Here is a 69,474-nt window from a genome sequence, read left to right on the forward strand (position 1 = left end):
AATTTTGCTGGAAGTTAGTGAGCATAATAAAATAACTTGCATTCTCCTCATTTAACCCTCCCCCGCAACCTTAAATTTAAACAGGGTTAAACTGCTGCTTCTAATAGGAAAATCATCAGGAAGGATTAATCTGCACAAATTATACCATGCACACAAAATCATGGCCTCATACTCCATGCTAAATCATGTGGAAAACTATCAGAACTATCAGAAAGTACAGTCGCATTCACCTACAAGCATACGTGGAAAGGATAAAAAAAAATCTCCACCCTTTAATATCTGTGTAACCACCTTGATTGTAATAATGACAGGGTGGTTAAAGGATGTTAAGTGGTAATTATTTGCCATTATATGTTCTTCAGTATTCTCCTTTGGACAATTTACAAACAAGGATTTCTGAAATTAGAAATTATTTATTAGTTCTGCCCAAACTCTTGACCTCACTGCCTAAGGCATATTTACTGCCTGGCAATTGGTATTTATCTTTCTGTACAATTGCACAATCAGACCTTTTTGTCTGGATAGAGTCATCAAAGGAAACAGCTCGATATAAGTGATATGTTTCGGTTGTTTAATGACAGTAATAGTTTCTCTAAACTAAATAACAGACAAGTCATGTATTGTTTGCCTTGATTAATTCCTGTCTTATAACTGCATTAATTATCTGCAGCACGTTCTTTTAACAGCCTACTACTGTTTATAGAATCTGCTATGTTTTATAGCAAAGGAAGAAAAGAAAAGAATACAGCCTCATTAAAAGCACGCAAACAGGTGAGAAACATGCTGAACATGATTTGCAAAAAAACAACACCACCAGAGACTAGGACAGAAGGGAGCAAATGTGAGACTGTAGAATTTGTCAGAGTTGTCCTAGATCCTGCAGCCCAATCCAACCAAATCTGCTACTTCCTCTTCTGACAAATAAATGAACTGCTACTATCCCTTCATCTTATATGCTAGGGGCAAGAAATCCCTAACTATTGCCCATGCTGCCTCAGAGGTCAGCTGGAGTCAGACAACGTTTGGAGTGCCACAGATTCCCTATCTCTGTGAAATGGCATGGTTTGCCCCACAATAACTTTCATACCCTCCAACATTTCTCTGATGAAAATAGGGACATCCCTTTCCATAATGATAATTTTACTATTTATACCCGACACATCTTACTGGGTTGCCCCAGCCACTCTGAGCAGCTTCCAACATATATAATAACACAATAAAACATTAAACATTTTAAAAAACTTCACTATACAGGATTGCCTTCAGACAGCTTGAGGGTCGGATAACTCCATACCCTCCAACATTTCTCCAATGAAAATAGGGACATCCTAAGAATGTGGGTGGTGCTGTGGTCTAAACCACTGAGCCTAGGGCTTGCCGATCAGAAGGTCGGCGGTTCGAATCCCCGCGACGGGGTGAGCTCCTGTTGCTCGGTCCCAGCTCCTGCCCAACCTAGCAGTTCGAAAGCACGCCAAAAAGTGCAAGTAGGTAAATAGGTACCACTCCAGCGGGAAGGTAAACGACATTTCCGTATGCTGCTCTGGTTTTGCCAGAAGTGGCTTAGTCATGCTGGCCACATGACCCGGAAAAACTGTCTACAGACAAACGCCGGCTCCCTCGGCCAGTAAAGCAAGATGAGTGCTACAACCCCAGAGACGTTTGTGACTGGACTTAACTGTGAGGGATCTTTTACCTTTACTTTAAGGAAAAGTGGAGCATTCTGGGATCAAATCAGAAACTGGGACAGCTTCTCTAAATCAGGGACGTCCCTGGAAATTAAGGACACTTGGAGGGTCTGAACTTTATCTCACCTTACACATCCCCATTTGTGGACATGATGTGATACATACTTAGCCATGAACATGAAAGGATCAGGCCTATTTCTGTGAACAGAAAAATTGTGATTGATGGCTGTATGCATACCTCAGAATGCTTGCCACAAAACGTTCTTCTCAGTGAGCACAGCATAATGAAGATAATGTTATACTCTCCCGGAGGTGCAGTATCTCTGGACCAAGTGCTCCCCTGAAAGCAATGTGAGTTGTTAGTCATGACTTAACAGTGCAATCCTAAGCATGTCTACTCAGAAGTAAGGTCTACAGAATTCAGTAATGCTTACTCCCAGACAGATGCCTAAGTCTAGATTCAGCTCAGTATCTGGTTACTGGCAATTCCAAAATTGGAATAAAAAGAAAAGAAGAAGAAAAAAAATGTAATTTCCCCACATCTAGTAACCCTTTTGAATTTATCAGATATTTCGCCTCTCATAGATACTCATTCCTAAAATTAGTTGACTGTACTGAAAACTTACATGGTATTTGATCCTCATAAAGAAATGTTTGAGATGCTTACAAAGCTGAAATATCACGATAAACTTAAAAATACACACACACAAGTTATTTCTTAGGTGTTCCATGAGCCCATGACCCACCCAGTGACATTTCACATTTTGTCATCTGACCCTAACTCCGTCTTCACACACTTGTCAGCTTCTCTTGAGTTGTGGGGATCTAAGCTGTCAATTAATATATAATGTGTGCTTACTTAGATGTCATGTAAAGTTGTTATCCATGTGAAAAGACATCCAGTGTCCCAGTTTGCTCCCAGGGCTATGGAGTATAGAAAAAGAGGGGGGGAATCATCTCCCATGGGAAACCCAGGCTTGACAAATGCCTGAGGATTAGTCATGGTCAGCCTTCTCTTTGTGATGCAAAATGACACATATTTGGCTTCTTCAAACTGCATTGAAGAAAGACACACATTGAAGAAAGTAGTGCCAGCTTTGTCAAATCCTTTACTTATTTATTTAATAACTTTGGCGTCCCACAGTCACTCATCTGAAATGGTTAACAGAATATCAAAGTCAGAACATTAAAATATCGTAATTCTGTAATATAGTCCTGATGAACAACCTAACATATTAGTGAGAGGATTTTTAAAACAAAAAGGCAAATGATGAGCAGTATCAAAACATATTCAATTTCTGTAGCCCAAACGCCCTCTGAAATGACAATACACCAAGGGGGGTTCTAATATACAGTGCTGAATACATTAATTTCATGCAATATATGCCTTTCCATTCATGCACATGCATTGCTCATAGGCAAAATAATACTAAGTTCTTGCACTATGTAATAAATGCTTCAGCCAATTGACTTTCTAAGCAATTATGGCTATATCCTAAATGAAACTTCATACAATGTTTGCTAATTAACTGTTTATTAATCGTTTCTGCTGCTTTATATTTCATTTTTGCAAAAGGACTTATTTACTCGATAGTGATAATATCATAATTCAGTGATTGCATTTTAAACAGTACTAAATATAAATTTCACAGCTTTATTTCTCAAACATCCCAGTGTACAAAGCACAGGGAAATTGCCTCTAGGTATTGAAAGTTGTTGCCTTTATCACACTGTGCATCTAAATTCCCAAGAATGGTTGATTTACTGAGAATTCTACATGTAAAGCTTTTTCATTGTTACAGTAAGAGGAAATCACAATCAATATTAATGCCCTCTGCATGGTGCCACTGCATAAAATGTCTTTCAAATGTCTTCACTCCAGGAACACTTGGTTACCCAGGCCAGTACTTAGTTAGGCTTTCCTCTGCATAAAGGATGTATTAGTAATGGATGAGGACTCTGGCATAGTAGAACATAAATACCTAGAATATGCATGTATTTGAATGTTAAAATGCTTAAAAATAAGCAGTCACTTTAGGTGACCAGCACAAGCAGATTCTGTATCTGAAATAACATGCAACCACTCAGTGCTTTCAGCATCTTGTAAAGCAACATGCTGCAAAGTGATTTGATGTGCCAATGTGGCAACACATACTTTAAGAACCCTCTGCCATCACCATCATTATTCTTATGTTTTTCTTCTTGAAATATATGTCACTAATGCAAAAATTATGTGCACGGTCAGTCCCACGGTTGATGTCAACAGCAGGTGAGAATAAGAACGTCCTGCTGGCTCAGGACAATGTCCCGTCTAGTCCAGCATCCCGTTCTCATAGTGGCCATCAAGAAGCCTGTGAGAAACCATCAAGCAGGACTTGAGTGCCAGAACATTTCCCCCTCCTGTGGTGTCCAGAACCTGGTATTCAGAAGCACTGTTGCCTCCAGCTGTGGCTAGTAGCCATTGACAGCCTTCTCCTCTGTGAATTTCTCCAATCACCTTACAAGAGCATTTACAACCAGCTTATGGGGCTATCACCCTCAACTGGAAGTTTTGCCCGTATTACAAATTGCCAGTAAAGGTAAAAAGACCCCTGACCATTAGTTTCAGTCGCAGACGACTCTGGGGTTGCAGCGCTCATCTCGCTTTATTGGCTGAGGGAGCTGGCATACAGCTTCCAAGTCATGTGGCCAGCATGACTAAGCCACTTCTAGCGAACCAGAGCAGCGCATGGAAATGCCGTTTACCTTTCCACCAGAGCGATACCTATTTATCTACTTGCACTTTGACATGCTTTCAAACTGCTAGGTTGGCAGGAGCAGGGACTGAGCAATGGGAGCTCACCCCGTTGCAGGGATTCGAACCGCCGACCTTTTGATCGGCAAGCTCTGTGATTTAGACCACAGCGCCACTCACGTCCTTCAACAAATTGCCAGTACTAAGCCACAATCCATGAAGCCATAACTCACCTAACTCATTTCCCAAATGCTACTTATAAGGGACGCGGGTGGCGCTGTGGGTTAAACCACAGAGCCTAGGACTTGACAATCAGAAGGTTGGCAGTTCAAATCCCTGCAACAGGGTGAGCTCCCATTGCTCAATCCCTGCTCCTGCCAACCTAGCAGTTTGAAAGCACGTCAAAGTCAAGTAGATAAATAGGTACCGCTCTGGTGGGAAGGTAAACGGTGTTTCCGTGCGCTGCTCTGGTTCGCCAGAAGTGGCATAGTCATGCTGGCCACATGACCCGGAAGCTGTACGCCGGCTCCCTCAGCCAATAAAGCGAGATGAACGCCGCAACCCCAGAGTCGGTCACGACTGGACCTAATGGTCAGGGGTCCCTTTACCTTTAAATGCTACTTATCCAGCTCAAAACCTGTCCTTCTACAACTGCACTACAGTTGGCTGCTTCTTGGAAGAAATAGCTCATAGGACAATCCAACCTGGTGCCCTACCACTGTTGTTGTCCTAAAACCCCTGTCATTCTTTGCCATTGGCCATGCTGCTTGGCGTTGATGAGAGTTGTAGTCCCAAAGATCTGGAGGGCATCATGTTGGGAAAGGCTACCATGGGAGACAGGATGCATCAAGAGTGAGCCATGACAAGGACAAGCTTTTGGGAAGTGCCTGAGGGACTTGGTTGGATCCCATGGTAGCCAACACCAGAAATGAGAAGCACTGGCATGGAAACTCCCTATATCAGCTGGGAGAATTGTGTGATGATCAATGCTGCAAGTTATGAAAGGGGTAAAATAGGTTTTGTGCAGAGGCTGGTCCCAGGGTCCTCTGAACACCACCTCACCTGCTCTGCTTTCATATTATACCTCGTTCAGACTGGAGCCGTACGTTTACCATCTTGCATAGTTAATCAGCTCTAAGGCCGATTAGGGAGTGGGAACAAATATCGGTGTCTGAGTAGTCCTTATAAAGCAAAACATCTTTCCATTCTCATATGCTGCAATCACGCTTAGTTTTTACTTCTGTGTCTGCTTCTTTTCTTTGTTTTTCTTTTGAAGGACAACAATTTTGCCCATTCTTTTGAAAGTCCTTGGGAAGATCCTGGACATATAAATGTCACTAGTGTGTAGTATGTCAGAGATAAAAATACAGATGATTTTTTTCCCCTTCTAAGTTCAGAAATATTGGCAGGAAGCAAATAATCTTTTCTTCTTCTTCTCCAAAGACTGTTTTAAAAAAGAAAGAAAAAGAAATCACACACCCCTCCACCGCCCAGAATGTATCTTCATACCAGTTCACACTTCAAAGACTTTTAGTTTGGTTGCTTTCCCAACATGTAGCATTATAATGATGTAACTTGCAATCCAGTAAATTATATATTAAACGTCTGGACCAAATGCTCTTAAAATACACTCAAAGGATACTAAATGTATCTTGTGCATTCTTTACTAACTCTATGCTATCAAGTAATTGATACATATCCCACAAAGCATCTAAAAATACCCAGGCAGTCTAAGAGATCGCTGCAATTTCTTTTACTCTTTGTAGTTGATGACCACAGAAACCAATTTAAAGATCCAGCTATGGTACCGTTCAGGAAGTTAAGAGGGGAGACCACGTTCTATAATGCCAGTGCTCGCTTTGCACTCCGTTAGTTGCCAATGGCACACTGCGTCAAAAAATAGAATAAGCTCAGGAATTAAAACAGCAACACACAATGCATCAACAATTTGCATTGTTGTAGATTTTTTTCTAATGTAATTTACCAGAAAAGCACAAAACTGTCAACTGGGTGAAGAAAAGATAGGGAGATGTAGCTACAGTAAGCCTAAAGCCAAAATCTCATACAGTCAAAACACATTGGGTTCAATGGTGGGTGGGTTGCCATTTTTCCTGGATGCCTGTCCCTTTTCCACATACATATATACAGTGTTTGTGTGTGCGCACACGCATGTGCGTGTGCGTGCATGCCAAGCATGTAATACTGAATGCATACAAGTTAAATGTACATAAATTGTGGGATTACTGTATGAACTTTAAAGCTCAGTGGCCATCTCTCTCTCTCTCTCTCTCTGTGTGTGTGTGTGTGTACCCAAACAAATCATCCCATTCATGCAAGGACTTGTGACTGGAACTTCCTCTTCTCCTCCTGCACTCCCCCCAAATGTGTACTGGATGTTCCCCAAGTCCTCCAGAGCAGTTGAGGAGGCACACATAGGGCACATGGGGAGAGGGGGACAGCTCCATTGCCCCAGCAGAAGTCCTTGCATGAATAGGATGATTTGGTTGGATAGAACCCAATACACATGCTATTTTTGGAAACCATTAGAGCAGGGGTCCCCAAACTAAGGCCCGTGGGCCAGATAAGGCCCAAGGGACTCGTTTATCCGGCCTGTGGCGCCCCCTGCTACCGCCACCCACTCTTACCAGTGCTGCGCTGCCTGGCTGCCCACTTCCAGGTCGGAGGAACACCAGAAATAGCTTGTGCACATGCACAAGCATTATTTGTGCATGCGCAAGCATTATTTCCGGTGCACATCCGGGTCAGAGGAGGCCCTTGCACATGTGCACAAGCTATTTCTGGTGCTCCTCCGACCCAGACATGCACCCAAAATAGCGTGTGCGCACACGTATGGGCACACGCTCCCCTGCCCTCCGGCCTGCTGTGCGATCGGCGCTGGAGACGCCGGCCTGAGGCGCGGTAAGTTTGCTGACACCTGCATTAGAGACTGTCCTGGTATTAACTGGTACATAAATGTATTAAATAAATGTCATATGTTACTTTAAGATTACATTATGCTCTTACCCTTGTGGTCTTAGACCATTTGTTTTTGAGTGCTTTTGTTTCAAGGGCCATCTTTAGCATCATTCCATGGTGTTGCTCTAGTAATAGGAGTCCATCACCGAGGTGTAATGGGGAAATACTGAATACTGTCTGTGGTTTTTGAGATTAGCTGTCAATAGTGAACTCATGAACACATGAGCAAATATTTTGCAATGCACACCCATTAATGTTTTCACTTTAGTTATCTTGTGCAGATTGTGTTTAAATACCTTATCCGTATTATTTTCTGTCAGCTCCTGCTTCTCAGTATGGTCCAGTTCCCAGGAGGCTCTCCTCTTGATTGACACACCAAGTAACATCTGGAGCTGCCCTTACATCCTGTTAAGAACATAGGAAAGATGAGCAAGTAAAATCCTCAATGATATACTGGGCAATAGATATCGGTCATAATATAGTCATGGAAGCATGGGAAGTTGTGGAATATGGGTATAAAATTTACAGCATGTTATGGTTTAAGAGAAAATTATATGAAAATGATATATCATTGGTTTCTAACACCGAATAAACTGGCAAAAATGTATAAATCTAAATAAAACAACTGTAAAAAGAAAGAAGGTTCTTTTTATCATATGTGGTGGTCTTGTAGTAAGGTTAAAGATTACTGGGAAATGATATATAATGAATGGAAAGGGATGTTCAAAATAACCTTTGTAAAAAAAACAAAACCCCAGAAGCTTTTCTTTGGGGAATTATAGGGACAGAACTACCTATATTGTATAGAAATTTATTTATGTATGCTACTACAGCAGCAAGAATGCTACTCACCCAAAATTGTAAAGAAGCAGAAGTTCCAGCAAAGGAAGAATGGGTACAAAAACTTATGGAATATACAGAAATGGTGAAACTAACCAGAAGAATAAGAAAACAAGATAACAAACTTTTTATAAAAGAATGGAAATGGTTTATTAAATATTTACAGATAAGTTGCAAACAGGTAAAAACATTGACAGGATTATTGTAATAACCTGCAGCATCATAAGGGTATATATTTAAAGTAGATAATTAAATGAGCAAATTAAATGAATTTGGATATGCAGAAGATATTAAAAAAATAAATTTAAGGAACCGCAGAAAGAGAGGGAATGAAGTCAAACTTTGAAATGTTAAAATGACTGTAAAATTAATGAAATGTATAAATTTGAAAAGTATAAATAAAAACTTTAAAAAATAATAACAACAATATAGGAAGCTACTTTGTACTGAGCCAGTCCATCTAGTGCAGTATTGCCTGCAATGACTTTCTGGGCTTTCAGACAAGGGGACAGACACTCCCAGCCATATCTGAGGTTGCTGGACATAGGACATTCTGGAAGCAGTTCTTCTACCATTGAGCTCCAGACCTTCATCTCATTCAGCTCAAGTATTCCAAAACATGTGGAAACAGTCACTGTGTTTGCTCTCACATAGACAGCTTGGGGAAATGACAAGGCTTTATTTAACCTCTCATCTAAGGAAACGGAGCCCACAGGCCATTCTGTCTCAGTTCACCTCCCATCATTTTATTTCCTAAACACTCCTTCTGTTTGTTAGGGAAGTTCAGGTTAAGAATCCACAGCTGTTGTCTATATGGCAGGTGCCATCAAGATGAAGTAGGCAGGTAGTCACAAAAGATGGCATCCTGCTTAACAAACTGGCTTCACCCCTGACTTGGCTCATCATCCCAAGGGTGTCACCACCTCCTTCAAAGTGGAACTCTGTGAGAAATCCAGCCATTTGGAGATTTTGTGGCTTCGTTACAATTTGCCTCTCAAGTAAAGCAAAAGTTTGTCGGCAAAAGGGCATAATGATATTTGTTTGTTTTACACGGAAAGTAAATACAAGCACCCAGAGGAAAGTGATAAAGAAGAGCAAAGTATTGGGTGACATCAATCCTAACATTACTCCCAAACGGTGAAGAGTTTGCCTAGTTGCACCTGTGGTTTCTGCACAACCCCCAGGGTCTGCCACCTGGAGCTCCTTGGAAAAGAAGTAGGATAAAACTGCAATAAATTCTACTATGTACCTTAGTGGCTGCACAACATCTTACAAAAATGGAATCCAACCATTGGATTTGCCAGTTGCACTAACAGTATGGGCTTTACACTGGCAGGATGATGCCACTGAATGCAATCCATTAAAAAATGTTCTGTCCCCCATGCCCTAAATAGGCAGTTGAGTCATATCCGTGAGCTCTGAGGGGCAAGTATGCTGCTGCTCATCATACAGACAAGTTGCTCACCCAGTCCCACCGAGTACAGGAGAAGAAAGAGATTCTTTCCCTGGCCAAGGTGTGTCTGACCAACACACCTCTGCTTCCATTCATTACAATGAAGCTGGAATCTGAGACCACATATTGAAATGACGGCACAATTTCTCAGGAAAGCTAGATGCATTATTTGGTTCTCTGCCAGCTACAGAATCCAGAAGAGAAGGTAGGTAATTGTATCCTCCTTGATTACGATGGTTGTTGGCTTTTGAGCATTGCTACTAATAATAGTGGCTACAAAAACAAAGATACCACCACAATGCATTTCTTGTTTGCACCAGATGAATCGCTGGGAACTTGTTTTGCATGAGTGCTATATGGGTGATTTTCGTGGGTGAAATAAGCAAAAGCATTACTCATTGCCATCTGTGACAAACGATTACCAGATTTTGTCTAGTGTGAGCATATGTCCACAGTAAGCATGTACAGTATAAGTGGAGCTGCATTATAATCCGAAAAGAGCTCACAAAAAATGGCAAATAATGTAACTGTGAACCTCCTCAAAACACCGCATATATACATACGTATGTACATGCATACATATGTCTGAGATCAAGAATGAAACTTAAGTGTAACAGACCTTTGAAGAAATATAACAAGGTGGACCGGTTTATGCTAGTTAAAAATAGTTGCAGTCGCCCCCACCCACCCTGCCAGTACAATTTGAAGTAATGTGGTTAATAGTATCACTCAAAGCACCTACAAGCAGTCAGTTCCACAGCATGAGATACCCTCTATGCAAAATTATAGAGTCTAGACTGTTCAGCTAGTCTGGGGGAGTCTGAATAGCCTTAAATATATTGCAATCATAGGAGTGCCTTTGCGTGCATATATAAATATGGGAACTAAAAGTTCAAAGCAGATATTGTATGTTATTTCTCAACACCACTAAAGCAGGTTGTTGTGTCCAGAAATCTCTGCGTTGAGAAATATATGGGTGGATGGGAAGCAGATCTGGATCTGTGAGTTGATCTCTAGGTGATTATAATTTGCTTATTATTTAGAATAGTGGTTCCCAAACTTTTTCCTGCATGAACTACTTGAAGAATGTTGAGGGTCTTGGTGAACCATTTAACAATTTTCTGCCTGTTGTAGCAATAGTTATGTGCTGTGTTATATACATTTTTTAATTCTGTTTTACAGACATGCTATGGAGCACTGAATGAAACTCATGGAGCATTGGGAACCCCTGATTTAGAATACTTACACTCCATTGTCTGAAGAGGCTCTCAAAACAGTTTTCAATAGATGTGCACGATACATTCAGAAAGGTCTCCAAATAAAATCTGTAGCAACACAGTGCTGGGTTTATTAAGGCAGCATTCTTTGCCCTCATTTTGAGTCTTCACCAGTTAACTGCCCTGCCAAGCAGCAGATTAACTAAGGATGTCTGAGGCATCTGAGGCTGAGCAGCTGGACCTGAGTAACACAGCCCAAGGTGAGACCAACTCTTTAGTTGTTGGCAGTTCCCAGGCAAGAGTGTTCACTGGGGATCTCTGAGACAAACTTGAGGTCAGAAAAATGTGTGGATAAATTGTCAGGTGTAGTAACACAAAACTGTGAGAGATTGCAGTCAAACATAACTATGTATGTGTGCTAGTTGCAGCAGAAAGGGGTTAAGACCAGAGAGTTCTATATCCTAGACCCAGCTAGGTCATGCCCCCCCTCTCATCTGTGGGGGAGGAAGTGAAGTTTCTTCTATTTCCTTTCCTCACTCTCTTCCAGTGAGAGCCAGTGTGGTGTAGTGGTTAAGAGTGGTAGACTCCAGATTAGTGAACCAGATTAGCGTCTCCGCTCCTCCACATGCAGCTGCTGGGTGACCTTGGGCCGGTCACACTTCTTTGAAGTCTCTCAGCCTCACTCACCTCACAGAGTGTTTGTTGTGGGGGAGGAAGGGAAAGGAGATTGTTAACAACTTTGAGACTCCTTCGGGTAGTAATAAAGCAGAATATCAAATCCAAACTCTTCTTCTTCTTCCAGCCATGTAACCGATCAGGACAGATGTGTCAGAACTTGCTCCTAGTTCAGACCACATCTTTGAAACTATATAGTGCATTTTGCACTCAGTAGTAATCTATCCGTGTTCAGCTTGCTGCTGCATGGAACAATGAATGGATCACACCTTTGGATTTAATAAGTAAAGGGGTAGGGGGGGGTCAAGAACTTTAAAGCAGACTAAACGGGGTATGCAAAGGGTTTAACAACCTATATTCCACACTATACTGCTGCTTAATTCTGAGACTGTTTATTACTCTGCTGGGGGCTCTCTCCCGCTAGAGTGTGTGCAAAGGGCCACATTTTGAATCCAGGCACCCAGCCCATTCTTTTATTATTTACACATGTGAGTCATAAGGATTCATATAATTTTCCTCCCACAGAAACTATACCAAGGAGCCTTCAATCTTGTCCATATTTTCAAGTGGAATTCAGTCAAGTACTATCAAATTCAGATTGCTCAGTTGTAGTTGATTGGAAGGTCTTCTGCAGCAAACCTACTTCCCAAAAGGATCAGACTTTATGCAATATGGAAAGTGTTGATGAAATGCACTGAAAGGTATAGGATAACACTTTGCTTTGATGCAATGTCATCTAACCTTCCTGCAACTAAATCGGGATGGATGCTCAATAAACAGGTAATCTGGAAGCTATGTATAAATAAAAAAACCAATAAGGGATCTTAGAAAGGAGCAGTTGTATGCACTATGAGTGGCCCATTTATGAGGATTAGGTCCAATGCTAATTCTTTGGGGTTAAGTCACCACACAGTGATATTGCATCCTCAGTGCTCCTAGGTAAAAACTACTCTTGTTTAAGTGTTTCCCTGTGATGATCTCAGTTTCACTAAAAGCACACTGAAGCAGGGAAGACTTCATGTTTATAGGATCTACTTTGTGTTTTACTAGAACCCCCAGTTCCACCAACTGGAGCCAGGTGCAAAATTAAAGATCAGGGGTTCTCTGAGCAAGGACTTGTTTTAAGTACGATACCAAAACTTAAGTAAGCTCACATTTCTTCCACAAAAGGACTCACTTTCTCAAAAATCAGTTTCTGGTTATTCCAAGCTGTCTTCATTTCAACTGTCTAATGTGTTGGTAGTGCCATTTGGTCATTGCTATTTTTAAATAACTGGGGGACAAAAACTCAGCAATCTGGTACAAATTACCCAAAGATTAACCAGTAGATCCTAACCTACTGTCTGCCTTCCTCTGCTTTAAAGTGTATGGTATTTCCCCAGGTTGTTGTAATTTGTGAGAGTACCACTTGGCGGTGCTTTCACAAGAAGGCTTTACCTCACAAGTAGGAAAATGTGATGGCACTTCTACCCCACAGTGGGCATTCGAATCAATCTGGATTTCTAATTCCCACTGAAATTTCAAAAAAATGTGTGTGTTTAAGTTCAAGCTTTTAATATTTTATCCATTAATTAAGTTCTATTTCTAGTGACATTGAGTCCCTTCAGTTTGTTTATTAACCTACCATAATTTTTACATCAGTTGTGCACATTGCAACTGAGGTACAACATTCTGCCTCCACAAACGCTCCAATACCATAACAGTGGGATTGATACAGTCATCGTACTTCAACTCCCATGCACTGATTCAGTGAGAGGATAAAGCGCAGTGCAGTTTCGCTTAGTCTGCAGCGCTTCAAGGTCAGGATTTATTGTAATGTAAATCACAAAGCAATTTTATCTTGACAGAGATTATATACTGTTAAAATATTTCTCGATGAATTTAGCGATGCGTTTGCTTTTTCTTTGCAACTGCTGTGTGAGTTGGACTTTAGCCCAGAAAAGAATGAGATAGCAGCAGCCTGCTTGGTTTACCAGCAACAACTTAAACCTCTCTTCCCAGAGCAGTTCAGGGTTCAGAAACAATAAAATAAAAAATAAAAAAATCCATTGTTCCTGAACCTAGCCCTCTCTCAACCAACTGTGAGTGTGCACACATGTGCATTTCACATAAGTACATGTGTGTGCGTGCTATGGATTGTATCCAAAGGTGCCTTTATGCATGCAAACATGCATTCTGCTCCCAGAGGAATATTTTACACCTTATGCTGAGTGTAATGAAGGAAAGGTGAAACTAGATTCAGCCTCTCACACAAGCAGAAGCATGAGACCTGTAGAAGATTGCACACTATTTTCCTGACATTTTGATTGCTCTAATAGAAGTTTTGCACTAATATGGATTTTGGAATTTTACCTAATAGAGGTACTCTTGGGCACCGTCTCACAGAAGCTATTTTCTCCGTTCTGCTCATGATTCTATGGGTAGAATACCATATACAGTACTTTGCACAAACACTAACTGTTGTTGGGGAGGGAAACCATCTTTCCCTTGGCTTTTGCCCTCCATCCACTCACGGCACTGAGATACACACACACACGCTTTTCACATGTAAACAGCTGGATGAAGTAAGAATGTAAGAAGATGCTGCTGGATCAGGCCAATGGCCCATCTAGTCCAGCATCCTATTCACAAAGGGGCTAACCTGATGCCTGTAGGAAACCCACAAGCGGGATTCGAACACAAGATCACCTTCCCCTCCTGGGGTCTCTAGAAACTGGTATTTCGACATGTTGCTGCCTCCAGCTGTGAAGGCAGAGCAGAGCCATCATGGCTAATAGCCACCAATAGCCCTGCCCTCCATGAATTTGTCTAATCCTCTCTCAGAGCCATCTAGGTTGGTGGCCTTTACTGCCTCCTGTGGGAATGAGAGCCATAGTTTAACTATGAGCTGCAAAGAGGCACTTCCTTTTATTGGATGTCCATGAGTTGAATGGCACAATCTTAGCTTTCTCAGTAAAATAAATAAAGAAGTGAGTTAAACTCACATAATGCCTGTTTCTTATGAAGAATGTATTTTATAGAACACAAAAAAAGATCAAACGTGTGTAGATTTTTAAATGTTCACTTTTTGTCTGTGGTGCTATAAAGAAATCTGAGATTACTTTAAAAATTAGATGTCTAAAAAAATCAAAGATTACAACGGGTGAAAATCTCTATACCTTTTAAGGTGTCAATGCACTGACAGAGTTAAAAGACCACTTTTTCCCTTCATTTCTTCTTCAGATGCTGCTATATAATAACAATAGGTCCCCCTAGTGGGGGAAAAAGCTAAAATCTATGCTGTTCAACTTCTAAATTTATCTGTGCTAATCCACTATAGCAACCTTGATTGTTACATTCAAAGTTCTCTCCCACTCGTAAAAATGAATGCTTGAAGAGATTTAATTAAGCTTTGTATGCCACTTTAATAATATCATGCAAGATATGTTGTTTCTTCAGTACTGAATTGCTTCATTAAGCAATCACATCAGAAGCCCCACCAGTCCAGATACAAGCGCAAAAATGGAAATCTACCTGCTAAGTATTTCATCACGTTAACAGAATACTCAATCCATTACATTGGATTTACCGTTGATAGGTACCAAGTTCCTCAAATAGTATAACAATGCAAAATAAGCGCAGACCTACAACTACATAGTTTTAAAAAGGATTTGGGGGATATGGTGGGAATTAATAGGTAGCATGTGCATGTGTGCTAGTGCACACACTAAAAATTAGTTCTAACATGAAAACATTGTGTCTGGAGAAGTAAGAAGACAATTCATCTCCCTTTGTAATTGGTGAGTTTCCTAAACCTTGTCTCACACTAAGATAATTTTCTGTTATGATGTATATAAAACAGAGAGAACAAATATAACAGATAATAATTAATAGAGAAAAACAAAATTATAAAATGGGCATGTTGAGTGAGTACAGTTATGCATTGGTTAAAATAATGATGTCCAAGTAAAGAATATTAGCACTACTGTATCTGATTATCAAATACAGTGGTAACTCGGTTTTTGAATGTAATCCAGTCCAGAAAACGGTTGAAGTTCCGAAACATTCAAAAACCGAAGCATTTATTTATGGAAAACTCAATACAGAAGCCGCATGGGATGTTCGACTTCTGAAAAGCGTTCGAAAACCGAAGCATTTACTTCCGGGTTTATGGCATTCAAGTTCCAAAATGTTCATCAACAGAGATGTTCAAAAAACGAGGTATATGTTGCGCTCGGTTTGCTACTTTTTCTCCCCTTCCTGGCTCACATAACAGCTAACTTTGCCCTAAAAATTCAGACTCTGTCATGACAACTCTGATGCGTCACCCAGGCCTAGTTTCATATCTAAGTGCTGAAGGAGGAGCCTTACCCATTTGTCATCTGGCACAAAGCCCCATTTCCTTGGTTTTCTTAATGGCCTGTCTGGACTGGCTATTCCAGCATTTGAAGCTGTGCTGGATCCAGGCATAAAAGGGTCTCTCATAGAGTCTACTTCCTCTCCACCAAACTGTCCTTGTATTCACAAACTCATAGCGGTATTAATATCTTGGCAAAAGTGTGCCAGCATATTTGAGGTGGATTAATAATAGTTTTCAAACACTTTTAGAATAACTTGGGTTGGGGAGGCGGTTTTGGCGGTGGAGTTTTCTGTTAAAAATAGCATGGAGTTCAATGTCAGGATTATGCAACAAAGAGATATTTAAGTCATATTCATGGTGTGTGCATGGCATTAAGAAGCAAGCTGTCTTACGTTTTTGAGATGCAATGCTTACTAGTCCACAGCTAATAGATAGTGCCTGTAGCATGTTTTTGCTAGACAGAAAAGCAAACAATCCTCTGTATAGATTTTTGAAGCTTCGCGTGACCTCCTGTTCAGCTTTGATATTGTAGCAAAACTACCCAATTGGATTTGTACAGATTTTCCCTTGATATAATGTGGGGATGAAGGAAGATCTTGAAACACTGACCTCTCTTTTTTCTCAGAGAGACCATTTTCCTTTTGTTAACCAATGATGAAAACCTTCCGAATGTCCCTGCAGACTTGCTATAGTGGCAATTATCTCCCAAGACTGGTACAGAAATGATGTCTGGAAGGTTTTGCTGACGACAGCCGCTATCTGATGAAACTCTTGACCTAATGAAAAAATACAACAGTAGAACGAGCTCTGGCTTCTGCACCGGCTAATTCTAGTACAAGACAAATTGTTCTCCCTTCTGCACTGGTTGCTTTCCTCATTTAGTCATTAAGAAAATCCAACAATATCCAAACACAGTTAAAGAAAGCAGTAAATCATTCCTTCTGTTTCAGAGATGAATGTGGTTTCTTCTGCAGCCAAAACAGCACCATCCAGGCAGAGATCTGCTAGTGCACATGTGCTTTTCTTCCCATAAAGCAGATGTGATTTTACCTGTGAAATTGCCTTACCTCATATATGTCCATTTGGCGACTTTGATCTGCAGAATTGGCACTGCCACAGGTGGCATATTGTTCCTTTGGAACTCCCTGCCTATTGACATCAGGCAGACACATTTACTGTTCTCTTCGGCACCTACTAAAATAATTCCTATTTAGGCGAGCCTATGTAAAATATTGACATGTGCTCTAATCCATTTTTAGCTTCTTGTTGATTTTAAATATTTCATCAATGTTTAATCTTTAACTGTTTTACTGATGATTTTAGAGTTTTCTCCGATTTGAAAACTGCATCGAGGTTTGTTTTTACAGTTAAGAGGTATATAAATTTTATGAAACGAGTAAAATATTCTCCCATGCCTGGAATCAACCCCCTCAAACTGACCTGAAAAAAAAGTTACCTCATGACTTCTTCTCCTGAACTTTAACTGGGAAACTGACACGTGGGAAACATGGAAGAATGGCTATCAAGCATGTGTGGTCAGTGCACTCACTGATTATCTTTTCAAATGAAGACCTTTTTCTTTTCTGTTTTTTATCTAAATAATAATAATTCAGCACTGATTTCTTTAAAAAGTGAAAATACTTCACTTTTTTATGAGCAGCTGTCAGGCACACAGTAGGCAGCCTCTCCACTTTCTAGTACTTACAAAATAGTGAGTGGTAGATTCATGTTTTCAAGAATGCAGGCTCCCAAGAAAGTATCGCGTGTACACAACTGAAAAAGTGATTTGTAGAATGAAATAACAGGCACTCTCCCCTCGCAACTTTGAAAGAAAGGCAAGTGCATCAAAAACCCTGTGCCCCATCTATTAGAAATTTGCAGAAATTTCCTAATTTTTGAATTTTCATTTTCCCCCCCATTGAATGCTGGAGAATAGAAAAAAAGAAAAAGAAAGTGGGAGCAATTTTCACCACAGCATTTGCAGTGGCCAACTTGTGGCAGAAGGTTTGCAGAAGTACCAAAAATGTCTAGAAAAAAGAAAAATCCTTAGGGGAGGACCCTCCAAACAGTGCAATGAGGACTGAGCGTGCTCAGTGGTTGGAGAGCTGATTTTGAGGTGGCTTTTTTTCTCTCCTCCAGCTGGAACTTCCTGGAAAGGCATTCCGACAGCCCTCAGCTGGGTCCCGGAAGTGTGGGGAGAGACATGGCCAGCCTCAGCAAAGGCCCGCTGGGCCTCTGGCTCACGAGGAGACCCTCCCCGGAGCCCGATGGGGACATCCTGAGAAGGTCTCCTCGTGAGCCAGAAGTGCAGCAGGCCTTTGCTGAGATTCTGCAGCCTTCCAGCTAACAGCTGACACTGGGAAAGCCACACTTCAGCTGAACAAGCCCCCATCCTGCTCTGGAAACCTCTCTGCGCCTCAGCGGAGCAGCCTCAACAAGCCTATGGCTCGCAAGGAGACACACACCCAGCCCAAAGAGGTGCGTTCTGGCACCTTTTTCTCTAGAAAAAAAGCACACTCTTCACTGCAATGTTTTGAAGAGAACACGAGGGTCCTCTAGTCCAACCCCCTGCAATGCAGGAATTTTTGGCCCAACGTGGGGCTCAAACACACGACCCTGTGGTTAAGTCTTATGCTCTGCGAACTGAGCTATGCACCCCACTTGTCTTCTGTAAATCATCTGAATACCAGGAACCCAGAATGAAGTCAAGCAACAAGTGTCTTATCCATCCTCCTTTTAAATAAATATTTGTCAGTCTGACTGCAGGGACAAGAAGTGCAGAGAACACAGTGGACTCTCGCAACTGTATATTCTTTTAAGAGCTTGCTTCGAAGTAGAGCTGCTGTGGCCCTATGGACTACAATTCCTATTATCTCTAGTCATTGGCCAAGCTGGCAGAGGGTGATGGGAGTGTTTGAAAAGCATGGAAGAATGTACAGTGCCTCTCTTACCATTATAATGTGCATATTAGTTGTTCTGGCATCTTTTCCCCTACAAAGCAGCTTTCAAATGCTCTGATTAGAAAAAGTGGGGAGGAAAAGGATGCTTAACTACTTCTCTGCTTGCCATCTTTCCACTCCAACTTGCCAAGAGACTTGACTTGGCAGGGATCAGCTCTACTTGCAGCTCCTGAGAGAAACTCATTTCATTAGGACTTTGGCTCCAAATTTAAAAGATGCCCAGCGGAAGCCTTGCTTGCAGAGGAATAATTGGAAGTGCACTTTGTAGGGTTTTATCTGCTCCACACTGGGCATCATATGGCATTTAGTGTGGGACAGGTAGGCTTGGCTAGGGAAGAATTACCTCATAGGCCCAATTAGCATCCCTGCTGGGCTAATTTGGCCACAGGTTACCTATGCCTGATTTACAGGAACACCTAAAATAGGGTGAAGAATGTGTGAATCACTTGCTTCTTCTCTCTTCATGACATGCAAACCATTTTTTCCCCAACACTAGGATTGAAGTTAGCAGGGCCATCTGGCATCCTTGCATTACACTTTCAACTTTGTTGTTTAAACTTCAGAGAAAAACGGTTATCTTGTGTTCGGATATATGAAGTGAAATGCATCTCTCAAACAACTAAAGCAAGCATTGCTCTAAAAAAAACAGCCCTTAAGATTCTGAGCATCAACATCAAAACATTATCTCCCAGTAACTTGTGGTAACTAACTTCGAAGTTGCTGAAAGGGTGTCTGCAGCAATGACACATCTAGCCAAATGGAAGACAACTTACCAGAACACACATAAAGCATGCAAAAGGCAAACAAAAAAGGTATGATAGTTTAAGAACATAGCCTCTGATTGGATCAATCAGGAATGCATTTTATGCAACATATCTAATCTTTTACAGTGCTACCTCGGGTTAAGAACTTAATTTGTTCCGGAGGTCTGTTCTTAACCTGAAACTGTTAACCTGAAGCACCACTTTAGCTAATGGGGCCTCCCGCTGCTGCCATGCCACTGCTGCACGATTTCTATTCTCATCCTGAAGCAAAGTTCTTAACCCGAGGTACTATTTCTGGGTTAGTGGAGTCTGTAACCTGAAGCATCTGTAACCTGAAGCGTCTGTAACCTGAGGTACCACTGTATACTGAGGTTACAGCTAGTTTCCCCAAGAAAAAGGAAGTAGCTAGAAGGCAGTTTGCCTCTTCTAAGATTGCAAGTTATTTCCCCAAGTCATACTCAAGAGTAGACCTAACGAAAGGAATGGAACTCAGTTACTTTTCTATTTTACCTGGTTTAGCTGGACAGTTGAAGCCATTTCCCAGGGTGTGGCCACTTGCATGATGAAAGCTTCTAGGAGCCACGGGTAAGAGCTGAGTGCAGGGTGGTGGACAAAGGACCCCAGAAGCACATGACCCTCACCAGAGGTTCTAGCCCTCCCCTAACCTCATACACCCCAATGGTAGCTGATGGGTCTCAAACCCTCAGTGAGTTAGTCTTCCTCTGCATGTGAAGACAGGCTCCGGAGTATTGAGCTGATGACAGCAATAGTGGGTTCAACAGTCAAGAAGGTGGTTACCGTACAGGCCATAGAGGAAAATGATGGGTAGGTGGGGCTCATCAACCTGGGAAGGTAGCCCATCTAGGAGATGGTAAACTGATCCTAGAACGCTGCTGCCTTGCAGCTATACTCATTCATGAGAAAGGCTTTGGGAGTAAACCCCTTGGGGGAAAGGAGTGACACAAATTGTAATGCAATAAATAGTTTACAATTACTGCTGCACAACAAAAGCATAACCTAAAAGGCCAAATGTGATTTCACCACCAAATTAAGCAGTACTACAGCTGACAATTACAACCACAATCCATTTGGATTAAACACTCCAACAAGGGTTACAGAATATAAAAAGAATACTTTATTAAAATGGATGTCTGTTAAACTCTTATATAAAAACTAAGGCCACGGCTAATGCTAAAATAATGTCAACTTCAAAAGGTTTTATACTATGATTTAATTTAAAATTCTTATACAAAGCTATTTTACAAATGAGTACTCAAACGTAACACTGCTTAATCTAAAATTTAATGATATAAAATATCAACCTCTTAGTACATAGATTTTGTGTTTCTTTTGGTCCTTTGAGGGAAATTATTTTTTGCATGGCTCCTGCTACAGAAATTAACTTAAACAGAAAGGTGGCAGCTTCAATGCTGAAAGCCGATAATCCTTTCTTTTTGTGCCAAGTTCATTTCTTTTCTTGTACCGTTAAACATCTCCAGTCATGATGGCAATAAATTCTTCCTGGTTGACTGAAAAAAACGAAGAAAACAGGTAAGTATTGACTGCATATCTTACTTGAAAGCTTTTATCAATCAAATAAGCTCCTTTTGGCAGTCTGAAGGAGGCTAAATACTGAAATTCTCTCAAAAATATTAAAGCAAATTAACATTCATTAGGAAAGTCTGTAGTGGACCCTTTTGAAGGATTAACTTGGTATGAAATCCTCAGAGCAAGCAATTATCACACGAAATAAAAATAATTTAGCTTTACTAAAACAGACTAGTTGGTAATTATTTACATATAAATATATATATATCTGCTGCTATCATTTCATGCTGCATATTGCTGAAAGCCCCGAATCCTCTTGGCCTTGTCTTCTAAATTTGAAGGTACACTTAAACTTCCTGATTTCTGAAGAAGATTCTATGGTTATTTTTTAGTGACTTATATTGCAGATTCAACAGCATCGTAGGCAGACAATAATTCACCCCAGTTTTATTTATTCATTGCAAAATAACAGAAGAGGCCAATACATTCATGTATAACCTATGGCATATAATTTCATACTTTAATAGGGAGAAATTGAATTTCATTCCCAGATCCATGGGCAGTTTGTAGGATTACATTTTCTGGAGAGAAAATCAGTCACTTGCTTGACCATAAAATCATCACACAGAAAACAAATTCAATGCACTATTTCTATATCATATTTATGATTAGCACATGAACACAGCATTTTTAGAACTTACTTTCTCCATCACCATCTTTATCAAATTCTTCAATCATTGCCCGAAGTTCTTCATCGGTCATGTTTTCCCCAAGTTCTCTAGCTACACGGCGCAGGTTTCTCAGGCTTATTTTACCCGAATCATCATCATCAAACAATTTAAATGCCTTGAGTATCTCTTCATGAGGATCTCTCTCAAGTATCCAGTCTGTCACTAAAATGAAAACAATTGGGAGATCTGTCTATTTCTATGAAATTAACTCTACTTCTGTTGGTGAAAAAATAATAATTCTGCATTGAAATGCTCTAACTCTATTCCAAACCCTCAGGTTTCTGACCCAAAGAATTTAAAAGATTAGCTTTCATCATCTACCTAAAGAGGCGGGGGGCGGGGTGTACGCACATGTAGTAACCTCAACTGCATGGATTTGAACTCCACATAGGAAGTGAATATATGGAAAATGTCACAACTTACTGAATACTTAGAAAGGTAACCGAGTAGTCATACTTCATTTCTGCAGAAAACCCACTCTCTCTTTTGATCTTTCTATAGCAACAGCAAATATTGTAGGAATCTTCTACATACGGCTGCCAAAGTTAAATACAAAAATTGCCCCATAATAATTACTCTTCCATAGTCCAATAGGTGTTTTTTTTTTAAAAAAGTTGTGGATACAGAATAAAAAAATAAATTAGTTTTAAAAGGAGATACTGGGGGGAAATAGCAGGACATGAAAAACTATGGAATGCTAGTAAAGTTTAAGGTTATCTATCCCCTTTGTTCAGTTTCATCACTACTGGCAGATAAAGGTGGGATAGAAGAGAAGAAAGTGAATGCAGAGGGTCAAAGCAAAATGTTGATAGTTCTTTCTTTCTTTCTTTTGGGGGGACACACACAATGCTGTAAACATTAAAAGGCTCATCTGTTATCCCCGATACATTTGCATACCCATCCATTAAGAATCAAACCAGCTAAATTTCCAGCTATCAATTATTGCCAAATTTCCTCCTGTCAATACATGTTTAAAATCCAATACTCACCAACTTCATTAAAATCTTCAAAGGTGATTTTCCCAGTTCCTTCCCGATCATAATCTTTAAGTATCTTTAGCACATCTGCTTTTTTCACATCAAAACCTAAGGCTCTCATTGCCACCTTTTGGGAAAAGACAGAAATGCAACAATGTTGACTCACAAACCATTTATTCATCGTAGTTCATACTGACTGCAATAGCAAGTTGATGATAATAAATGACATTTTTACTCACATGAGAATTTCCTAGATGATAGTAAAGGGGAAAAAATCCTAGGTAGATGTATGGGATTGTAAAGATAAAACTTCCAAATGGTTACACATTTCTGAAAGTCTGCCCACTTTTCCACAAATGCCTGGAGGACAAAAAAATTAGTGTTTGTGCAGTTTTAAGTGCTTGGCTGGCTGGGGGGGACAGAACATGATTGCCGTACCCAAGCTGACACATCTGGCGTCCAGAGTGGGAGAAGCAATACTTCCCTCTTGGCAGCAAACAGGACATTACCAAGAGGCTCCTGCAACACTGCAGAGATCTCTGCAACAATCTCAGATTCCTGAGCAAAATGGGTGCTCTGAAGCCAAGCCAAACAGCACTCTGCACATCATTTATGGATCTTTATTTCCTAATCTCCAGCCAAGAAGCATCTGGTGCCTCCAAAAGCAGCACCTGAAGTGCTACTTTGATAGATGAGAGTTAACGTGATCCTGTGATGCCACAGGAGCCACTATGGTGATTTCCTGTTTTCTGGGTGGAGGTTTACCAGTGGAGGGAGAAAAAGGTAACTCTTGCTATACTTTTGGCCTTGCCAGCACTTTTTCAGTGAAATTCACTAGGAGAGCAGCAGTGATCAAGCCAAATGCTGAAGGAGCATAATATTTTATTCTATGCTACTGCTGGAGTGAATGGAGAGAACTGGGTGCACCCGCAGATTACCAACTTGCCGTCCTTGTTTAACCTCTTGTTTACTGACATTACAAAATAAGCATGCTGACTGAGTAGAAATGGTTTGTGCTGTCAGTATCCTAAACAGTTCAGCAACAACTTCTATGTTTCCAAGTTCCAAAAGTGATTTTTTTGTGAGAAAAGAACAAGAAAAAAATAGCTCTATGAAAAAGACACTCTGGGATGGCAACCAGATGGAATAAATTTCCCACCCATGCTGCCTTTGGCTCTTACAAAATGAGAGCAGAAGATATGACAGTATGACATTTTGAAAATTATGTTTATTATATCAAGGCTGCATGGGATTAAGCCTTACTGAAATCATGGAGACTTTCCTCAGAGCAAAGAAGTTTAAGATTGTATTGCTGGAGAACCACTGACATCAAGGTTCTTAGAACATTAATATATTGCACGTAACTCCACATAGCAGCCTTAAGATGTTTCTGACAAAGAGAAACAGGCTATGATGGTATCATGTATACCATACCACAATGCTAAAATTCTAGATCTATAGTTTGCTCTGGAATGCAGATCTATGTTAACTATGAGCACCAAGGGGAATGCATCTTTCCTAGTATTTACTTTTAAGTGCTTCTGCCTTATGGCTGGTTTAAACATCATAGAAACAGATCGCAAACATTAAAAACACCAATTCAAGAGCTGCTGCAGTGAAGTTGCTAAAGTGTGAGCTATAAAACTAGTTCAAACCTCACTACATGCAAACCACTTCCTTACAATCTCAGCCTCCTCTACACTATGGGGGCAATATTAGCCAATCTCATAGGAAGGTTGCAAAGATTACTAATATTGTATACTATATACTTACTGAATATTCAGCAAGTGCTATATAAATGCTATTACACCACTCAGTTTTACTCTGTATGAATCAGCCATCTTCGTTCATAGCATGTATACCACAGAAAAATGTATCACAATATGTAGCTAACACACCTTATAAGGATTATACAACACTGTACAATTATAAAGCAAAATATCAATATTTTTATAAGAAAATCAATTGCCTTCAGTTCATGATAATCTATAGCTCTGTCTTTATCTGTGTCAAACAACTCAAAAGCATCTTTAATTTCTTGCTTCTGTTCTTCAGTCAAGTCTCTTCTTTTCTTTCTCTTGGTTTTGTCAACAGGAAGCTCAGATCTAGAACATAAAGACAAATGTAGTCAGGTATGCTTTTTTCTCTCTTAAAGAACACACAATTTTAGTTCTGTGGCATATCTTAGTGGGTAGGTATGTGTCACCTTGATGAAGAAAACAGAATGAGAACTGATTTCATGAAATGTCCAGTCTTAGTTTTAAGATTTATGATGGATTCATAAGCAACTGTATTTGGGCTAAGGCTGGTGTAGGAAAGCTTTGGCCCTCCAGATGTTGCTGAACTACCATTCCCATCAGCCCTGGCAAGCATGGCCAATTGCCAGGAATGAGGGGAGCTGTAGTTCTTCCAGCACCTTGGAGGGCCAAATGTTTGCCACACTTGGACTAGAGACTACAATGACAAAACAGCATACTCTGTCTGCCATCAAGACTCCCTTCTGCTCTTTTTAGTTCACCTTTTCCCTGATATATGTATATTATATTCTTAAAATGGACTTCTGCATTCCTAAAGGCTACGGGAGTTCCTATACTGATTTAGTAAGGAAAGCAAGGGTGCTGGTGTTTGCACCTAATTGAACACAAAAAACCTGCTTTCTACAAAGTCAGACCATTAAACCATCTTGTTCAGTACTATGGTAGACTGCAGAGCTTTCCAAACTTTTCAGGCTGGTGACACACTTTTTAGACATGCATCATTTAGTGATGGCTCACTTGGTTAGAGCATGGTGCTCATAATGCCAAGGTTGCAAGTTCAATCCCTGTATGGGACAACTGCATATTCCTGCATTGCAGGGGGTTGGACTAGATGACCCTCAGGGTCCCTACCAACTCTTACAATTCTATGACACAGTAATTCAGTTTTACTAGCAAACCAGAGGTTAAACTAACCCCTTTCGAGCTCTGGTAAGGAGCACAGGGAGCATTGCAGCCAAGACACTAAGGTGTTGCAACAGTTTGGAAAGCTCTGTTGGTAGAGGCTCTGCATGGCTTCAGAGATGGCATTCCCTGCCCTGCCTAGAAGATACCAAGAACCAATCTGGAAATGTGTGCAGGGAAGGCATTTGCTGCACCACTAAGCTATGGCTCTGTGCTCTGCAGTGGCAGCCCACCTCACCAAGGATCTAACGTTTATGAAGATGGCCTGGAGCATCACAGCCCGAAAACACAACTCTGTGCGTGTCTTCCTACATAAGAAGGGTCTCTAGCTTTCACTCCATCCTTTAAGGTGAACGCTGGGCTGCTGCCTACCTATTCACCTTGGTTGCCAGCTTACATTATTCGATGTGCTAAAGTTGCTTAGATTATAAATCTAAATGGCATTAAATCACTTCCACAAGCAGCTTTGAGAACCTAAGCGGGGACGCGCATTATTCTTCCTTCCTCTTCCCTCGCCTACAAGGTCCAAGGCAACTATCAACAAAACAAGATGTAAATAATAATAATAATAATAATAATAATAATAATAAAATAATAATAATAATAAAGCTGAAATCCCCGACTCGAAAGACAAGAGGAATCGGTCGGCTACCAAATGCTTTTGCGACGGGAGGGGGGAAGGGGATGCCGCGCGGCACCCGGAGCCAGTGCGCACGCTCGCTGCGGCAAATATCGCGACAAGGCGGCTCGCGACGGTGGGGAGGGGGGTAGAAAACACGTTGCGTTGCCATGGCAACAAGAAGCAAAAAGCCCTTCGCTCGCGGCTTCCCTCCCTCCCTCCTGCCAAGGTACCAACCTCGCCACCAAATTCATTCTCCCAGCCCCACCCCTTAAAACCAGGCGGGAAGGGGGGCAGCGTGTCTCGGCTACTTTGGCCACCGGAACCCGGAATCAAGAGGAACAACAGCCTTTCCCTCGAAAGCGGGGCGCGAAACCCGTTCCCTCCGACAACGCCGCTTCCCCTCTTCGGATTGCGAGCTTTAATTGGACCCCGCGAAGCGTCCCTCCCGCCCCGCCGCTCACAGCGCCATCGCAAGTGGCTAAGCCGCTTGTCAATCAAGTCCCAGGCGCGCCTCCCCGGTCTCCTGTTGAAAATTGGTGGGTACGCCGCCAACGTTTTACCCAGAAGGCGTTGCTGCTTATAGACGTCACAATGAAGCCGGGGAGAGGGAACGTCGCGGCTCAGGGCAAATTGTCGCCGCGCTGATTGTTGACGTAATAAGAGCCCGCCCGTCCCAGAGTCTCATTGGCTGCAGCCTTGTAGCGCATCCTCCCTAGGATATGAATACGAAAGCAATAAAGTCGTCGTTTTAGGAGGGACAAATCCGAACCTGTCAGTCAAGGGCATTTTATACAAAGGACAGAATTTAGTAATGAAAACTTCATGCTCTGGAGGTCGCGTATTTGAATGGCCTCACATAGAGAAGGCTCTGCTCACAGAAAATCAAAGCACACGGGAGCACCGTTCAGAATAGCCTTCTTGACATTAATACACACACCCTCCTCCTTTCTACGAGTAGGGAGCTCTTTACACTCGAGTATGTCTTCACACAAGTCATTGCTGTACTGTACTGTACTATGGAATTGGCTATCACAAGGTAATAGTTATGGGCATCACATCACCAGGATTTGACAAATGCATGAAAACTGAAGCCATCAATAGCTACTGGACATAGTATATGTCTCTTCATTACATCCAGTACCTGGCCGTATGCTCTTGACTGATACCTGGTGAACACATGAGAGGGGGGGGGAAACTGACAGCATGAATTTGCTACATCAATGCATGCTTACTTTGCAATTGTTTGGAGGTCTCTGAAGATGAAAAACAAGCCACTGTGATGCAAGGGCTTTAGACCTGGACTAGCCATGATTTTGGATTTGGATACCTGAAGCCCACGGAGTGTATTTCGGTAAGTCACAAGCTTTCAGCCTAGTTTACCCCATTTCTTCCTAATTTGGCGACAGAAAGACCCCATCAAGCATCAAGTATAATGTCCAAGATGCAAGTAGTAATGGTATGTACAGCTCTATTCTGCTTTGGTCCGGCCTCACCTGGCATACGATGTCCGGTTCTGGACACAACTGAAGGTGGCTACTGACAAACTACAACGTGAAGAGATGGTAAGGGCTCGGACCTCCATTCCTGTGTGAATAATGATGAGGGAGATGGGTATGTTTATCCTGGAGAAGGGGACGTTCAGAGCCAATATGTTTGGCAGTCTTCAACTATTGGGAGGCTGTCACAGTGATGATGGGTCAATTTTGCTTTGTTACTCCAAGAGAGTAGGACCCAAATCAACATGTTCAATTTACAAGGAACAGAGTTTCAATTGAACATTAGGAAGAGCTTCCTGGTGGTATGAGCTGACAGGCATTAGAACAGGCTCCCCTGGAAAGTGATAGATTCTCTGATAGAGATTTTTAAGCAGAGTTGCTGCAGCAGTGCAATTACTACACTGGCAGGGGTTGGACTAGATGACATCTGAGGTACTCTAAGAGTAGAAGTCCCAGGTCAGAACTGGCAACTCCTTCTCTCAGAGCCTTAAGGGACCTACCAGAGAAAAAAACACAAAGATTACTTTTTACAGTCTAATGCAATCCTTCCTCCTCAGCATCTCTTTTCTCAGAACTTAGTTCTGAGCTTACACACTGTTTGAAATTGCAGCTTGTATTATTTTCATTTCTTGCCTCAATGTAGTTTTTTTTAAAAAAGTTAAGCTCATCTGTTACAATATCTGAAGGCTATTCACGGAAGAATTGTATTTTGAACTGAGTCATATCATATTTGTATATATAGAACTAAACCAGCAGATGGCATCTCTTTTAAAAAAGTAATTGTTCAGTATATATTTGAAAGGACAAGAGAATCTTAATATCTGAATAAAACTTTGTTCTATTTACTCACATTTTTTTCTCCAAGAGATTATTTGGTTTCTGTGTGAAAGGAAAAACAAAAATTCTAACTAGCTCCAGCCCATTACATTTTCAGACATAAGCTGTAAGGTAAAGGTAAAGGGATCCCTGACCGTTAAGTCCAGTTGCAGACGACTCTGGGATTGCAGCACTCATCTCGCTCTATAGGCCCCGGAACCCGCGTTTGTCCTCAGACAGTTTCTGGGTCATGTGGCCAGCATGACTAAGCCGCTTCTGGCGAACCAGAGCAGCGCATGGAAATGCCGTTTACCTTCCTGCCGGAGCAGTACCTATTTATCTACTTGCACTTTGACGTGCTTTTGAACTGCTAGGTTGGCAGGAGCAGCAACGGGAGCTCACCCTGTTGGGGGGATCAGCAAGCCCTAGGCTCTGTGGTTTAGACCACAGCGCCACCCCCGTTGTACATACATAATACATAAGCTGTATTGTCTTGTAAACTACTGCAAACCTCAAGCAACTTGTAACTTCCTAAACTCTGAAAACACCTTTCACCTCTCCCTTTATCCCTTTTTATGAGAAGTGTGAACGTGTTGAGCTTGTGTTTTTCACTTAGCATTTGTTTGTGAACCTCTCTTCTCCTACAATTTACTCTAGGCACAAACTTTTTTATTCCTTTTGCATTATGCTCTTACATGGGTGAGCAACCAGGCTTATTTAAACAGTTATCTACAAAGAACACAGAAAAAGCACAACAGAAGATAACCAGAAGGAATCCAGATGCAAAGGGAGATGTGTTCATAAGTGGTGTAAATAGCATAGTGCCTAGGAACATGAGTCCTCAATCTCAGTTAGCATGGGTGATCTCTTATGTTCAGTTAGCTGAATCAGCTATAATAAACACAATGAAAGCATTTTCTGCGGCATTAGAGCAAGATGTAGGATGTAATGGTTTTATGCTCCAAAATAATCCCAAGAAATTATGGTCAATGTTCTCATTTTCACAAAAGGATTTGGGCATTTCCGCAAGGAACCCTTTCAACTTTCAAAAGCCCACCCCACCCCACCCCACACAAAAACATATTTCAGAGTGATGGCAGCTGTTATGGCCTGGCTCTCACACGACTACCATTTGGCATCATCCATTCCATCTCTCAAAAGCAACACATATGTAACTTTCTCCTTTGGTTGAGTTAAAGAGGAAATGGAAATGATCACTGGAGAGCTGTTTTGTGTCATAATTCTTTTATTATCAATATCTATGATAAAATAATATACAATTTCCCCTTGAAAACAGTGGCACATTAGTAAAGTTTCATCAGTAGACAGAACAATGCATTACAACTTTTTAAAATGCTTTTAAATTGCATTTTACAGCACAATCCATGACTTGCTTAAGTAAAAACAGTTGAATCAACAACATATCATTGCCTTAACCCCAAGAACATTGTTGAACAGAATTGCATTTTAAGCCTTTGTAAATACTGAATCCAGAGGGGATGTCAAGAGAATGTTTACAAATAAAGCAATAGTAAATGTATCATACTCTGTAATATTTAAAGTGAACACATATATTTTGTTGTTTTTAAAGGCATTACAATAATTAATGATAAAGGTCTTTCAATAAACTCATTCAGAAATACACAAGGTCTTAGAATATAAAAATAATTAAGACAAAAGATAGGATTATATATTTTCACTCTAAGGTTGTACTTTACTAACCAAAGCCAAGTGCAACTTACTTCTAAGTCAGCGAAGACTAGCCTGTGGTCCCCCAGATGACGTTAAACTCCAGCTCCCAGCAGCCTCATTCAGCTTGGCCAATAATTAGGGATGATGGAAGTTGTAGTTCAGCAATATATGGAGGGCCACAGGTTAGCCACCTCTGTTCTAAGTTAAAGCTCTGACTCAGGCTTACGAAGAATAAAGACTCAATGAACTGAGTGGAACTTGCTTTTGAGTAAACACATGCTTGGGGAGAGTTTCACAGCCTGATTCCTATTTGACTACATTTCCCGAGAACTACTTAAGACTTCAGAAGATAATCTGGCTTTGTGAGCACTGAAATAGAACAGAAATGTCCCATCTTATAGAACAAAAATGTACCAACACAACTGTTCCAAGAGCAGAAACGCAGATCAGTTCTTAAGAGTAGTCTAACCTTTGGCAATCACAGTATTCCTTAGCTAAATTCTTCCCACAGTGAGCTGTCTAGTATGTGCCACTCACAGTAAGGCGTTTGGAAAAGAACTTTCAAGACACTGAGAAGGTGGGTAGGAAAGAAGGAATAGAGGCTTTAGGCAGTTTGCTTTAACTTTGGGAAAAACATCACCATTAAAGCCTCAAAATCACTAGCACCTCAGCAGTATTCCAGTAGAACAGAATGATTTTGTAGCAGTTGATTCCAAAAGGTGCACATTTCTACAAAATGAACAAGGTACCAGTCTCAAGTTGGCTGCAAATTGAAGTAGGAACCAGGTTAGCCTTAACTGTGCTTAAATATTGCCGTTGACACAATACTTAGCAGCAGTTAAAACAGGAGGGAATTCACTTGAGAAGGAAATGGGTAGGCGGCAGCATCAACTTGGGCCCCAGACTGTGGATGGCCAGCACGCACACCACAACACCGTGATGTCAGGGTGTGACATGATGTCACCACCCCACAGCACTGGAGCACCAAAGGTAAGGTGGCGACTGGCAGTGGGTGGTGGCCAGGCACCCACAGCAAAAGTTTGGTGGGGACTGGAGTTGGCACCACTACAAGTAGGAGTGAATGATCCGGCAACCCATTCCTAATTGCTTGACCACAGTCAAGAGGGCCTCTCCATTATATCTGCACTAGCCTTCAACCTGATGAGTTTTGTATTTGCTAATTTTTAGATTAATATCTTGTAAAGTTGCAAGCTCATGGGTGCCTTTTCTCCCTAGCATTAAAAGGTATCAAATTAGTGGCTTTGGCTGTTAATAAATGGTATTTCCAAAGCCAATAGCCAAAGTGAAGCAGTCTGAAACATTATATCTTTCTCCATTAGTTTGGTGAAAGCTTCAAACAAGATAAGGGCTAAAAGAAATTGCTAACCTCATTTCTAAGTGGTCATTCACCAGCAAGTCTGATCTTCCTGTTTACTGTTGTGCTTTAGTCTACAACAGGAAATAGGCACTGTTAACATTTAAAGAATTAACTACATCCACCTATCCACCCTTGAGGGCTAAAGTGCTGATTACACTGGGGTCAAGCTCTGTATGTGCAGTACTCTTTGATGTATGGGAAATATGATGCAATAAAGTTGCAAAAGGATAAAAATTAATTTTGTGTGACAGCCACAACCCAAAGCTGTTCACTGTTCTCACAAGACAAGGGCCACTGTTAATATCCTTCCTAATATATCTCAAACTATCGATTTCATTTCAGTGTCATAGTTACAAGATAAAAACCTGTCTTCGCACAATAAATTGGTAACACCCCAGAGGGCTGCACAGGATTTTTATACTGGAAAAGTACAAACAACAGACAAGGAATTTTTGTCAAGTTGCTTGAAAGTAAACATTACGGAAAATGGAAAAAGAAACAAAAGAAGAAGAATGACATTTGTAGGTTGCAAAGCTACTACTTGAAATCGTAACTACACCTGTAATGTGAAAAGAACCACATATGACTCAAGAGCTGTAGCTTTTTGGCAGCTATCTCCCCCAAAATTTCAATTTACTCTCTCCTGAGACCCAATTTATTCTCTACAGTCCATAAAACAATTTGCAACACACAAGTGTTTCTACAGCTGCTATACAGAAGAAACCAAGGATGATCACGGGTGTGTGCATTATATTTAAAATTATCCGACGGAATCTTTTAACAGTTACGTACTCATACATACACCATTAGTCACATTTAAAGAGCAAGCAATATACTTGAAATATTCACTTACATTTCATTTTAGAAACAATAGTCAAATGCAACACACTTAATTCAAGAAAAGTAACAACTTAGGGTGCAGTGCTTTATATTAACATTTGGTAATAACTTCAGGTTAAATTCACCCCATACAATAAAAATGAAATTATTGATACTTTTATCTTAGTGCATGTAATGAGACAGTGGAATGTTATAAGACCAACCTACCCCCACTACAGCTTATAATAATTTTCAACCATTTAAAATCTACTTTCAACACATATCCCTACCCTAACTCAAGATGTCATCAATAAAGTTTGACACGGGTGCAAAACTTTTCATTTAGCATATATATGTTTCAAAATACAAAACAACAAATTTAGAACATCTGTCAAACAGTACTCAACGTATGTGCAAACCTGCCTTGAAAAAATAGAAGGAAAATGAGTAGCTTTGGCACAGCTACTAGTTTATATTGGTATTTTTTTAAAGTAGAAATTAAGTAGATAAAAATAAGAATCTTTATGGCTTATCAGCCAGCTTTTCCTTTAAATAAACTTACATATGCCATTGGGTTTTACAATAATAATACTATTATTAAACAAGTTATACTATGAAGTTGTTCTGGAATTTGTGGCCCGGAGTGCTAGGCTTGCAATCGATCTGACTGCACATGTAGAAACTTTGTGGCACACACCAGCGTTAGAAATGTAGTTGGAAGCCAAACGATAGAGCTGTTCAGCTCCAAATGTGTTAAAATGCCCCGGAAGGACTTTCTCTACAAGACCTCTATTCACTAAGTCTATCAGTCGCTGGCAGGATGTAACGTAGTCATTTATCCTGCTGTAGGGAAGCCAGTCAATCATTGATCCGTCATATACAACATCCCCACTGAACAATATCTTCCGTTCTCTGTCATGTAAGCAAATGCTTCCTCTTGAATGGCCAGGCATATGCATGACAGTGAGCTGTCTATCACCAAGGTGGATCACATCCCCTACAAACAAAGAACAAAATAATGTGGGGGGGAGGAATCGGACTTTGAAGCAGAATCGCAAGAAACATAACACCAAATTTACTTCCATTACAAAGGTTGAGCTCTCTGACAAACCTCAGCGTTAGAAGTTAATAGGAAGTCAAACAATGCATGAACACCTTGCCTATTGGTCCAGCACCACTCCCTATATCAGCCAAGCTATACACCCTATGCTAGTCCGCCCATATACTAATGTTTTAGCATTTTAATGTTTTTAATTTTTATTTTAATCTTGTTTTTTAAGTTGTATTTCAATCAACTTGTTTTTATATTGGTTGTTAGCTGCCCTGAGCCCGGTCTTCGCTGGGGAGGGCAGGGTATAAATAAAATTTATTATTATTATTATTATTATTATTATTATTATTATTACTACTACTACTACTAAGAGCTGCAGGGAAGGTGCTGCTGGATGTCCCACTGCTAAGTAAGGCCCCTGGAATGGTGACGCAAGACAGTGCCTTCTCTGTGGTGGTGCTCCCTCTATGGAATCCCCTCCCCTCAAAGACATGGTTGGGACTGATGTTACCTAACATTCTAGTGCCGGTTAAAAATGTACCTCTTCCCCCAGGCCTTTGGAAGAAACTGACCCATTAAGCTTAGCGGTTATGTCGATTGCCCGCTGTAAAATATTTTCAATGGTATTTTAATTATGGGTTCAAATTTGTAGTATGAATTTTTAAATTGTTTTTAATGTAGAAATGCTTGTACAGTGGTGCCTCGCAAGACGAAATTAATTCGTTCCGCGAGTCTTTTCGTCTTGCGAGTCTTTTCGTCTTCAAGCGGTTTTAAGAAAAAGGAAACAAACTCGCAAGACGTTTTCGTCTTGCGAAGCAAGGCCATAGGGAAAATCGTCTTGCGAAGCAACTCAAAAAACGAAAAACTCTTTCGTCTTGCGAGTTTTTCGTCTTCCGAGGCATTCGTCTTGCGAGGTACCACTGTAAACTGCTTTGGGATGCTGTTAGATGAAGGGTGATTTTAAAATGAAATACAATAAATAAAAATATCCCCTAATAAATTTTGCACATGAACAAAGACACATTCACAGCAAAGTTCTCAAATGATTTTTTGGCATGAAATTATATTACCGTATCATCTGAGTTTCTCATCTGAATGCACTAATGTGCATTATGCATGCTAATTAATAGGTGAAATTCAGTGCAAATAAGTTCATTTTGGGGGTGTTTTTTTAATCTAACCTTCATATTTATGCAGATAGAACCTGAATTGGCTGCAAACACCCCAAAGTGGTCTTGTGTTCATGAAAGAAATGTCACTGAAAATGTCAGCTCAGTGTACTGCAGCAGTAAAAAAGTCAAATTCAGCTTTAGGAATGAGACTGGAAAATGAAAGAACTAGTAGTATCATCTCATAACAGGATTGCCCATATGAAAAATGTTGCCTCTCAGAAAGGACCCTGCTGAGCTGGAGGTACAAAAGGGGCATTTGAAATAATCGCAGGGTGGGGTGGTGAATGACATTTTTGTCACAGAAAGGGGGGAGATGATAGCAGAGTTTTATAAAAGTGTGAAAAGAGCAAACACAGCTGCTAATTTTGTCAAAATAATAGAAGTTGTTATTATTTAACTATGTTTACTGGGAAACAGTGTGCAATCACCACTTAAAAGAATTCACATGATGCTGCAATGGCCACAAGCTTAGGGGGTTTAAGGCAGGTCTGCCAGTGGTCTTTAGTCATAACAGCGAAGGGCCAAACTCAAATTTCCAGATGTTTCATTTTCTTAAAAGCATCTTCAGGGACTCTTGGATTTTTTTTAAAAAAAGGTTAAAAAATACTATCTCCAATACAACCAAAAGACAAATATCAGAATACTGACACTGGGAGAGGCTTCCATTCCCAGCTGTCATTATTCCAATGGGGTAGGTGGACGTGTATACGTACGTGTATTTTTCTCCTTGGTCATACATGGAAGGGAGACAAAGTGGAACACTATCAAAGCTGAAACTTGTCTCTGGCTAGAGCAACAGAAGGTTCAAGTGAGTTCTCATCAAGCAATTCAGCAGAATAGTGCCTGAACTTTTGTCTTATCTACAGATCAGGGGAAATGGTGGGAATCGGCTGCACCAACCTAATGGCCCCAAACACTGGATGGCATGCCCAGAATCTGGGCAAATCCCAAATAACCAGGCCATATGGCAACACTTGTTTTTGCCAGTATTTTTTTTAAAAAACTTTTTAGATTATTCTGAAATGTTTATCACTATAGTGAATTTTTACAGGCTGGTATCACTGGCTGGATTTTCTTGGTAATAAGCACATTAGAATTATTTATATTCTTCTCTTTTCATAGTATCGATGATAATTGAAATGGGATGAACCAGAGGATAAGGAGTTAAGGGATAAAGTGCATAAAGCTTGCTTGCTACATTTCATAAATCCCATTAGATTTCAAATCTGTTTAATTTTGCAAATCTAGGCAATCAAAATTGCTGACAGGAAATCTCGTAGTAACCATGTCCTTTTTAAATATATAAACAAACACTTTAACTTCTGATACAGTAATACTTTTAGTTGCTTGAAATTAATTTCAGAATATTTTCAGTAGCTATTTGTTCTCAAGTCATCTCAGAAGAAGACATCTTTTTGTCTAAACAAAGGCTGCAAACCTACAGGCACTGTATCTGGAACCATGCACTTATTCCTTGCTCTTCCCTTCCTTACAAACTAGATTTATTTAGTCTAGAGATCTTTGGTGTATTCCAGATTTCCCCACTGTGTCCAAAATGGGGGAGTTTGGGATAATATCAGTTAACCAGGATATTAAGCTGGGACCTGACCTGGTTCTTGTTTAATATCGTGGTTAGTCAGCCAACATTAAGCCAAAGTTTCCTGTTTCAAATACATCAGGGAACTCTGTTCTAAAACTAACCTGGATCTCTGGGCTGATGATAGGAACAGCAAGGAAAGAACATGCCTGTTTCTAACTTTATAATACATGGGTTTATAAATCTGGGATCGTATGTGTAAAACAGGCCACTGTGAGTTTTTACTGTAGTAAGCCTTTCTGTGTGAGAGCTAGCAACAATAACATCATTCACTATTTCAGTAACGTTTACTTCAAATAATGTGATATGATGATTGCATACTGAACTTGTGATCCCAGGAAATATATTTCAGAGAAGTTTTCCGGGATCTGACACTAACAGAAACTGTGTGCTCCATCTGGAAATGTGAGTGCATGGGATTATGATCTCATATCTCACTCTGACATCTTAATCAAATGGTCTTCTTGGACCTTAGCTGTGTTTTTCCTGTAAGCAAAGAGGCAAACTGGCAGGCTTATCACCTCCGAAACGTCACCTCCCCATGAGAGAACAGTATACTCAGAATCCAATTTCATCCAGCTAGATCAGAAAATAATATATTTGTTTCTTTTAGTCACCCCTTCTTAAGGACCCTGAAGACAAATCAGGAATCAATAATGAAATGTTACAACCGATAACCAATAGCTTCCTTTAATGTTCTCCCAAACACTTTGCATTTTATATTTAATTGGCAAGAATGGTTAGCAGAACCGTTAATGTGACACTGGATACACCTAGATGCCCACATGCACCGTAGATATACTGTTACTGAGAACTTACTAAGCATGGACACGGTAATACGTACATTTGAACACTGCAAATACACAATTAAATATAACTTAAGGCAGGCACAGATACCTTATTTATTCCCGGCATCCCAGCCTCACCTTTGGGGGAAATGGCTGTACGGCAATAGTGCAGCACATCCTTTGCATGCAAAAGACCTCATGTTCAATTGCTCCAGGAAGGGCTGGGAAAGACCCATCGTTCATACACAGCACCAAGCCAGGGATGAGTACCCTTTTTAAGCCCAGTAGGTCAGATCTTTATCTTCTCTCCAGCCCATGAGCCAATTCTTATAGGTGGTCAGTACAACCCACCTATCAATCATCAGATGTCATAATATCAGCTGATCAATAGGTGGGTCACCCTGCCTAGTTGTCAAACTTGGCCTACAAGGGGGGAGGGAATAGTCACCATGATAGTTATGGGGAAGACAGGCCATGTCTCTACATGTCCCACACCTGATGTCACATATGATGTCAGGTGTGGAGCAGTTGGGTGTGGTATGGCAATAACAGCCTCACTGGCCAAATAGGGAGGCAAGGTGGGCCAAATATGGCCTGTGGACCATTAGTTCCCTGCCCTTACTATGCAGACGAACCATTGTTTTCTGGCAACAAACAAACCATAATTTGGTGTGGGAGGAAACTGTGGGTTTTTTGTTTATCTGTGAGACAACCTGTGGTTTGCTGAACAAACCATGCCTTAGTATTATGTGCAAACACAGCAACTGTGATAATACTGAGCTAGGTGTCCCAACAGCCCAAACTACAGCAAGGCAGCTTCATAAATTTCTATATAAAATTTGTGAGGAGACTGGAAGCCAAGTAACACTCTTTGTTCTTGTGCTGTCTTCACCCAATGCTTGTTTAACAGAGGAGGGGAGGGGCAGAGGGGCCCTCAACTCTTCGTTTTGGTGTCCGCACACAAGCCAAAGCTCTGTGCTTTTGCTTCAGATTTGGCTTTAAAAACAAGCAAAGAGCCTGGATGGGAAACCGTTTTTTCAAGCCAATTGCCACACTCCCCCATGGGTAACGCTGGTAGTTGGGGCTGGAGGTAAAAGCAGGCAGAGCAACAGGGGGGACATTTTTTCCTGTTTTTATTTATTTTCATGGTACAGAAGATAAATTTTGAGAAAAACAATTGTTACAACCGTAGACTGCTTTGCACAGTAGGCTGTACTCCAGCTGTTAAAAAAACAGTGTTTTCTACAGCCCCCTCAAACATCTCTGCATCCTCCATCCCTCCAAGCAAACAGCATTATGACACTTCAGGGATGTGGTCCAGCCAGGTCAAAGGACTTGATATGTCCTGAAGAGCCACATTCAGCTGCTGGGCCTGAGATTTTCCTACCCCAAGCCAGTCTAAAATAATAGGGGCGATAGGGGCGGGGTTTGAAAACACACAGATGGAAAGGAGATCTGCTTTGCCTTGTGTCACAAGGCTTCCCCATCCCTGTTATATAACATGTACATTTGAGAGGGGAAACCAACCTAACTTAATAGGACAGCTAGAGACAAGAACATAATTGAATTGTAGTTAAGATATGAAATTGTATATCACAATGACTTGGACTGCAATCCTCAGCATGCTTATTAGTAAACAAGCCCTACTAAGTACTGTAGGACTTACTTCTGAGTAAAGATGCACAGGACTGTTATATTATTATCAGAGAATGTTACTTTGGGGTAGAGCTTAAAAGGAATCATAGAATTGTAGAGTTCTGATTATCTGCATTATCTGATTATATGTATATATAATATAAAATTTTATATAAAAATAGAATTGTACATGGACTGATGTATACCCGCTGAGAGAAAGCATGCAATAAACTAAGGCTGTGGCTTAGTTCCACACATCTGCCCAAAGTGATAACCTCCAGTGTAGATTCTTATTGCTACGTCTATCTGCTGGCTAAGCTTGCATCTGCTACTGGGGATTTGTTTTTTCAAAACTCATTATGGATAGGAAAAACATCTACAAATGCCTAAGACCACCTCCTACGTATTTTTCAGGAGCTACTTGAAACGTCTCCACCCATACTCTCTCATTCACAGACACAGTGCATATTCATGCTGGTTTGCCCTTTAAAATATATCCACATGCGTGGATTTTGCCAGATGCCCACGAACTCCTGCATATATGGGTGCTCAAACCTTAAAGGAGAAGATACCACACCCCACATTACACACACAGAGCGAGGGGGGGCACAAAATGAAGAACAGGATTATAAGATCCTTAGTTCTCACTCTTTCCCTCCCTATAAAAGGGAAAAGGGTGGGCTACAGCCTTTTGCTTCTATTTTATCAAGCATTTGAAAAAGTGTCTACTGATACAAAATCCATGTAAAACAAAAAACACTCCCTTTCCAACTCCTTTCTCCATCCTAACAGCAGTTCCATACCCCTGCTACACGTTTTCTTTCCTAAGGCATCTCAAAGCCCATCAAGAGAAGCTATGCAGTTGCCTACCTTAAACCAGATATCTCAGTTCTCGAAGGTCAGAACTGCCCTTTTACACATCCCGAGAGGTGAAGTCAAAGAAGGAACAGCCCTGATTCTGCTCTCTCTGTATACATAGGACCAGGGCATTTAAAAAAAAAACCTTCCCTTTACACATTCTCTTGCATACTGGAGCCGACGCCCCGCCTGTCAATCTACGTAACAGACCCCAAACACACATCCACAGCCAGCTCTGAGTATTTATGAAGCACCTATAGTAACATGAGCAATATAATTACATATAGAACGCAAGGGACAATGTTAATATTCGTGACCTACACAAGCACATTTGCTAACTATACACGAGAGGTGGAGGCACTTGGGGCAATTCATACCACATAGACATTTGCCACTCCAACTGCCTTCGTTGCAAAATAATGGAAAACTTTCTAACTAAGTTGAGGGGAATCCGTGCCATTCTGCTGGCACACCCGAGGCGAGGCCCCAGTCAGGCTGCTACAATTCAAACCTGCCCGCCCGGCTCGCCTGCAGTCCCGCAAGTCCCAGACGGTTCCCTGGAGGTGTGAGGGAAAGTCCCTCTGTGCATGGCCAGAGGTGCTCTTTCTTTCTTTTCCTTTTTTGTCCACCCCGACGTCGTAGAGCCCAGCTCCGTCCTTCCAAAGAGGCGTTGCCCCGGGCGGGCGTTGGGCAGCCGATCGCCGCCCGCCGTGCTCCTTTACTCACCCTCCTGCAAGACGAGCGTGGGCTGCACGGGCCGCACGCGGAACTGGCGGGCGCTCCAGCCCGGGCTGGGCTGGCGCACGACCTCGCTGTCCGAGAGCCAAGTGACGGTCTCGTAGTTGTCGCCGCGGCGCAGCGCTCGGGCCTCGGCGCTGTGCACGGCCACCTCGTCGAACTGGTGCAGCCCGCCGGCGTGGTCGAAGTGCACATGGGTGGCCACGGCCAGCAGCGGCCTGGGCCGCCCGGCGGCGCCCTCGGGAGGGAGCAGCGCCTTCTCGTCGCCCTCGGCGCCCAGCAGCCCGGCCAAGCGCAGGTAGTCGGGGAGGCTGCGCAGCCCCAGGCCGGTGTCGATCACCACGTCCCGCTGCGAGCCGCGCACCAGCCAGATGTTGGCCCTGTTGCCCGACTCGTAGAAGCGCTCCTGGATCCAGTAGATGCCTCCGCCCAGGGACTTGTGGGCGAACCACTCCAGCGCCGACATCGCAGCAGCCGCGACCTGCCGGGCCGCCTGCAGCGCCTCTTGCGCGGCGAGCCGAGCGCGGAGCTGGGGCGGAGCCCGGGGAGTAGGCGGGGACGGAGGCGCCTGAGCGGGACGTGCTCGGGCGAGCGAGCCAGCGAGCAAGAGGTCTCCGCCCCGTCCCTGCCCACTGCGGTAGCGCAGCGCCGGGCACGCGAGCAGGCGGGCCGGGGATGGCGGGCTGGGCGAGGCGAGGCTGCAGGAGGAGCGGCCTGGCGGGGCCGGAGCGGAGAGGCGTGAGGCTGCGAGAAGGCGGCTGCAATTGGGCTTTGAAGATGCAGTGCGATGATGGTGCTTGACGTGCTGCTGAATAAGAGGCACGGCTCTCCCGATGCTTCCCCCTTTTAAATATTTCGTGAGAGTCGAAGGAGGGTCGGTTGCTCGCGGCAGCTTCGTTTGGGGCTATCTCGTGCAGTTCCAAGCGCGCACCCTGGGGAAGTGAGTCCCAATCCCATATGCTCCAGCTGCCCCTATTCATTTTTGTTTTATCTGTTCCTCCTAATGCACTGACACTTATGATCAAAAAATGTTTCGTGAGGTAGCTCAATCGGTTGAGCGTGAGACTCATAATCTCAGGGTCTTGGGTTGCAGCTGTTGGGAAAGAGATTCCTGCCTTCTGGGGGTTGGACTAGATGACCCTGAGGAGACCTTTCCAACTCTATTATTGTTGAAGGAAGGGAAAGGGGCAACTGCATCTTGGCCTCATCTGGGATTGAGGGGAGTTGTAGTCCGAAACCTATGGAGAACATATGGTTAAGGAAGGCTGCTCCAAGTGTCTGGTCCTGTAAAGCCAGTGTGTGGTTTCTCTAACCCACCGCCAACAGCAAATGTTGCTGAACTGAATTGCAGATATTCCATGACTAGGCACATTGTGAGATGAAGCATTTTTAAGGATGGCTTTGTGATCAGTTTAGTAAACAACAGGCAGAAATAAGGTTTCATCGGTGCATGAGGTGGGGAGAGTGAAAGGAGCATAAAGAGTCTCCTTTTTTATCTGACACTTCATCTGGAGGCATGAAGCCCTGCTGGATAGTGGGATTTTTATTTCTGAGTACATGTGTATAGATACCTTGAGTCCATGCATGTTTATTTAAAGCAAAATCAATTTGGTTCAATGGGACATGGAGTGCTTCCCCATTAGGCATTTAGCCCTGCTTCATTCACTTGCTTCTTACTGGGCATGCACATGACACTGTCCAATCATTGCCTCTTTATCTGTCTTTTTTCACACAGCAGGAAGATCAGCCACAACCCTGGAAAAAGGTTGCACTCCCCAAAACTGCTGGTGAGGGGTAAAACTCTGCCCCATTTCCCAGCAAGGACCCTATTGCCTTGAGGGTCATTTGCAGGAAACCTGCTTTTGTGTTTCCCCATTCACCATTTTGCCAGATGCTTCTGCTCCATGTGCATCAATGGAAATGGGAGGCATTGGCTTGCACTGGGGGAAGGGGCTGCATTCCTGAAAATGACTGGGCGGGGGAAGAAAACTGCTGTTCCTGCCAAGATTCCTTGGGGTACCAAGGATAAGCAGTGCCAGCAAACCTTCTTTTGGCTGGGCCACATTGTTAACGTGTCCTTTACCTGATGTCCAGGGCTGTCTTACCCCTAGGTGCTAGGGGTGCGGGGTGCCGGGCTTTCAGGGGTGCCAGGCCAAAAGTCCAGGGCCTGAGAGTTGAGTCCGGGGAAAAGCCCGCCTGTTGGTCGGAGCGCCGCGGCGGGCTCTACTGCTGCGGGCAACTCTGCACTGCGAGTTCGGGGCCGACCGAGCCGGCAAGATGCTGAAGTGGCTGGCTGGCTCCGCCTTCCTGCACACCTGGGACTGGGCAACCTGGATCTTTGCACCTCGGCACCGCATATGCTTAAGACAGCTCTGCTGATGTCATATGGCAGTTGGGTGTGGCTTTGCCAAATGGCCCTGCCAGCTGTACAGCGAGGCCTAATTAACTCCACCGACTGCAGGCTCTGCACTTGGTTTGTGCTTTTTTATTAATACGACTGGCATGATAATTAGTAGCAAAAGTGGATTGTGTGTTTCTTCAAGTTACTTCTTGTGGTGGCTATTTGTTTTTAAAAAGAAAATTCATATTTTCTGTGTATACTCTGCAGAACAAGAATAAATATTAAATGCAAGGTGTTCTTTTCAGGAATTTGATATGGCCAGGTCAGGCCGAGGAAGAGGGCGTGCTGCCTTGACCTTTGACATTGCAGCAATTGGCTTTGTTAAAGGTGAAGCGCTACCTGAAGCAGTATTTGGGCCTTCTCCGCTATATCCTGTAAGTATCTAGCAAGCAGCCAGAATTTTAAACCACAAGTTGCCATTGGGGTGAACTGTTGCATGCCACATAAAAAGAGCAAGAAAATGCCAAGTCCTACTGCTGGTAGACTAATATTGGAAAACAATAGGCCAGGCCTTTAGGCTTAAACACAGTGAAGGTGATGCTAGACAGGAACACAGGAAGCTGTTTTATACTGAGTCAGGCCATTAGTCCATCTGGTTCAGTACTGTCCACATTGACTGATAGTGGCTCTCCAGGTGCTGGAGTATTTGTGTGTGTGTGTTGGCTGAATTGTTTCTCTTAGATTACCAAACCAGCGTGCACTTGGGCTACTGGTATAAAAAGTGCCCAGGGTTTTTAGCTGCTGTTCTTTGACAGTAATTAAAGATGTCACAGCATTTTGTGTGCTGTACCCTCCAGTACTCCTGTCATTGCTGGAGAAGCATTTTATGAAGATTCCTATGAAATAAAACGAGGTTATGTGAGTTCTTTTTCAAGAGAGACAGAGAGAACGGCATAAAACTCTATTTTGCAATTGAAGTAATGACGTTGGAAGGCACTTACACTTGCACAAGGAGGGGCAACTGATTCTTGCCAATCTCTTTGACACATTGCAGCCCCTACCACTCCCCCCCAAAAAAAGTTGCTTTCTCACAGTTGGGAGCCCCTCTGGAACAAGACAGGATATGGTGCAATGGCTGTAGAATGTAGCAGGGATTGGATGAGGAAGAGTGTGTCTCACCTTACACAAGCAAAAATGCTTTCCACTAGTACAAAGCTACCATTAAATACAACCCAATATGTGTGATTTTCACAGACAACAGATTACAAACCAACACCACTGAAAACGGGAGAGGATGAGGATTACCTTTTGGCTTTAAAACAAGAGCTCAGAGGGGCAATGAAGCGGACGCCTTATTTTATGACCAAAAAGAATGAAAATGAAGGTTAGTTTGCCGTATCATTTTATTCTGGAAAGTATTGTGCATGCAATTTTTTCTGTAATAGAATTAATCCTGTGTAACTAAGGGTGCAATCAGTAATTTCTTGAAGAACAGTGTTAAGGTGCCATTGAATCTGTACCCCTCCGATCTGGACATGTTCTAACCCGTCTTCTAGTTCTGTTTGTGATCCAAATCCTTCAAACGAAGGTGGTTATCCCCATAAAATCCCCAAGGTTTTTCTTGAGAGCCTTATACAAAATTAATGCACAAATATGTTATCATGAGCAAAGCAGAAGAGGGATTTCCCCCCTGAAAATAGTCCTTTGTGCATTTTAACTAAATAAAGATTGTGGTTCTGCATTGGCTTTGTCTGAATTTATAGTATGTATATTTCACAACTCTAGGTTTTTGTCTTCAGGTTTTGTACCTGTTGAAAGATACAGCAAAAAATACTTGCAGATGAATGAAAAGGACCTAGAATGGACCCCAGGTAAGGAAACGTAAATTCCAGTTAATTTTGGCATAGAATTTTCCATTGTTTTCCAGTATTTAGATGTAAAACTCATTTCATGGTTGGTTCATTGTTTGTTTTAGGTTCCTCTGTGCTATTCAGCTAGTAAAAAATGTAAACCTAAATAAATACCTCTCACCCAGAGCTGAGTGGTATTTTTTAAAAAGTGCATTTACACCTAGAATTCTTTTCCACTTCAACCAACCACAAACACTCATTCAGAGCTGATAGACTCATTCCCATATTTTCACATCTTTCCAGAGAAAGGACTGCTTCCCAGTGGTCCCTCAGGAGTACAGCACATTCCTTTGTCACACTTACCGTATTTTTCCCTCTATTACATGCAGATTTTTTCTCCTAAAAAGTAAGGGGAAATGTCTGTGCGTGTTATTGAGCGAATGTGTGGGGTCCCTGGAGCTGACAAGCGCGAGTGAAGGCAAAAATCAGGCAAATATCAAATCGTCCGGAGAAGGGAGGAAAGGAGGAAGCTGCTGCTTTCCTGCATTCTGCCTCAGGGTCTTACTGCCCACCCGCTTCTGTTTCCTTACTGTGTTTGCTCAAACGGAACAAAGAGCAGAGAAAACCCCTCCCCTCCAGGCAAGCAGAGTGGAAAGCAGAGCGTCCTTCCTTCTAATTCCTCTCCGTGCATCTGGGACTCGAAGCAACATGCAGGTTGGGGGGGGGGGAGAGAGAGAGAGAGCTGGCTGGCTTGTGTGGGGGGGGGGACTTTTGCCTTCCTTTCCTCCCTCCGGTAAAACCCCTCTCCTGCATTCTTAGCCAGCTGCTTCTCTGCACACCCCTCTCGTTCTCCTTGTCGCTTCTATGTTTTTCCTTCCCTCCCTACTTAAAACGTGGTTCCAATCATGGATCCACATGGATCCTCAGGATCTTTGCATTGAGTCACCCCAAATTCACCATCAGATCACATAGCAATGATCTGATGCAAAAACAGGGCTGCAATGGTGCAAAAACATGGTTACAAAGCACGGATCCACATGGATCCTCAGGATCTTTGCATTGGGTCACCCCAAATTCACCATCAGATCACATAGCATGTCCATGGCTACAGCCTGCACCAAAAAAATCACGCACCCACTGTTGCCTGGGGCTGCAATGGTGCAAAAACGTGGTTACAAGGCATGGATCCACATGGATCCTCAGGATCTTTGCATTGGGCTACCCCAAACTCACCGTCAAATCACATGTCTGTGGCCGCAGCATGAAGCACAAAAATGATACATCCACTGTTTCATTCAGAATTTTTTTTTCTTGTTTTCCTCCTCTAAAAACTATGTGCGTGTTATGGTCAGGTGCGTGTTATCGAGCGAAAAATACGGTATTTGAAAGATGGAGGGCCTATAATTGTGGTGAGGCCAAGTTTGTCTAGAACAGGGCTAGTGAACTTGTGGGACTCAATCAGCATGAGCAGTGGTCATGGATAAAGGAAGTTTTTGTTAAGCACCAGTCAGAGAGGCACAAGTTTCCTCCTCCCTGGTCTAGTATATGTTGACTCCCCTGAGTCATTTCAGGTCTTCTCAGTCAAAATGTGCATCTTGAGCTGTGTACAAAATACTGAGGGCCATATTTCTCAGTAAATAGCCCACATATCAAACTTCTGCCATTCCCTTTTCTCAGCATTGCCAATTCTCAAGTAATGATACTATCCACATTCAAACAGAAGCTTGATAGCTGGAACTGGGACACCAGTGGCCATCTTGGGCCTCACTTTGCAAGGCTGGGATCGAAGGGTGCATGGCTGTTATGTTTGTCTCACAACCACCCTGCCACCCTCGAACTGCTTTATGATGCTGGGATCTGATCTGAAATGATTCACCCAGCAAATCATTCAAATCAGATCCCAGCCTCGCAAAGTGGCACAGGGCTGGCATGATGGCGTGAGCAGGATCCTCCAGAAAAATGTGCCCGGGGCCATTCCCTCCATGCTACGTCCCTGAATCGCTGGACTACAGTCCCATGATCTCCACTGGCAAGCGCCAGGATGGGAAAGTCTTGCTACTGTTCTGAATAAAATGTCTTTGGTCATAGAAATACCTTTAATGTGAAGGAGCATAAACTATTAAAAATAACTAAAACTTGTATATTTTGTGAAGACTGGAGAAGACTCCCAAGAGAGCTGAAACCAAAGAAGAAGACTGAAAAAGGTAACATGCATATTAAGTAATATTAAGTAACATGCCTCTTAGGAGTAAAAATATTTTCTTGGGCTGTTGACCAACTCTAATAATGAATAATACAGTATTGTTCGGTATGCCTTATTTTGTGCTATAATTCTAATGAGAAAGGGGTGATTGGTTGTTGGATCATCGAAAAGAGAAGAGAATACTTTAAAACACACACAACCGAAACCTTAAAATAACTTAGGCATTTGGTTTTGCAAGGGATTGATCTGGTAATCCTGAAATTTACAAGCATTTGACAAAAGTTGCCACTGTCAGGTAAGTTACACTGTTATTTTCTCTCTCTCTCTCTCTCTCTCTCTCTCTCTCTCTCTCTCTCTCTCTCTGTGTGTGTGTGTGTGTGTGTGTGTGTGTCATTAACACCTCCTTCCCAATTCTAACACAAATGAAGTTACTCCTGGGATTTCCACAGGAGAACTTGGTTCTTGATATAGTAAATTCTTCCTGATTCATTCTTTGCAAACAGGAAGCTTTTTCACTTACATAATGAGTAAAGTTTGCTATAACTGCGTTTGAAGAGTATTAAGGTAAGAGGATTTTTCTTCAGCAGGTGGAAAACCGAAGAAAGCAAAAACTGCAACGCCAAAAACTAATGTGGATGTTTTGAAAAAGATAGAGGTAGAGTTTACTCTGCTTTACCTTCTTAGGTTTTATTATTCAGCAGTAGTCACTATTGCTAGTATGTCTCCACTGTGAACAGTGATGTAAAAAGTAGATTAGGCTCTATAAAACCCATTGGGCTGGGGGGAATGACAAATTTGCGCATAATTTAGGGCACCTTTGCATAACTGCAAGTTCTTATTTGCCTTAACTGATGGTTGCCTTGAGCAATTTTATGCTATGTGACAGGATGGCAAATAAAAAACAACAACCAACTGGCATGTTCAAATATTTAAAAAAAAATTAAAAAGAAGATTTGAACAAACCATTGTGTTGAAGCCAGCCAATTGAAATCATGGCTACAGTATTTTAAGCACTATTGATTTCAGTGGGTCTACCCTAAGTTTCACTAAGCCACTTTCTCTTATCTAAATTGTTGGTTTCTGGATTTTCCATTGGATGTGCTTCCTCGTAATTCATATATTTTTTCTGATCCTTCAGTAAGGGACTTTGGAAAGGGATACCACAAATCTGTTAAGGATTATTCATTCCCCATTTGGAAAATAAGTAGCATGTGAAGAGATGAAATTAAATTACAGTTATGTCCAAGAATTATGTCATAATCATGCTATTTCTAAAATCCTTTTGAACTCCTTGAGTTCTTTGCTTAGTTCACCTATCCGTTCGTTACTTGACCAGCAAGAATAATTAAAAAACAAAAATTAGCTGGAAGTTCAGATGATGTCACAGACATCTTGCTAACCTTTCCCAGGAGCTAGAAAAGAAAGGAGACGAAGAAAAGTCAGATGAGGAGGAAAAAGATAAAGAGGAGGAGGAGGAGGAGGGAGAACCAGAGGAGTATGAGGAAGAAGAGCACGAAGAGGTATTGGTTTTCTTAACAAATAAAATTATGTAGAGACCAAGATGGTGGCAATAATTATTTTCTTGACATTATACATGATTGGGGCAAGTACAATAAACTTGGTGTACCTGTGGCTCTTTGAACGCTGCTGAACCACAGCTCCCATCATTTCTTGGCCATTGTCCATGCTGCTTGGGGCTGATGGGTATTGGAGTACAGTAACATCTGAAGGGCTGCAGATTCCCCATCGTAAGTAGTATGGTGTTTCCATTCCTCGCACTTTATGTAACAGTTAACAATAATACGTATTTTCATTGCAGAACCAAATGAAAGAACCATATCAATCTGTATCTTGTTTACTTTATAAAGCAGCTTTCTTCCACTTTCTACTGTATATTGTATTGTCAACAAAAGGATTGGGGGGGGTTGCTTTTTGTGTCACTTCTGAAAATGCTTTATGGCCATAGTCTTAACCACACTTAACTGAAAGTACATTACATTGAAATCAATTGGCTACCAAGGAAAAATCATTTAGGAATGGAGGGCATGGGTGTCAAAAGTGACTGAAAAACATTTAAATTAGGTTGTTAACACAAGCATTTATATTTATAATTACCTTGCCTTCAACTACCAGCACGTTTCACTGGGATCTATATTTATTTGCTGCATGTGTAACATTGATTTCCACCAGTTACATAAGGTTTGATATAAACACAAGGAAGTATCTGCGACTGTACTTCTTGCACGTAGCAATTTACAGTATCTAATATGATTTCCTTTAGGAGAACGACTATATTGCTTCCTATTTTGAAGATGGAGATGACTATGGAGCAGGCAGTGATGATGACATGGATGAAGCAACTTACTGAAATTGGTTTGAGTAGCTGGGAAATACAGCTGGAAAGTCTGAACACGCACTTGAGTTACCTCTAGTTATGAAATAATGTAATTTCAGAGGATTAACATTGATGATTAACTCAATATGGGAGTATGTTGACTCAATATTCGAAGCAGGCTGTATATTCACTTCCAATTGATGGAATGGTAGATTGTGTTGGCGGCATGCTAAAGCACTCAGATGTGTCCTATATAGACCATGCTTTGTTATCCTGAACTAATTTGCAGAAATGTTATGTGCCTGACAACATAACACTGAGCTAGCCTGTGCAGAGTACCATATCACTTTGCATTGCTTATGAAACTGTTGTGGGAAGGAAGAGAAATGTGTGCACTGAAGTTTAAAAATCTAGCCTTTAAATAATAAAAACTGTTTACTGAAAACAGGATCTGGTGTAGTAGTGTGTGATAAAATACAGTTGCAGGTTAGCTTGCTTTCTAATAAAGGGTTGCCCCCTTCCATCATCACAAGAGCTTTGGATAAACAGTACTTGGTAAGGCCACCTGAATAATAATATAAAGATGCTTACTGAACTTCCAGTTCAGTTACAGGACAACCAAAACTCAAATGGCAAGAACTGATTTATTGCTGTCTGATAAAAGTTCACCAACAATGACAGTCGTGCAGTGCTTCCAAGAAACATTATGGTAGTAAATAAAGTAACAGTAATAGTACTTCTTATATCCCTGCTTAAAAGGGTTTTTTTTTTAAAAGAAGCACAATTAATTCCATATATCCTACCATCCAGTTTCCAGTAGTGGCCCCTCCCTTTTCCAAATGTCACCCCAGGGACTTCTCCAAAATACAGTTGTTGTTGTTGTTGTCTTTTCCATTGTAGCTTTAAAAAATAATAATCAATGCTTAGTGTTGTAATCTTATGTAAACTGCTTGATTGGGTGTGCCTGAAAAGCAGTACTGTATATATAAACACCTTAAATCAATAATGAAATAAAATTTGGACTAGAGATCTGCTGCACAAGAATCATGTTGCAGAAGAATCCCCCCTTGACACCTCTGATGTGTTGGAGTCTGCTTTTCACAGTAGAACATAGAAATGGGCATGCCAAAATCCTTTGCTGTAGCTAAAGCGGCTTTTTGGATTAGTGTGGAATATCCATAGAGTACATCAATTGATCACTAAACAGGATTAAAAATATATTTCTTTATTTTTATTTTTCTGGAATTAAGAATTCAAAAAGAAAATATATTCTTGCCATCTTATAAATTCCAAAACTTTTATAAACGGCTTAATTATGTAAAGAACATTTGTGGCAGTGTTCCTTTGAATAACCAATCCAGGGGTAAAAACATTTCACGTGGTTTCATAGTACAATACACAGATTAAGAGCCAATTTCCCTGTTCAACCATGGATTGTATTTAGAAATCTGGTGACCATATTCTAAATATTTTTCTCTTTTTTTTGTAGAATTCTTAAAATTTACTACTGTAACCCTAAGTATGTAGGCAGAAGTTCCACCTGAAATAAAGGAGGCTTGGACAACTTTAGTATTGAGCTAGATTTGTCAATAGGAACCACTAGAATGCACAGCAAAATAATAATAATAATAATCCAATAATCCATTTTCTGGAACATTAGATTATCTTTTTCTATCCTTGCCAAACCATAGATTCACCACACACGATTACAAAGTACTCATTTCTGCCACATTGTTTTTGAAAAGAGAAATACATACACCAACAGCACATATGAAGTGCTTTAACATACTTTTTTCCTTAAAGCTACTGCAAGTCCCATACACAGAAAATAAATCAGTGTCTTTAATAAAACAAGCAGGTCCTCATTGTGATATTTCAACAGACCTTCGATTTCATGACTGCACTATTCACTTTTTCACAAAAGAAACAGGTTTAGCATAGTTAAATTGCAGAAATAAGGCACAGATCCTTGAGCTATAGCAAAGTCCAAGGTAGTATTTTTGGTACATAATACTATGCTGATTATTATTTTCACTATTTGACAATAATTTTTCAGATGCCTCAGTTCAAATTATCACCACAAAAATGATTTAGCTGTGGTACACCAACCAGTCTTTGTGATGTGTAGACAGTTCAAGTGTAGGTCGTTTAGAAATTTTACTGCATGCTGCCTTGCAAGTTTTATCTAAAAAGTGACAGAGAATTTTAATAAATCTATCTAGTTAGGTCTATAAATTCCCCTTTTATGTTTAGAACTCTTCTACACTTGGCTGTGTTTGGTATTCCACTTTACCCCACCCCCAAAAAAATTTCAGAAGTGGCACATCTGCAACTTTCTTTTCCTGCAGTTTTCCATTCCCTCAGGTCATTTCAATAGAATTCACATGCGAAACTGATTGCTTAGAGCACTGATCTTCAGTGGGTGCGTCAGGAACCGCTATAGGTTACAGCCTGATCTAAGATGGGTTGCAAGAGTACCACTACCACCACCATACAAATATATGGTTTTTTATTAGCCCCTAAATTTATGCTTGGGTTAAAGGTGGATCCTGGGTCAGAAAAAGTTGAGCTAGTGGCTTAGAGTGTCTTTTTTTAAAGGCCTGTATAGTATAACAGTCGCCTAGGTCACCTAAGATATAGTTCTTCGCTAGGTGAAGCAGTCTATCCAGTTGTATGGATCCTGCTATACTGCTCTTGTCTCTTTTTGCTGCCCACATCAACTGTGATCCAGCCATAGTCATATAGGAAAAAATCGTATTTGTGTGACTACTTGCAGCAGAATATGAATGGGGATGACCCTATTCTAATAAATACCCTATTGAAAGCACATTCCATTGTTTCCCCATTCTAATCCAGGAGGATGATAAGCTCAAGAGATGCTACTCCCAACACTACATCAAAGCAGTCCAAACCCAGCCACACATCCAAGGGGTAATATACAGTGCTGGGCTGCATTGTGATAGTGATACTTTTTTCTCCATTTCTTTTAAAGACAATGAAATTCACAGCTTTCCCATGGGGAACTGAGGAATTTCATAAAGTACATCTCAGATATTTTCACGCATGATTAAGGATGGTAAGGGAGCTTTAAAACACAAAACCAGATGGCTAAGCACCCCTGTTCTTATAAATTCATTAAAAGAAAAAATGGAGTAACATATGCAGAAAGCAACTGCATTGGTGTTGTTCCATAAGCGAGTCACAATAAAACAGAACAACCACATCCAGGGATGAATACTAGTAATTCAGAATAATGCTTCATGAATCTGATAACATTAACTGTGTGGTCCACAAAAGCTTCCGCTATAATAATTTTTTAAGCATTTAGAATCCCATAGGACTTTGGAATCATTCACACATCATCATAATCCACAATTAATGGTTGACTGTGAACACACCAATCTTGGCTGCTCCAAAAAACAAAAACTCTGATCCTTGGCCTTACATCCAAAGCAAAGATGGTGGTTGGTTTCACTTCAGACAAACTACAATTTGTTCTTGGCTTACCAATTGTGGTTTGTTTGGTGTGAAACAAACTATGATCCCCACTTGAGCATAACACTAAGAGAATGTTTTAGCATGGCATGTGAGCTGGGCCAGTGATGTTTTTCCTGCAACTGATGAACGTGCCTATGGCTCAGAGATTTTGTTCAAATTTTAAACCTTGTATCTTCCCTACAAATAACATACTCTGTTTTTGGAACTCCATAGCACAGTTTTAAAAATAAGGGCTATTTACCACATTACAACCAAACTTTAAAAATAAGTTGTAAATAGCTTGCTTCTGTGGCTTTTATTGAAAAATAAAGAGTCTATATAATAAAGATTTCTGCTGCCATCATTTCACACATGTGAATATTTTACTACAACTATATATTGTCAAGCAACACCTTTACTTGTTCGGCTATAAACCATAACAAAGAAAAAAAAAGACATTCAGAGTTCAACCACAGATTTGGCTCTTAATTTCCCTGCAGCCAACATAAAATTTTCCTTGTCCAACATCAAAAAGCACACAAACTCACTTGATGCAACAAACATTTCCCTGCAGCTAAACTCAAGACAGGTATTTTTTCAGAAGGATCTTTATATATAGGACCATGGGTAATGTTAAGAGGACACTGTTCACTACCAGTTTCCAGAACACACAGAAACACTGTTCCAAAGGTTATAACTTAGAGTGGCCATCCAGAAAAGCCAAGGGCACAGCACTAAAACTTAATTCTATGAAAGCAATTATACACGAAGCCAACATAATTAACTCCAAATAGTTTTCTTATGGTCTGTCCTAATATATGGATACACCCTAGAAAATCTGAAGGAATGAATAGTTAACATTAGGGCTGGGCGATATATTGATATATCATCCAAAACCAGCTGGAAGTCCATATCATGATATCTGTTTCATAGTTTTTGACCTGGCAATATATTTTGAATCATGATGTATATGTGTGTGCTATGCAATAATAACGTGGGAAAAACCATGAAGCCAGCCAATACCTCTGCACAGCTCCATCCTTTTTTCAGACACTGTGATATATTGTTATATTGCAGTTTAGCTGGTGATATATTGTAATGTTGAAAACCAGATATTGCCCAGCCCTCCTTAACATCAAGTCCAAAAAGCTTTCTCATACACAAAAAACTTGCTGAGATTTAGATACTGCCTGAATCATAATCAGCTCATTATCAAGTTCTCTAGCAAGTATATATAAAGCAGTAACTTGCTTCTGAGAATTTAAGAGTGAGCCGTTAGTTATAGTGACTAGATGTGAAGATGTCTGTGTCGGCATTCTATTATGACAGTTTAAGTGCCAAACTTGTATTCTAGCCTGAACAGGCCAGTCCACTCGTGCATGGATATATGCAGCAGGAATACCAACAGTCAGGACCAATACTTTCTTTAGATATTGGCCCTGCCTGTTGGAATTCCTGCTGCATATGTCCATGCACAAGTGGACTGGCCTTCTGTTCGGGCTGGAGTTGGAGACTGAGACTACGAAGTTCTACCCCATATACATGATGTACACTTTAGCATTACATGTCATGTAAATACATGACAATCTGAACCATGTCTACTCAGAAGTAAGTCCTAATGAATTCTGTGGTGCTTCCTGCCAGGAAAATGTGGGAAGCTTCAGATTGCAGCCAAAATCCTGTTCTAGAAGACACATCTAAAAATATGCGGAAGCAAGCTTATGTATTGCACAGGCTGGCAGCATACTTCTTACTGTTTTTAAAAAAAGAGGGAAACATGTATAAATAAGGGGCATATTAAATTAGGATTATGGGAATGTGTGTTTCACTAATTTTCAATTACTGTAGTCCCAGCTAGCAGTTTTTTTAAATACTTGGCCATTTTTCCTACTGCATGAGTTCTCTGTGGAACTTTTAAAATAGAATACTAGAATATATTTCTTCAAAATAACCAAGAACTCCTTAAGAAAAAACCTGGCTTCTATTTTTCTCAACAACTTGTGTTAGCTTGCTTCTCTGCCTTTTAGTATTATTATTAGCAAAACTCCAACTTTGCAGGTTAATATGACATGAGAAGGCATCATGGTTTCATGGTTAAGTATGCTTCTGCATAAGAACATAAATATTTCCTTTTTGCTAGAGGAAAACAATTTAGGGGGCCGTTAGCTGACTCTATGTAGTCAAGTGCATTAAGTAACGGTTTTATTCAATGACGTTCTACTCAGGGCAGGTCCACCTTAATTAATGTAATGCAATTTCCATCAATTTCAAATGGTTTACTTGGAGTATTATTAACACTGGATACAGCCCTGTTTACTGCAATAAAAATCAGTTTAGACATGTGAGTCACATGTTTGTATGAGTAATCCCTCATTTTACACAGGGGTTCACTTCCAAGGGTTAGTCATATATGCAAACATCACATATAGTCAAAGTCCTGGAGCCACCTTGCAGGTGAGGGGGAAAGAGAGCATCCCTAGCAGTCCCAGAGCTGGTGCAAGGCTTAAAACCTCTTTTCACACCAGGTAACTGTTCCCTGCAAAAAGTGTCCACTGGGACTCCAACGCCTTTCCATTTAAAGGGTAGGGGAGAATGCACCAAATTACATATACATTTGCACCTTTGGAACTCTTCAATAGTAACAGCACTTAGGGGGGTCGCTTGGGAGCAGAAAGATTACAAGTAGGCAATGGTTTAAGAATACCCTTCCTTGCTCAACAGCTTTTGCCCTCCCAAAACTGTTATTAAAAGTAGTAACAGTATCAGTACACTGTTACAGATGTTTGCATGCCAACTGCAGTTTAGTCTCATGGCTCATTGGTCTTTTCTCACGAAAAGGTACTGTAAATATCATAGTCCATGTAGTGTATGTTAGATCAACAACAGAGCATTGTACTTATTCTGCATATCTGATAAGCTAAACTGTTTTTAACCCCTACCTTCATGATTTGTATTATATTCCATGCTATAAGAGAATGGTTTATCTTTTATAATACAGGAAGCTAGCTTCCTTCCAGACTAAAGAAAACCATTTCATTGTTTGCTGGCTGCAATGAAGGTACTTTCACTTAGTGGAAGTTTGCCAGCTTAGATCCACATATTTTGGCAGATCCAGACAATTGGTATTCAATCAACAATCTCACACTGAACTTGGCAACAACTTTTCCATTGAAAGGTGATGTCTTCCATACCCTCTGCAAGAGTTTTTATTAAATGCCACCACAAAGATAGCTACTTTCCAACTCCACACAGGACCCGTTGTTCTTTTTTCTTTGCAGAACACATTGAATGATTGCCAAAGACTTTAGCATGTAAAGCAGAAATTTGAGTTATCATGAAATAGGGTGATTTATTCCATTTTCTAGTGGTTTGGGCTGAGATGGTGCTGTAACTGAAGTATATTCTGCTGTAGAATGGTGGCTGACATCCACTTTAGCTAAAACTTCATAGTATAAAAGATAAAAAACAGGAGTTATTATTACCACCACTACCATTATCACTACTGCTGTTGACCATCTTATTCCCCAGTCTGCTCCATAATGAGGATCTTTCCGCTTTATGGATTTACCGTCCGGTTCAAAGTTTAACTGTTGGGTTGATAAGGCAGAAACAACTTCATTAAGATTCTCTCTCTTTGTAGCATTACACTTCACTATTTGTTCTATATCACGGTCTACTTCTTTCAGAAAGTTACCAACAGTCTCTGTGGAGAATGGCTCAGAAGCTTGTGATGCATCTGGGGTTTCTGTAGAGTACAAAGTAGAGGCAGATCTTGAAGCTTGCCTGCTTTTTGGAAAGCTGTGTGTCTCAGTCAATACACTGAACTTCTTCACTGGAATTTTAATAGTTCGCAGTGCAAAGAAGTCCTGATCTGTAATAAGATTGTTCACCCTTTTGATATCTGCTACCTGAAACACAACAGTTAACAAAGGAAAGAATTAGCATTTTTGAAAAGGCAGCTCTTGAGTGACCAGCATTCATTTTCCAAGTCCTAACTGTTGAACTTCTTTTAAAAAATAAATTGGAACAAAAAGCCTGGCTACATGTTATTGCAATTGAAACAGCCAGTTATGATTGTGGGTAGGAAAGGCTATGGGAGTCTAAAGGATCTAATCCCAACAGAAAAAGAAAAAGAAAGAAAGAGGGGCGCTGGAAGCACTGGCTCACCTTGCCTTTCCTATCTCCCCAGGATGGTAAGATGAGCCCCTGTGAATCAAATGACTTAGAATGGGCTTCTTACCTCCAACTATGTTGCTGTACTGTTTGTTATGGTTCTTCTGCTTAAACTGTTTAATCAGGAGAGAAGCAGAGGAAATTTGTTATTAAAGAGTCAACTACTCAACTGAAAAAGAAAATGATAGCCTAGTTAGCAGCAGGAGTTTGGGTTACCTAGGGCCAACCATGACTCCTTTCTCCAGGCAAAGAGCTATTCTGGGGTTCTTTCTCCTTCCTGAAGGGCAGGGAAAGTCATGGAGTGAGTCAGTGCTTCAAGAAACGCCTGATAGGATAACATGTAGTCCAATGTTTCAAGGGCAAAACCAGATATTGTGTAAGTCACAGGTGTTCCACATACACCCAGTCTTATTTAAATGCACTTGTTATTGGCCCGCTAACACTACACATATAAAGTAAAAGTTCCTAAAGGTGATCCTTGTGTCACCTGTGCACCTAGTAAGCACTTTACCCAAAGCTGTTGTGGCCTAAGAAAAAAATAATTTGGTTCTCTTAGTTATCTGATTTTCAGAATCCTTTTTTTTTTTTTTTTGCAACCAGCATTTTTGTTCTATGAAACTGATTAAATAACTAGCTGTAAAGCACCGTTTCTACTATTCTATGCATCTAAACCAATTACCACTCATACAAAGTGCTTTGACTCCCCACAACTGGCAAGATGCTGGGATCTGGAAAACCTAAGTTAGCTGTATTCAAGATCCTTCTCTTTAAACAATATGTACTCCCCATCTGCCATGACATATTACAAACCGTCTTTTGAAAACGCCTTTCAATTAAAAAAAAAAAAGCTTTCCATATGGTATAAGGGGTTGTTCAGAACTTCTTAGGAACATAAAAGTAGCAGCTGATGGGATACTATAGAAATTTCAGCTACTATAACAAATGTTAGTCACTTGATTAAAGATATGAGACCACATTCTCCGAAACAGGCAATTGTGTTGCCCTTCTTGCAATTTACCCTAGTCTAAGAAAGGGGAGAGGTTTTCAGGAATGCACCTCTCTTAAAAAAATTAAATAAGGGAATAAAATATTTTAAGAAACTTTGTGTCTTAGGTTGCTTACATATGAAATACCCAGAGGGTTCTGCCTTTTAAAAAAGTATTTGAACATTAATTTGTGCAATATCTTAACTGACAAGTTCCAAACTATGCACTGTATGTAAATAGCTGCTAACTGTAGCCCAATAGCCTTTAAGGCTGCAATCCTAAAATCCATTTACCAGCCAGCAAGGTCAAAGGGAATTACCTCCAATCCTTTACTGGGGATAACAGAGTTCAGACAAAGCAAGGATCTGTGTTCAAACCTTTCCCTGCTCCTACCCATTACTTGTCTTACCCCCAAGATTTTATATGCAACTTGCATTTAAAACAGTAGGACTTGCTGCTTTTCTTTCCCCATTTACCCCCACCGGAATATATGTTTTTACACTTAAAAGAATGAATGTAGTAGTAATCTGAGGGGCTCTTCTAACATGTAATTTGGGCCTAGTGGACTAGAATTTATGAGAAGTAAACATTATCCAAAAAACATTTTGGAAACATAATTATTGTGTGCTGACTCACACATACCAGTTTATTTAGGTCTGCAACCATTTGGTTGTTGTAGATCCAAATGATGATTCATTTGAACATGCATGCACATCCACGCATGGGTATCCTGATACCAAGTTATCACTTCACTGCACATAAGAGCAGAAACTTTCAACCTGCTATCACCAACAAAGTTCTGGAACCTTCTGTGGCAGCACCATAATATACTCCTATTCAGTGAGGCAAAAACCATCAAGGGTTACATTCCACTAAGTCTTAGTTTAAAAGTAATATACCTAAGCTAGTAATGCCCATTCATTTTAACGGGTCTACTGAGTAAAAGTTAAATACAATTCCAAAACCTATGCAAGACTCTTGTAGTTGCTTCACAGCACACTTCAGTGTGGTACGAATCTATCAAATCAAGTTGTACAATGCATCTTGGGTTGTGTCAAACAAGTTTTTTCTATTGCAAATAAGTTAATATTTTTGTATAAGAATTTAAAAGCTTTCTGTGTTCACATGTCACAAAATTCCACTGGGAAAAGTTGCATACAGACTTACTGAACAACAATACTGAAGAGCTATTGCATTTAGTGTGTCTCCTTCCTTTATATCCTTGGTTATAAATACGATATCATCAATCCTTTCTCTTGATGTACTTCTTCGGACTTTCTCCCTTCCCCTGGGTCGCAATTCATACAGCTCCGTTTCATCTTCCAGCACATCACTGTCAGAACTGATACCATTCCCAAATGTATACAAATGATTATCCACTGTGGGCTGCACTACAGCAGGGAGCTGGAAACTGAAATTCTGTTTTTTTGCTGTCATTCTGTCAAAAGGAGTCTAACAGAAGAAAAAGAAAAATAGGACAACCAGTCAAACAGAGCATCCCAGCTTAAGTACTAATTTATATAGAACACCTATGAGCAACAGGACAACAATTTCACCTCCCTGCTGCCAACCCACACATATTCCTAAAAAAAACAACACCAAACCATTTGGCATGCACAGATTCTCCAGGTTAATAATTGAAAACAAAACAAATAGAAATGGACACTAGAGAGACAACAGTGCTTGCGGGGATGGAGAGGGAAGAACAGAGAATGAAAACTATCACTGAACCTGCATATTTGGAAGTAAGAAAACTATCTAGTAATCTATATGAGAAGCAAAGTATTTCAGTAGGAAGCAATCCTATTTCTGATTTACAGTGTATACAAGAACCACCTGCCCACCACAGAAACACACCTTCTCAGCTCCTAACCAACCCCTATCAACATTATCTGGGCATTATCTTTATAGGGATCCCTACATCAAGCTTGCCTATTGGGCAGAGGAGTGGGGCTTGGACCTGTAAGAAGAAGCCAAGTTTGCTTCTGACAGCCTTCTGCGTCTTTTTAACAGTAACAAGTTGGAGGGAAAGTGGCACCTGCTGAATGATGGTCTGGAAGCTACACATCCTAAACACCCAGGTAGCTGAGCCCAGAAAGGAAAGCTGACAAAACCTAGAAGCGGAGCACTCAGGAGGGCAGGACTTTGGACCACCCCCTTAAAGCCCAGAAGGCCTAGTTCGCCTCCCATTCCGAAGTGAAATAACAACAACACGCGTTGTCATCAAAAGCGCCTCCCCCCCCCAGAAGACCCTCAGAAGTGAGCGAAGCGAGGATGCCTAAGGAGCCCCCACCCACCCCGACCAGAGCATCGCATGATCAAGGGCATCGGAGGAGTCTGCTGGGCCAGGCCAGTGTGGCCCGTCTAGTCCGGCCCCCGGCGGCCAAGCGGAAAGCAGCATCCGAGGGCCCCAACTGCGCTGCCCACCCCCACCGGCGGCTCTTTCACCGGCCGAGCTGGGCTTCCGCCGACCCCCCCCCCCCCCCGACCCCTCGGGAACAGCAAACGCTCCTAGCCAAGGGGGCATGAGGCAAAAAGAGAAGAAATCAGAGCGGGGCCCTTTCCCTGGGACGGCAGCTCCGGGCCCCGCAGCGGCCCGCCTTCCACCCTACCTGCTTCCCTCAGGAAGGGGCTCCTCTTTGTGGAGGGAGGCAGCCCGCGAAAGAGGCATGCCAGCCTCCCGCCTCAGCCGCCGGCTCGACGGTGACAGACTTCTCGCCGCCCCTCACACTGGAGGCGGCACCTGTCCCTCCCGACCCGCTCTTGGCAATGGCCGCCTCCGAGGAGCCGCTTCGCCTTATTTCCGCGCTGACAGGCCAGGCCCCGGCCGAGGCAGCGGAGCGGCGCCGGCGCCACGTCCGCAAATTAGCGCCACCCCTTTTTTTTCGCCCGCCGCCAAGGGCCGACGGAGGGAACTGCGGGGAGTGTGCGCAGGCGCAAAGGCGGCTGGCTCCAACGGCGGAGAAGGGAGGTTGTCGCGCTCGGGTGTTTGGAGAGGGTTTCTCCTCCGCTCCGGCTTCAGGAAGAGCGGCGCGTTGTGGGAGGGGGGCAGTTTAGGGGGGGTTAGTGGCTGCGTATTGCGCAGCGTTTTGGCAGGCAGGCAGGGTCTTCCCTGTTTCCAGGCGGGGAAGCAGGGTAGGGAGCCTCCGGACCGCGCTTGGCAAAAGTCTGGGCAGGAGTCACAACTTGTTAGTTGAACTCTGGGATCTAGCCCTAACCATTCTCTATGAACGAGTGGGTTGGAATGGTTTTCGAGGGTGAGGATCGAACTGGGCCCTCCAGCTGTTTTGGGACTACAGTTCCCATCATCCCTTGACCACTGGTCCTGGTAGCTAGGGATGATGGGAGTTGTAGTCCCAAAACAGCTGGAGGGCCAAGTTTGGGGATGCCTGGAATACATCATGGGTTAAAAAAAACAAAACCGCGCATGCACACCCGATCAAGACACCATCATCCGTTCCACCCGTCCAACTCAAAAGAGTCATTTGCGCTGCAATAGTATCACAGACGAAAGTCCGGGGTTGAGACGTCCTGACTTGAACTGTTGAACCCTGAAGCACGACTGCAAGGTGGAAAACATCATGCACACTTCTGCTTGTCCCTTGCTAAAGAAAGCAAGGCCTGAGCGGGTTTGCCTTTGGCCCCCTCCTTTCCTAGGGAAAATCTGCTCTTTAAGGCATATCCACACTTACCTTTTTGCCCCACAATTCCCAGGCACAGAACCTCCGCTTTTATTTTTTTTCTTTTTGCTGTGATGTTTTCCCAGCGAAAACTCATTATTTAAAGCTGTAGTGCAACAAGCAGCAATTCAGGTTTTCTGCACATTGCATGCTCTGATTCAGCATTAAAGAGCGGTTTTTTTGCAGGGAAAGCTCTGGTGCAAAGAAATAGAAAAAGAAAGCCCTTTAAAGCTCCATGTCAGACAAGAAGCAGGTGTCATAAATAAATCACATGGAGTAAGTGAAATTAACTATTACAAGAAACACAGCCAGCTTAGAAGCACCAGGCCTAATGAGCACAGCAACTCTTCTCAGTAGGTCTTGCCCCATGAGGCAATTGTGGAGGCTAAAGGTCCCTGCTTTCCCACAGCTGCCTAAATCTCCTCCCCATGGTACTTCCCAAGCAGTCTTAGACTATGTTGATGCTCCTCCTTCTTCATACCTGAATACTGAATCCATGCTGGAGTAGCACACCTGAGGCAAGGAAGCAGGTTAGGTCAGGAAGAAGGACAGTCTACAAAATCTGGAGGTTCCTCTCTCCTTTTTTGTATGTAGACACATCAGCCTTCAGTGTAATCTGAGTTGCATCTCATCACTTCTAACATCTTATTGGTTTCTTTTTAAACCTTTTCTGTTTATTTCCTCTTGCAGAGAAGTGATTGCTTTTCTTTTTGAATTATTTTTTATTAATTTCCAATAAAAAAGAATTTTTGGTCATACATTTTCAATACAATCACAAATACATATTTTTGACTTCCATCAGTTCATCCGTGAATCCTCTGTGTTCTCGTCTTTATACTGCAAGTTCAAAATTTGTCATTGTCTTTTATCTTACAATCCACCTACTCCCCCTCTTCCCTTTTTTACAATGTTTCTATACATATTTCTTCACAAAGCTTCCTGTAAACCCACAAACATTATTTGTTCATCACATATGCTTTTCATATAATCCACAAATTTACTCCAGTCCTCGGTGAACTTGTGATCTCGTTGGTTTCGGACTTTCCCTGTTAATTAATCTAGTTCTGCGTAGTCTGTTAATTTCATTCTCCACTCTTCTATAGATGGTAGTTCCTCCTGTTTCCATTTTTGGGCCAGTAGTACCCTTGCTGCCGTCACTGCATATAGAAATAATTTCTGATCTTTTCTATTTATTTCATTTCCAAACATTCCTAACAAAAAAGCTTCTGGTTTTTTAGCAAATGTATATTTCAACATCTTTTTCAACTCATTATATGTCTGTTCCCAGAATACTTTAACCTTATTACACTCCCACCACATATGGTAAAATATTCCTTCTTTTTCTTTACATTTCCAACATTTATTACTTACTTTATATATTTTTGCTAGTTTTACTGGAGTGATATACCATCTATAAACCATCTTCATCACATTTTCTTTCAGTGCAGTACAGGCTGTAAATTTTATCCTTTCAATCCATAATTTATTCCACTCATCAAATTGTATATTATACCCAAAATCCCTGGCCCATTGAATCATTACTGATTTTACCTCTTCATCTTTAGTATGCCATTCTAGCAACAATTTATACATTTTTGACAGGTTTTTAATTTCATTACTCACTATTTCTTTTTGAAACTTTGACTCTTTTTCCGAAAAGCTTCTCTTTTAACACTTTTTTAAACATTTCATTAATCTGATAGTAATGCAACCAATCATTAACATATTCCTTGACTTCCTCATATGGTTTTAACTTCCATTTTCCCTCTTCTTTAATAATCAAATCCCCGTAAGTTATCCACCCCCCTTTCATGTTAATTTTTTTCACACTCATAACTTCTAGAGGTGATAACCAATGGGGTATTTTTGCTTCTAATAGGTTTTTATACCTATCCCATACTTCTATCAGAGATCTTCGAAATATGTGGCTTGCAAAACCTTTATGAACTTTTTTCTTTTGTTGTTGTTGTTGTTGTTTAGTCGTTTAGTCGTGTCCGACTCCTCGTGACCCCATGGACCAGAGCACGCCAGGCACCTCTGTCCTCCACTACCTCCCGCAGTTTGGTCAGACTCATGTTTGTGGCTTCGAGAACACTATCCAACCATCTCATCCTCTGTCGCCCCCTTCTCCTTGTGCCCTCCATCTTTCCCAGCATCAGTGTCTTCTCCAGGGAGTCTTCTCTTCTCATGAGGTGGCCAAAGTACTGGAGCCTCAGCTTCACGATCTGTCCTTCCAGTGAGCACTCAGGGCTGATTTCATTAAGAATGGATGCGTTTGATCTTCTTGCAGTCCATGGGACTCTCAAGAGTCTTCTCCAGCACCATAATTCAAAAGCATCAATTCTTCGGCGATCAGCCTTCTTTATGGTCCAGCTCTCACTTCCATACATCACTACTGGAAAAACCATGGCTTTAACTATACGGACCTTTGTTGGCAAGGTGATGTCTCTACTTCTCAAGATGCTGTCTAGGCCTGTCATTGCCCTTCTCCCAAGAAGCAGGCGTCTTTTAATTTCGTGGCTGCTGTCACAATCTGCAGTGATCATGGAGCCCAAGAAAGTAAAATCTCTCACTGCCTCCATTTCTTCCCCTTCTATTTGCCAGGAGGTGATGGGACCAGTGGCCATGATCTTCGTTTTTTTGATGTTGAGCCTCAGACCATATTTTGCGCTCTCCTCTTTCACCCTCATTAAAAGGTTCTTTAATTCCTCCTCACTTTCTGCCATCAAGGTTGTGTCATCTGCATATCTGAGGTGAACCACAAATAAGCGTGCCATCCAAATCTATTATCAAATCCTTCCAAGTCCAACAATTCCGTATTTTCTAATTTCACCCACTCCTTTAACCAACAGAGGCAAGATGCTTCGTAGTATAATTTCAAGCCCGGCAGGGCAAAGCCTCCTCTTTCTTTCACATCTGTCAACAATTTAAATTTTATTCTAGGCTTCTTGCCCTGCCAGATATATCTTGAAATTATTTTTTGCCAATCCTTAAATATAGTTGCCCCTTTTATAACCAGAATTATCTGGAATAAAAATAACATTTTCTGCAAAACACTCATCTTTATCGTTGACATTCTTCCCCACAATGATAATTTCATCCTTCCCCACACCTCTAGATCTCTTTTAATTCCATTCCATGCAGAGAAGTGATTGCTGTCCCATAAAAAGCAATTCAGCTATCCAGGATTTTTGTGCATCTGACTGGGGAGTACCATGTTTACCAAAACATTAAAAAGCAAGAGCAAAAAGCAGGAATTTTTCATCTTTATAACTTGGATCTTACTTCATACAAAAAATGTGTTGGGGTTTTTTTGTTTGCAAACATTTTAAATATTATTCATTCATTTTATTTCTATTCCGCTTTCGCACCAAAAAAACACAAAACATGCTCAAAGAGGTTTACAACAAAGAAAAGAGGACTACATTTCAAACAAACATGACAAAAGCAATTTCATAATAACATAGCAAAACAGTAGCATAATAACAATTTCATAATGACACAGCAAAACTATAGTAAATACAATAACATACAAAAAGCCACATTTTGATACTATATATATATATGATTACTTAAACAACATGCAGCATCCAATAGCAAAAATAACCAGGGAGCTTCACAGTTTCAAACCCTAAAAACACGCCTCCCATGATGATGCTCACAGTCCCTAAACTCATACCGTTTTTCTTATTGTAACTGGTATTCAAGACTGTTCTGCAATACAGTGGTGCCTCGCAAGACGAAATTAATTCGTTCCGCAAGTTTTTTCTTCTTGCGAGTTTTTCGTCTTGCGAAGCACGGTTTCCCATAGGAATGCATTGAAAATCAATCAATGCGTTCCTATGGAAACCGCCTTCAGACCAGGTCCGGGGACAGTCTGTCCCCCGACCTCTTCTGAAGGCTGGGGGGGGGGACAAGGGCTTTTCTTCCCACCGCCAGCCTTCAGAAGGCTGTTCTGAAGGCTGGCGGTGGGAAGAAAAGCCCTTCTCCCCACGTCCCACCCCGCAAGCTCCGGGGACAGGAGGGCTTTCCTCCCGACTGCCAGCATTTTAAAACCCCCAGGACAGCGGAGACTTCTCCGCTGTCCCGGGGGCTTTTAAAATGCTGGCAGGCGGCAGCGCAGCGTTCGCTGCTGCCCGCCAGCAGTTTCAGATCGCCCCGGGGCAGCGGAGAAGTCTCCGCTGTCCCGGGGGCTTTTAAAATGCTGGTGGGCAGCAGCGCAGCGTTCGCTGCCGCCCGCCAGCATTTTCAGATCGCCCGGGACAGCGGAGAAGTCTCCGCTGTCCTGGGAAGGCAGGCGGGGGGAGCAAAGACTTTTGCCCCCTGCCGGCCTTCAGAAGAGGTCCAGGACCTCTTCTGAAGGCCGGCGGAGATTTCCCTATGGGCTTTCTTCTTGCGAAGCAAGCCCATAGGGAAATTCGTTTTGCGAAGCACCTCCAAAACGGAAAACTCTTTCGTCTTGCGAGTTTTTCGTTTTGCGAGGCGTTCGTCTTGCGAGGCACCACTGTAAAGCTTTGAAGCACATTCTTATGGTAGAAGAAGAGTTTGGATTTGATATCCTGCTTTATCACTACCCAAAGGAGTCTCAAAGCAGCTAACAATCTCCTTTTCCCTTCTTCCCCCATAACAAACACTCTGTGAGGCTGTGAGGCTGAGAGACTTCAGAGAAGTGTGACTAGCCCAAGGTCACCCAGCAGCTGCATGTGGAGGAGCGGGGAATCAAATCTGGTTCACCAGATTACAAGTCCACCGCTCTTAACCACTACACCACACTGGCTCTCACCACACTTGTGGATTGAATTCCTTTCCACACAAGGTCCAGATCAAGGCTTCCTCTTAACAACAGACACTGTGTATATTGATCATTCTAAGCTAATAATCTGAAGGTTGTTAGTTAATATATGCTTATACATTGATTAATACTCATTTAGTAACTATGATTTACTTGTAGGAATTAATAATCTGCCTGCCTTCCCCAAAGAAAAGCATGAGGAGAAAAGCTTGGCTGATTTGCCTGTCAATGGAGGAATTGAAATGACCTTTCTAAACAGAACAGTTCATTTTACTTGTGATGTCTGTAGATGGCAGAAAAGCTTAGTGGCTAAAGAGAAATGTCAACTGTTAATGTTACTCACCTATTGACAAGGCACATTTGAAACCTTTTTTTAAAGAAAAATCTTTGTGTTATTTTAAGAACTTAGAACCTGCCTTTTTTCACCAAGTGAACTCAAGGTAACTTTCAGAACACAACCAGAACAACGTAAACATCCTTGAATTGCAAACAACATAGCATAAATCAACCACAAAGTGACAGCTAGAGAAACTTTCAGCCAAGTCCCTTTTTGGACATGACCATGAAAAAAAGTGGAATTGTCAATAACAAAGAAACTGAAAACTCAGCCCTCATGCATTGTTTTTGCAAGACTGCTTTTTAACACCAGTCACATAGCTGTGGGTGGAAACCAACAGAGGTTTGTAGACTCTCCTCAGCAATTCCTGTGACAAAGCTGAGTGTTTTATCGTGCCACATATCACTGCTGACGTATCTTTAGCAGAACATTACTTTTAAAATATTGGGTGGTACAGCAAGGGGGAAGGTCAGGTTAAGGGAATCCCAGCATTTCTTTTCAGACAGATGCTACAAACACTATTGGATCAAATAAGCATTGCTAGAGCAGAGCACTTCCTCAAGGAAAACAAAATAAGGGGGATTTGCTGTGACCCTGCTACACTCCTTTCTGTAACCATTTGTACCTAATGACATTTTCCCATCACCATACAAAAGGGTATATTTTCAACTTGATGAACAGGACAGTAGCTGCACAACCTATGAATACTAATGTGAATACAGCCTTTCTCCTTCCCTATGTAAATTACTTCACTTATCCTAACAGTGCATATTAAGTGAGTTAACAGGGTCAGTATTAATCATTGCGTGACACCTGTGTGTGCAACTGTAGGAACTCAGTTTGCTTGCCCTTCACTACTTGCCTGGGGTTGAAATCAGAATTTTCAAATGAGGAACATATTAGACAATCCTACTAGTATCTTCGAGGAAGAAAGGAGTTAAATAATTGGAAAAGGCAGGAAACTTGTTTTGCAGAAGCAATTTTAAGCGAAGAAATGCAGCTCAATCATATGGGCAGCTAATCTAGAGCTCATTCAGATGACCAAGCTCTCCTAGGGTAGCTTGGTCAACATTATTTTACCCAGTGTTGAAGTGAATTTTGTCACCTAGCAATTGCCAATATATAGTAACTAGTGCTAATTATTATTACCTGCATTATTATTGTTGCTTCTCATAAAACACTGTTGTTATGCATGGTGTTCTGCAAACCTTAGGTAGACAGGTAAGAAACAGCTATGAAAAACAGTATATCAGATGTACTATATAATCTGTTTTTAGGGTTTTGTGGTGGTTCTGTATTGGCTTCCTGGAGTTGGGATTGGAAAAATACCCTGCCCAAAAGTAATATCGGCCTAATTTGAGCAAACCACAATCCTCGTTTGGACACAATCTCGTAAACCAAGGATTGTGGTTTGTTGCATCTGCTCTCGAGGGAGCAGCAATAAAACTGGGGCAAACTGTCCATAGAATTATAGAGTTGGAAGGACCATGAGGTTCATCTAGTCAAAGCCCCTACAATGCAGGAATCTCAACTATGCTTACTATGATGTTCAAACACAGTCAATATATGTAGCCTTAGAAATCAATTATTTTATTTTAAATGTTTGGTAAGCCCTTGTCAAAAAGGCTCAGAGGTGAGAGCATAGTTCAACAGTATGTGCAGGGGTGGAAGGGGCCTTCCAAAATAAGCAAAATGTTTTAAAAAGCTTTCCTTGTGCATTTTAAGTCACATTTGCTCCACCCCCATTCTTTTGCCCCTTTTGTGTCCACATTGGACTCCTCCTTTTTACAAGACTGGAAGAATGCTTTAGAAATCCATAGATTTCCTTTCACAGAGTATCAGGAATGTTAATGCCAACATCTTACGACTCTTCATAAGCCATAATGTAGCTGATCCTGCAAGAAACTAAAAGAGTTTGCAAGATACAAATATGTTTAACATGACCAGACGGATTGAATGGGGAGAAAAAAGAAGCCAGTCTTTTTTGGTTTCATTGGTTTTGTCCCAGCTCCCGAATAATAAATCCTTAAAAGCTTCAATATTGATTCAATGAAATGAATGGCTGGATCATTCTGGAGAGGCCCTAGCAAGTGGACAAATGCTTCCATGGTTACCCTGCGCTATGCAGTGTGGTTGCCGAGCATTGTTCGTTTCCTCCTGCTGCTATTGAAGAAAAATAACAAACCACAGGGAAGCGCCACACATGGTGCGTATAAAGAGGGAGCAACTTAAAAGATCAAGATCATTCTAGGCAGTCTGACATGGATTTTAGATAGTGCTGTTTCTCCTAATTTTACTTTGTGTACACAAAGAAAGTACCCTGAGACATATGTTGCTCCTGGCCAAAGTAAAGATTTTTTTTTCTTTCTCATTTGCTTCAAGTGATTTCCCCCCCTTTTTTGCAAAGTTTTACTAATGACCACTTCAAACTTTATTTTTTTCTCACAATCAAAGCATTACCAGCTCTTGAAAAGTTTGCCTTTAATATTTTAACATATTTTGTAAGAAAAGCCACTTTATATCATTTTATTAAAATGAAAAATCGAGCAGAAAATGAATGAACTATTGAAGCAGAGACAAAGAGGTAGTAGCATTCCACACTTTTCGTATAACTTACAGTGTTAATCTGATTAGGTCTTGTGGCGGTGGCATGGGAGGAATTATAAGCGGACTGCATTTCAGTCTATGCACTCATAATATTCATTGGTCTCAATAAAAATCTCATGGGATGCAATCACGTTGCTTGGTGGAGTAAGGTGTATTGATCTGCTAGAACAACCTATTTGTGAAGAAAAAAGCA

The 69,474-nt window shown here is 41.4% G+C and overlaps 4 protein-coding genes and 2 long non-coding RNA genes across 8 annotated transcripts; 2 read left to right on the forward strand and 4 right to left on the reverse strand.

The window, feature by feature from the left end:
• Positions 1-20,755: 20,755 nt before the first annotated feature.
• On the reverse strand, positions 20,756-27,005 carry CETN3 (centrin 3). Of its 2 annotated transcripts, none has more exons than XM_053409138.1 (5): positions 26,922-27,005; positions 24,869-25,004; positions 22,912-23,026; positions 21,893-22,084; positions 20,756-21,172 (listed from the first exon to the last, which is right to left on the reverse strand). In XM_053409138.1, exons 1-5 carry the CDS (start codon positions 26,927-26,929, stop codon positions 21,129-21,131), a joined length of 495 nt encoding a protein of 164 aa, XP_053265113.1. In that variant the 5' UTR covers positions 26,930-27,005; the 3' UTR covers positions 20,756-21,128. The 2 variants fall into 2 exon arrangements, with proteins under 2 accessions (XP_053265113.1, XP_053265112.1); XM_053409137.1 differs by lacking the exon at positions 26,922-27,005 and adding an exon at positions 26,695-26,848.
• Positions 27,006-27,117: 112 nt separating this feature from the next.
• On the forward strand, positions 27,118-32,287 carry LOC128423699 (uncharacterized). The gene is made up of 2 exons (XR_008332818.1): positions 27,118-27,811; positions 32,185-32,287. It is a non-coding gene; the product is annotated as an uncharacterized LOC128423699 (long non-coding RNA).
• MBLAC2 (metallo-beta-lactamase domain containing 2) lies at positions 30,001-41,007 on the reverse strand. The gene is made up of 2 exons (XM_053409133.1): positions 40,489-41,007; positions 30,001-33,658 (listed from the first exon to the last, which is right to left on the reverse strand). Exons 1-2 carry the CDS (start codon positions 40,964-40,966, stop codon positions 33,273-33,275), a joined length of 864 nt encoding a protein of 287 aa, XP_053265108.1. The 5' UTR covers positions 40,967-41,007; the 3' UTR covers positions 30,001-33,272.
• A 249-nt stretch (positions 41,008-41,256) lies between these two features.
• Positions 41,257-51,741, forward strand: POLR3G (RNA polymerase III subunit G). 2 transcript variants are annotated; one of them, XM_053409135.1, is made up of 8 exons: positions 41,257-41,357; positions 43,147-43,275; positions 44,096-44,225; positions 44,641-44,712; positions 46,845-46,895; positions 47,479-47,549; positions 48,304-48,414; positions 49,176-51,741. In XM_053409135.1, the coding sequence occupies exons 1-8, from the start codon at positions 41,334-41,336 to the stop codon at positions 49,260-49,262; spliced, it is 675 nt and encodes a 224-aa protein (XP_053265110.1). In that variant the 5' UTR covers positions 41,257-41,333; the 3' UTR covers positions 49,263-51,741. The 2 variants fall into 2 exon arrangements, with proteins under 2 accessions (XP_053265110.1, XP_053265111.1); XM_053409136.1 differs by having other exon boundaries at positions 47,482-47,549.
• On the reverse strand, positions 44,227-46,964 carry LOC128423700 (uncharacterized). The gene is made up of 2 exons (XR_008332819.1): positions 46,069-46,964; positions 44,227-45,049 (listed from the first exon to the last, which is right to left on the reverse strand). It is a non-coding gene; the product is annotated as an uncharacterized LOC128423700 (long non-coding RNA).
• Positions 50,439-60,745, reverse strand: LYSMD3 (LysM domain containing 3). Its single transcript, XM_053409134.1, has 3 exons — positions 60,478-60,745; positions 59,033-59,317; positions 50,439-56,614 (listed from the first exon to the last, which is right to left on the reverse strand). Exons 2-3 carry the CDS (start codon positions 59,300-59,302, stop codon positions 56,039-56,041), a joined length of 846 nt encoding a protein of 281 aa, XP_053265109.1. The 5' UTR covers positions 59,303-59,317; positions 60,478-60,745; the 3' UTR covers positions 50,439-56,038.
• Between the last annotated feature and the right edge of the window lie 8,729 nt (positions 60,746-69,474).

Source organism: Podarcis raffonei, chromosome 11, assembly GCF_027172205.1.
Source record: "Podarcis raffonei isolate rPodRaf1 chromosome 11, rPodRaf1.pri, whole genome shotgun sequence".
NCBI lineage: Eukaryota > Metazoa > Chordata > Lepidosauria > Squamata > Lacertidae > Podarcis > Podarcis raffonei.

Coding starts and splice junctions, on each gene's coding strand:
- CETN3 (XM_053409137.1), bottom strand. Junction 23,027..24,868: donor TAGATTATCATGAACTGAAG/GCAATTGATTTT, acceptor TTTTCCCAAAAG/GTGGCAATGAGAGCCTTAGG. Junction 22,085..22,911: donor TGAAGATTTTAATGAAGTTG/GTGAGTATTGGA, acceptor TTTTCATTTTAG/TGACAGACTGGATACTTGAG.
- MBLAC2 (XM_053409133.1), bottom strand. CDS start 40,966: ATGTCGGCGCTGGAGTGGTTCGCCCACAAGTCCCTGGGCGGAGGCATC. Junction 33,659..40,488: donor CACGCTCGTCTTGCAGGAGG/GTGAGTAAAGGA, acceptor CTTTGTTTGTAG/GGGATGTGATCCACCTTGGT.
- LYSMD3 (XM_053409134.1), bottom strand. CDS start 59,302: ATGACAGCAAAAAAACAGAATTTCAGTTTCCAGCTCCCTGCTGTAGTG. Junction 56,615..59,032: donor CTCTTCAGTATTGTTGTTCA/GTAAGTCTGTAT, acceptor GTTGTGTTTCAG/GTAGCAGATATCAAAAGGGT.
- POLR3G (XM_053409135.1), top strand. CDS start 41,334: ATGCTTCCCCCTTTTAAATATTTC. Junction 43,276..44,095: donor GGCCTTCTCCGCTATATCCT/GTAAGTATCTAG, acceptor TGATTTTCACAG/ACAACAGATTACAAACCAAC. Junction 44,226..44,640: donor CAAAAAGAATGAAAATGAAG/GTTAGTTTGCCG, acceptor TTTTGTCTTCAG/GTTTTGTACCTGTTGAAAGA.